At 46.9% G+C, this 72089-nt stretch overlaps 1 long non-coding RNA gene across 1 annotated transcript; it reads right to left on the bottom strand.

The window, feature by feature from the left end:
* Positions 1-28197: 28197 nt before the first annotated feature.
* LOC134966443 (uncharacterized) lies at positions 28198-65226 on the bottom strand. The gene is made up of 3 exons (XR_010188651.1): positions 65168-65226; positions 60470-60567; positions 28198-29042 (listed from the first exon to the last, which is right to left on the bottom strand). It is a non-coding gene; the product is annotated as an uncharacterized LOC134966443 (long non-coding RNA).
* Positions 65227-72089: the final 6863 nt, after the last annotated feature.

Raw genomic sequence — 72089 nt, 5'->3', positions numbered from 1 at the left:
AGAGGAAACCCGTGCAAGTATGGGTAGAATATACAAACTCCGCACAGTTAGGGCCATGATGGGAATTGAACCCATGACCTCAGTGCTGTGTGGCAGTAATCCTAACCATTACACTATCCGTACTGCCCATACACATGTTCAGACAAGGGAGGGGGTCGTTAACGATGCGCAAGAGTGTGCATCGTTAATGACATTGATTGTACACACTAGACGAGATTGTAAAAGATCTCGCTCAGATTGGCCCTTTTGAGTGATATCTTTTACTTTCTCGTCTTAAGAGTCCTCCTAGTGTAGTGTATTCCAAACTCCAGTCTCAGAGTTTCCTAGTGTTAGAGCCCTCCTAGTGTAGTGTATTCCAAGTTCCAGTCTGAGTTTCCTAGTGTTAGAGCCCTCCTAGTGTAGTGTATTCCAAGCTCCAGTCTCAGCGTTGTCTAGTGTTAGTCCTCCTAGTGTAGTGTATTCCAAGCTCCAGTCTCAGAGTTGTCTAGTGTTAGAGTCTCATAGTGTAGTGTATTCCAAGCTCCAGTCTCAGAGTTGTCTAGTGTTAGAGTCTCATAGTGTAGTGTATTCCAAGTTCCAGTCTCAGAGTTTCCTAGTGTTAGAGTCCTCATAGTGTAGTGTATTCCAAGCTCCAGTCTCAGCGTTGTCTAGTGTTAGAGTCTCATAGTGTAGTGTATTCCAAGCTCCAGTCTCAGAGTTGTCTAGTGCTAGAGTCCTCATAGTGTAGTGTATTCCAAGTTCCAGTCTCAGAGTTTCCTAGTGTTTGGGGTTAATTTACTAAAGCTTTTAAAAATGAAAAGAAGTAATGTTTCCCATAGCAACCAATGAGATTCTGTCTATCATTTTCTAGGATGCAATAATAAATTGATAGACAGAATCTGATCGGTTGCTGTGGGCAACATCACCTTTTTTATGTTTAGAAGCTTTAGTAAATTTACCTCTTAGAGTCCTCCTAGTGTAGTATATTCCAAGCTCCAGTCTCAGAGTTTCCTAGTGGTACAGTCCTCCAAGTGTTGTGTATTCCAACTCCAGTCTCAGAGTTTCCTAGTGTTATGCTATAAAGCATTCCAAGCTCAAGTCTCAGATTTCCCTAGTGTTAGAATCTTCCTGTTGTAGGGTATTCCAAGCTCGAGTCCCACACTTCCCTAGGGTTATGCTGTAGAGTATTCCAAGCTAAAGTCTCAGAGTTTCCTAGTGTTATGTTGTAGAGAAGTCCAAGCTCCAGTCTTAGAGTTTCCTAGTGTTATGCTGTAGAGCATTCCAAGCTCTAGTCTCATAGTTTCCTAATGGTACAGTCCTCTAAGTGTTGCGTATTCCAAATCCAGTCTCAGAGTTCCCTAGTGTTATGCTGTAGAGTATTCCAAGCTAAAGTCTCAGAGTTTCCTAGTGTTAGAATCTTCCTGTTGTAGAGTATTCTAAGCTCCAATCTCAGAGTTTCTTAGTGTTAGAGTCTTCCTGCTGTAGAGCATTCCAAGCTCAAGTCTCATAGTTTCCTAGTGTTAGAGTCCTCCTGCTGTAGAGACACATTCAAACTCCAGTCTCGGAGATTCCTAGAGTGAGAGATCTCCTGCTGCAGAATATTCCAAGCTCTAATTTGCTATTCTCCTCCTAGTTGATTTCCCCAAATTTCAATCTCAGAGTTTATTAGGGTTGGTGTGCTCCATCCCCATAGCACCTGATTTGACACTCAAATGTCTTCTTCACTTATGCAATTCTCCGTTCAGTGTTTAAGCCTGTTCCTGCTCCAGGCACAGAAAGTGCTGCCAGCAGACTTGCAAAACTTCCTGTTCCTGGAGCAGGGCTGGGCTGGGTGGCAGAAGAGCAGTGGCGTAACTCCTGCAGACAATGGAAGCACTGGCCTCTAGACTCCAGCTGTCACCGGGGGACCAAGGCGGAAAGACCAAGTGGGTTGCTGAACTAGGACATATATCTCTCCATTCATTTTATAGTGATTTTCTACAGTCACTACTGACTGCTGTCCTCGGTCTTAAGAACCCTTTGTAGCCCCCTTCAGCTGAAGAGTCTTGGAATGTGTGATAGCAGTTCAAAGTGTGTATATAGTGAGCTACTGTTGTCTTATTTAATGAAAGAAAGGAGAGCAGAAGTTGTTTTAACTTTAAGTAAGTTCACTAATTGTTAAAAATAAACTTTCAGGGGGTTATTTATCAAAGCTTGGAGAGAGATAAAGTACCAACCAATCAGCTCCTAACTGTAATTTTTCAAGCACATCCTGTAAAATGCAAGGCAGAGGCTGATTGGCTGGTACTTTATCTCTCACAGTTTTATCTTCTTCTGAGCTTTGATTAAAAAAAACACTGTCAGGTTTCTATTAATTACCATTTGCAGCTAGCACCCGAAAAATAAAGATTCCTAATCATCGCAAATAGCTGCACTTAGAAATCTTTATTCTTCCAGATGTACCATTAGCGAGTCACCGGGACAGGGGCTCCAATAGAAGAGAATCCCAGTGACCATTGAGAAGTAATGTGATTGCATTGCGATCACATTACATCCTCCTTGCCCCTCAGCTGTGCTACTGCGCATGTGCAAGCTGTAGCCACAAGGGCACCACCTTCTTTTTCGCCTCTGCTCGCCTTCTACTTTGCCCCTTTGATTCCTCCATTGGCAGGGCCTGTCCCTGTGAACCGCAAGGTCCCGGACAAAATCAGCATCTGACAGTCTGTCAGCTTCTTCAGAACTCTGCAGTGCCAACTCTTACAGTACCACTGTAAGGATACTGAGGATTAGTCTTAGTATCTGTAGTGACTACAGGTATCTGTTTTCTACTGGCTGGTGACTGTAATTTCTTTGTGTTTTGTCACTGTACCTGCTCTGCATTAAAACATCTTTACAAATACTGAGGAGATAAATGGGTAGAAAATGTTTATAGAGACAGAAAGAAGCACCCTATAAGCACAATAGTCTATTTTGCAAGAAAACAGTGCAAAGCTAATTGCAAAATTGCAAAGTAATAGGAGGTTCACCAGCAGGCCATTAAATGTATAACATGAAATCACAGCCCACTTACCTGCCATGACACCCCGGTCCTCCCCTGCCCACCCCTAACTACATGTTGGTATCATCCACTTCATGTGTCTGTATGTTTATCCCTCCCACTAACCCACTAACTGTCTCCTCGATTTGCATGTGTGAACAGGGCCGGAATAGCAGCGGATACAGGGATCCCCACACATACGATCATATGACGAAACATGTTGGAGCCTTTGGACTTCTTTACTTCCAGATCTTAGACACGCTTAAAAATACTATTGACAATCACGCTACCGGCTCCCTTACACTGCCACTCTTTACTTTACTTTAGAGCATTGTCCTGGGAGCTAGGACCTGACAGCAGCTTTTGAAGAAAGTCATCCAGGGCACAGATAGTGGCACTGTCTATGGAAAATCACGGAGTGGACATGCTCACTTACTAACTGACCACCGACATCGACAGAGGCATGCATAAACCCACTGTGGGTGATCGTGCTGCCAGCTACCTGCTCTTCTGCCTATACAGGCAGAAGAGCTGAAGAATACCTCCAATTACCAGCGGATGATCAAGACTACAGTATTGGGACTGTAGTAAGGATTGCCATCGGTGGGTTAACCTTCAATGGTCAACATCAATGATACCATTGGTGGTTAACCTCAGTGGTATGAAACCATTGATAGGGTAGCTATCGATGTTTTCACGCACCGTTGGTCATTCCTGCTATATTACTCACCAGGCAGTGGGAAAATCAGAGGTGGGGACGGGGCTTTATCAGTCTCATCAGGGGGCAGAGTTAGGCTCCATATCGGAGGCCTAGGAGAAACTCAAAAAAATATCATCATGGGGAGCTCTGGCATTGATGATGGAGAACCACTGAATAGTTGTTAACCGTCGATGGCCTGTGGCCATCCCTACTGTGAGGACAAGGTAGAAACAAAATCTACATATACTTCCATATGCAGGTGGGAGGTCTTCTTACATACTGTATTCACTAAAGGAGCTTTAAACATTCTCTTGCTTTTTGTGTATTTGTGCATACTTTGTATCAGGGGCGGATTGGGATGGAGAACCAGCCCAGGAAACTTATGGAAGCAGCCCTAATGGAGGTGGTGTCTGTTGAGGCGTGGGGTCTGTTGGGGGCAGGATCTCTCCTTACAGTGCCTGATTCAGAGTTGGATGCAGTTGAATCCCCCCTTACGTCTTTTCTGCAGTTACGTCTGTGCATCTGAATATTCAAGGACTGAGACACCCACTTTCAGTGTCTACGGGCAGGGTGCGAGTAATAGTGGGAAGCAGGGGGCAGTATGAGAGTAGTGAAAGTGCAGAGCAGGAGGTGGGAGCAGGAGCAGAATGGGAGTAGTAGTAGTATGGGGGCAGACTGGGAGTTGTGGTGGAGATCAGAGGGCAGGCTGGGAGTAGTATTAGTGGGAAGCTGGTGTCAGGCTTGGAGTAGTAGTGGTGGAGATCAAGGGGCAGGCTGGGAGTAGTAGTGGTGGAGAGCAGGGGGCAGGCTGGTAGTAGTAGTGGTGGAGAGCAAGGGTCAGACTGGGACTAATAGAAGGAGGAGCAGGGGGCAGGATAGGAGAAGAGGTAGGAAAACGTTGGCAGGGTAGGAGTAGTGGTGAGACAAAGTGGGCAGGATGGGAGTAGTAGTGGTGGAGAGCAGGGGGCAGAATGGGAGTAGTAATGGTGGAGAGCAGGGGGCAGACTGGGAGTAGTAGTGGTGGAGTGCAGGGGCAGGCTGGGAGTAAAATAAGGGGGTGGAAGGGGGGCAGGATGGGAGTAGTGGTGAGAGGAAGTGGGCAGGATGGCAGTAGTAGTGGTGGAGTGCAGGGGGCAGGCTGGGAGTAATAGAAGGGGGTATCAGGGGGCAGGATGGGAGTAGTGGTGGGAAGAAGTGGGCAGGATGGGAGTAGTGGTGGAGTTCAGGGGGCAGGCTGGGAGTAATAGAAGGGGGTAGCAGGGGGGCAGGATGGGAGTAGTTGTGGGAAGAAGTGGGCAGGATGGGAGTAGTAGTGGTGGAGTTCAGGGGGCAGGCTGGGAGTAGTAGTGCTGGAGTGCTGGGGCAGGCTGGGAGTAATAGAAGGGGGTAGTAGGGGGGCAGGATGGGAGTAGTAGTGGTGGAGTGCTGGGGGCAGGCTGGGAGTAATAGAAGGGGGTAGTAGGGGGGCAGGATGGGAGTATTTGTGGGAAGAAGTGGGCAGGATGAGAGTGGAAGGGACTCACTCAACGAGAATAGTTAGATAAGCTGACATCCCGGGTCCCAGCCGCAGTTGATCCCTCCATGCTGACAGCAGGCTCACACAGGAAGGACAGCCTGAGTGACGGGTCCCGCTTTTCCAGCAGCTCACACCCATCTCTCCCTGCCTGGTCCGATAGTGGACACAGGCTACACCTCCGCAGTGAGAGCACAGGTTGTGCACACAACTGAGCCCATTTACAGAGGCTGTCAGAAGCTGTCTCCCAGCGCTGCCCGAATGGACTGAGCTCTGATTGCGGCAGCCAGCCGGGCAAAGGGGAGAGTGAAGACCACGGAGGGAACGTTGGGACCGGCTAAACAGGGACTGGTCCAGCATCCTGGCGTCCCAATCCATCCCTGTGCTACGGTGAGCGGGTGCTTATCACATGCTAAATCCCCCCACCACCCCCATGCTTCCATTTTGAATTTATTGCTGACCTTGAGCCAGTCACAGCTCGCAGGCCAAGAACCAATGTGTGGCTGCCCCTGATTGCCACCCGGTGCACAAACCATGATTGGCTCATGGTTGGCACCAAATTGAAGCTGCTGCCAAGGACTCTGAGCTGAAGGGAGCTATGCTGTTAGGTGAGGGGAGCTTGCTGCGAGGTGAGGAAAGCAGTGCTTTGTTAGGTGAGTGATGCTGTGGTGAGTGGGGTGCTGTGATGTGAGAGGGGTGCAGTGCTTTAATGGGTGAGGGATGCTGTGCTGTGGGAGGTGCTGTGCCATAAGGTGAGGTGAGGGATGCTGTGCTGTGATGGGTGCTTTCCTGTGAGTGGAGCTGTGCTGTTCTGTGATTCGAGAGAGGTGCTTGTGCTGTGAGGTGAAGGAAGCTGTGCTGTGATGTGTATGTGGTGCTGTCAATGGTGCTGTGCTGTGAGGGGTGCTGTGATGTAATGGAGAGGGGTGTTGCGCTCTGAGAGGGCCTGTGCTGTGAATCATGATGTAATGGGTGAGAGGTGCTGTGAAGGGTGCTGTGCTATGAAGGGTGCTGTGATGGGTGAGGGGTGCTGTTCTGTAAGGGAAGAGGAGTGCTGTGCTATGATGAAAGAGCAATGGGAGAGGAAATAAGACCTCCTGAAGAAAAGAAGACTGGAAGAGTCAAGCACAGAAGAAGCCCTGGCTGAAGAAAGAGTAGGTGTTGCTGGCAAGGACAGAAGTAAGAAGCTAAGCATCAGTGATGTGCGGTGAGGTGAGGTCGAGCCTTTCCTGTCATACTAACATTTGTGCTAGAGTTTTGACTGTATAAAGTGTATGAAAAATACAACAAATATGTATGAAATATCTTCTTTCTGTTATTCTAATCATTTTTATAGCCAAAACTCTTGAGTAAAAAGTCCTCATCTGCCTATCTTTTCCGCACATCTCTGATCAAAACTCACCAATTTTTCAGGAGTTTACATTGCTGCACCTGTGTATAATGTCCAGATGTATTCTTTGGCTCATATATTGTGTATAAATCACTTCCGCACTTCCCTGCTAAATATTGGAGTGTGCTACAGTGGTGGAAAGGAAATTAGCTAAACAATGCCCCCCTACTGCAGCTACTCCCAGCGCAATGGTAGGCAGCTTTGGCCAGCTTCACTTATTTAACCATCCCTAGAACACCAGGGTTGTTGGGGCACTAAGCCCATGAGCCAACCAGCCCTCAGGTCTGTGATGCATTTTAGAGAGCCCATGCCCCTAGTTTAAGTGACCCTGGGCATTAGGCCAAGGTCATTGTATCATTATTTTGAAGTCGGGTCTGCCTAAGTAAATCCCCCCTGATATTTACATACCCCCACTTCAAAATTTTCCACTTTGTTCACTGAGTGTAAATGTACGGTTAAATAATAAGTAAAGTGTGATGTTAGTGTAAATGAAAACAAGAGGTATAATAAAAGGGAAAAATAAAAAGTCAGATAATTCAGGAGTTTGGAGGAAAATATGAGAATGTTATAAATAGATGAATAAATCAATAAAACACCATCAAATCCAACTCATAAATGAAAATATATGTTACTGGAATTGTTAAAAAGCAAAAATGTTACAAAACCAACGCAAAACAAAAGGAGAATGATATGTAAATAAAAAATACACTAGGGTTTCTATTATAAAAAGGCAGATAAATCTATTTCAATATTCAGTCTTTTTGGTTTATGTGTTTTCAAATGTTACTGTAGATCCAGAAAGTTTCTCTTCTGCCCAGTTTGATCTGTTTCTCACTGCCTCTGGGATCTTTGGTGACTCTCTCAAAGCCCATGCATTTAAGTTATGAAATGTTACACTGGTGTACTTCTGAAAACTCCTTAGATACACTCTGTGTGAGCAAACAACGTTCAAGAGATGTTTGTGTTTACGTGTCTTAAGGGGCCTGGAAGCAGTAGCGAATTTCCCATTAGGCACGTGAGGCACGTGCCTTGGGGTGGCACTTGTTTGGGGGCGGCACTTGATGCTTGTGTTGGTACTGTCAGCTCAAAAAGTACCAGTAACTGCAAAATATTTCCACTGTACTGTACCATAATGTATGTCATCTTGAATGGAGTGTAAATGGGTTGGAGATGCAGACCTGGCCCTAGGCATAGGCAAACTAGCGGCTGTATCTGTATGCGAAATGCTACATTACAGTGTATAGCTGGAAATCACTGTAACATAGCATTTCATATGCAGATACAGCCAAAGTCGCACACAGAATATAGGCATGCTGCATATCATTTTATTCAGCAGAAGCTGCTTGTGCATCCTAGCCACATAGTAATGCAAATAAGATGCATTTTTGTACTGTGGGCATAACTACAGTGGCTATAACTGAGCTGGAGCTCAGTAGTGAGCTCCTGCCTCCGGATGCCACTCTGGAGAGGAAGCTGGCTGCCCGCTGGTAACACAATCTCAGCGGGGGCACGGTATCTCCCTGCGGTGCTGGGCACACATTGGGTCAGGTGAGCCAGAGGAGGAGGAACTGCATTCCATCTCCAAATGGAACTGACGGAATGCAGTTCCACCCCATTCTGGCTCACTTTAACCCCTGTTGTGGCCTAACATACTGTATACAAAGGGCGCTACTGTGTGGTGTAATGTGAATAAAGAGCAATATGGTGTTGTGTAATGTGAATAAAGAGCAATTCAGTGTGATGTAATGTGAATAAGGGGCACTATTGTGTGGAATAATGTATATAAAGTAAAATGGTACTACTGTGTGAATAAGGGACACTATCGCATGATAAAATGTGAATAAAGTTGGACTACTGCTTGGCATAATTTAAATTGGAGGTACCATTGTGTGGCCATGCCCCTTCCCAGCAAGAACATGCCCCTTTTTGAGCTGTGCGCCAAATATGCGCACTGTTCCTATTTAAAATATAGGGGGTAGGAGCACCAAAATGAGGACTGCTATGGGTGATGGGTGATGGTACTGGGAAAGGGGCGCAGGGTCAGAGGCGGAATTAGTGGTGGTGCTAGGGGGCACCAGGCAAAATATTGCCTAGGGCATCATATTGGTTAGGGCCAGCTCTGTGGACATGCACATACTGCCCCTGTAAGTAGTCCTATTTAGTATATATATATATATATATATATAAAATAAAATCATAGTTAGTATTTAAATAATTATTCTATTAAATGGTCTATTATCAAATGAGGTCTTATAACCAATCAATAAAAATAATAAAATTATGCAGGTGGGGCCGTTACTGTTGTGCCTAGGGGCGCCCTCAACCCTAAATCTGCCCTTGCCTGGAAGTCTTCCTTAGGGTTGGACTGGCCCACAGGGGTACAGAGGAAACCACCGGTGGGCTGTACTGCATGGGTGCCCACTTCCTTCTCTAGGTAACATGTTTCATACTGTGCATTCGAATTATACACTTGTTACCTTATACTGCACTGGACTATGGTGTATTTTCTACAGTGCATTGTTGTTACTAATCTGCTACATTATCATACATGCACTAGCAGTATTTACTATATCTGTTTATCATGGGGCTCAGACCATGCACTCTCTGGAGATTGGCCACACCCTTAAACATGGGCCCCTATAACTGCATTCCCCTGGTGGGCCCTTTATGCCCCAGTCCGACTCTAATCTTCTCTACATACTGCTGTTTTCAACGAAAAAACGGGCCTATATTTTCTATGAACTTTTGACTACCCCCATTCACTGTTTTTCTTATTTAATTTTCCCCACTCTATTATCCATAAAAATCTTTTGCCTAGATATTTTAGATGTTTTGAGCTCTCACAATTTTTTTTCAATGCTTATTTAACAAACTCACTGTGCTCTAGAAATTTGTCTAATAATTTCAATTAATAATTGTGACTATATATTTTGTGAACTTTTAACAACCTGCATTCCTGTTTAACTGCCTGAGGAAGTAGCTAGATGCAGTGTCGGACTGGTGCATGAAGGGCCCACCGGGGAATGCAGTGGTAGGGGCCCATGTTTAGGGGTGTGGTCAGTCTCCAGAGGGGGTGTGGCCAGAAGCTACATTGGTTTGCCTAACCATTAGTGAGTGCATGGGCTGGGCCCCTTGACAAATATATAAATACTGCTAGTGCGTGCATGATAATGTACCAGATAAATATTGGCAATGCAATGAGAATACATTACAGTCCTGTGCAGTATACGGTAACATATGTATAATGTATAATTCAAATACACAGTCTGGAACCTGATCACTAGAGGTGGAGGAGGGCCCCCTGGCAGTGGGGCCCACCGGTGGTTTCCCCTGTACCCCTGTGGGCCAGTCCGACCCTGGCTAGATGCCTCAAAATGTGTCACAATTTAACTAGGATTTTTATACTTTATTTTAAGCAATATTTTTAGGTACTGTATATCAATTCGTATGCTCTGTTTTGTCACATTATACTATTTAGATTTATTTGTTTTTACATTTATTGGTAAGGTTTACATCATTTATTGTCTGTACTGTAATGCATTTTATTATGCCATTTGTTTATTCAATAATAAATACAAAGTTACCATTTATTTACATTTATACTTTGTCATTCTCTTTAGGTCATTCTTACTTTACAATATAGTTCTCCATGTAAGTAAAAGGTTGATCATTATTTTGGTTTGAACTGATACAATTATAAGATCAGTCCCAAAATACTGTACAGCTCTCCTTTTAGGAGACTAATACCCCTTTCACACCAGCAGCTTTGAACACGGGTTATTGGCACATGAGCGCGCATAACCCGTGTTCCTGTGCGGTGTGAAAGGTACCAGGGGCAATATACCAGGTTGAGAGACCTGGTATTTCAACCCTGCTAGCGAGCAGGGTTGAACGCGTGTTCAACCCGGCTCACTGTGCAGTGTGAACGGGAGCCGAGTCAGTGCGACCCGTTTCCCGTCCATAGTGTGTGGATGGGTGGCGCTTGGAGATCATGCGGTCTCCCAGCACCGCCCATGCCGTGTCACCGTCGATGTCACCAACCCGGCATATTGCCAGGAGGTTCAGTCTGCGGTGTGAAAGGGGGTATTGAGGCGGGTCGCACACTGGGAGCTCCCGTGTCAGGCTCCCGGGTGCGACCCGTCTCAGACGGTATGAAAGGGATATAAGGGACAGTCTAGTCACAGCACTGTGCCACAGACACAATTTATCAGGTTATAACCAAAATTATTGCTATACCCTCCTCCAGTACTGGAGATATTCCTGTATTTTCCTGCTTTCCTATGGTATTGAATGGAAATCCCTCTTCTCATATTAGGCTGCAGGAGTAAGCGTATCCTATTGGACACAGCCCAGACATCCCTCATTCCCTAAAGATATATACTTGCCAAACAATGAACTCATAGGGATAATTTATCTCCTTAATGAATCAATATAATGTATTGTAAAATGCATATTTGTGTTATATCATACCATGTTTAGTGGAATATATGACATATCACTGCTATTTCCCAGATTATCCCACCGGCATACCTCTTTTTTATGATGTCACAGAAAAGGGGATTTGGGCAATGCCTTCTAGTCTTCCTTGGTAGTAGTATGCAGAAGTGCGCTGTTATATATTATATTCTATGTTCCATTTCTTTTAGATTTAAATAAATTGTATTTATAGAATTGTATTTAATTTGTTATACCCATCTTTAATTAATGAGCATTGTGACTTTTTGACATATTAAATCACATGTAGTAATGTTCTGTTTTTGTGTACTTGAAAAACACTATATCTATGCAGGGAAATGTTTAGTTTTAATGTATAGCTGATTAAATTAGACCTTATTTCCATTTGAGAACAGTTAGGGATTAACTGGTGGATTCCTAATACTCAATATGTAAGAGGTAGTTCCGCAACAGGTAGTAGTGTCAGACCAAAACCACCAATGGAAAATGGTCTGTTACCGACTTCACTAGCTATTGACACAAATGTGTAATAATTTACAGGTCGGTGGTGCTCCCAGAGTGAGTAGAGATACATAGACAAAACAAGGAGAAAAGAAAGACTCTGTGTTGGGGCACTCATATAAATATTACTAGACAATAAAACTTAACTTTTAATCAATTTTACTAAAATAGAGTGACTCAAAAGCAAAAATGAGCATTGGTATATCAAAGATAAAAAGGAGAAAAGCCTTGGGGAAAAATATTTTTGTACAATAATGTGTTCACTGGGTAAACCTGTATACATAATATGATAAATCAGGTTAGTTTTAATCCCAAGGGGGTGGTCTTTTTAATGAATCCTTGCTGTTTGCAAAATGATTATGAACAGTGTGAATGATGTAAATAAGGAAATGGTAAAATGTTGCCTATGTAGGATGTCAAACACCCTCAGCTCTATATTAGGGCCGTGGTGTCACCAAAAGGCAGTTGATTCAGCAGTTTTTTAGCCTCTTGCGGGCTGATAAGAGCTTTGGGGTACTAGTCTCTTTGTACTCCAAATATATCTTGTGAGATGGGGAAAAAATTGAAGAGAAAAGATAGAAAAGAAGAAAATTTATTATAGTTGCAAGGAAAGCATGATAATAGCAGGTAGAAATATTACTTCTGCTGTTTGGCTTGCTTGTTTACTGCACCCGGTGTTCATTGCTGGTCTCCCAGACAATTACTGGCCAGGCCTTCCATAGATTGGCTTCCAAGATCAGATGAGATTGGGCATATCCTGTGGAGTATGGCAGTAATCTGCTGAATTAGAGAGTATATCTACTTCATAGGGAAAACGTGCTTCTGCTGTCCAAATTAATGGATGAGAGAGCACGTAATAGGAGGAGAGTAATGTCGGGATAAGGTACCAGAGTATCAAGTTGATATATATGATCAATGTAGGCACCAGTGAACAAGCCTACCTAGATGAAACGGCCCATTTGGAATGTGGGGATAGTGGGACTGCGCAGCCCACACCCACGGAAGGGGTATATCGGTCGAGTAAGCGCCCATTTGGGCTTTAATTTTCATATACATTGTTCTTATACTGACTTCTTTCATCAATTGCTGATTGCAGTGGTTATAACAGTTTCTTTTCTTGACACATATTTATGTGGGTCTAGTAAAGCTTCCAATTACTTACCTCCTTAAACTATTACTGCTTTGCAGTGTTTACAATAATTTCTATCCTCTAGCCAGTAATTGTCTGGGAGACCAGCAATGAACACCGGGTGCAGTAAACAAGCAAGCCAAACAGCAGAAGTAATATTTCTACCTGCTATTATCATGCTTTCCTGGCAACTATAATACATTTTCTTCTTTTCTATCTTTTCTCTTCAATTTTTTCCCCATCTCACAAGAAATGTTTGGAGTACAAAGGTACTATTATTAAGTACCCCAAAGCTCTTATCAGCCCGCAAGAGGCTAAAATACTGCTGAATCAACTGCCCTTTGGTGACACCACGGCCCTAATATAGAGGTGAGGGTGTTTGACATCCTACATAGGCAACATTTTACCATTTCCTAATTTACATCATTCACACTGTTCATAATCATTTTGCAAACAGCAAGGATTCATTAAAAAGGCCACCCCCTTGGGATTAAAACTAACCTGATTTATCATATTATGTATACAGGTTTACCCAGTGAACACATTATTATACAAAAATATTTTTCACCAAGGCTTTTCTCCTTTTTTTCTCTGACGTCCTAGTGGATGCTGGGGACTCCGTCAGGACCATGGGGATTAGCGGCTCCGCAGGAGACAGGGCACAAAAATAAAGCTTTAGGATCAGGTGGTGTGCACTGGCTCCTCCCCCTATGACCCTCCTCCAAGCCTCAGTTAGGTTTTTGTGCCCGTCCGAGCAGGGTGCAATCTAGGTGGCTCTCCTAAAGAGCTGCTTAGAAAAAGTTTTTAGGTTTTTTATTTTACAGTGAGTCCTGCTGGCAACAGGCTCACTGCAACGAGGGACTTAGGGGAGAAGAAGTGAACTCACCTGCGTGCAGGATGGATTGGCTTCTTAGGCTACTGGACACCATTAGCTCCAGAGGGATCGAACACAGGCCCAGCCATGGAGTCCGGTCCCGGAGCCGCGCCGCCGACCCCCTTGCAGATGCCGAAAAGTGAAGAGGTCCTGAAACCGGCGGCAGAAGACTTTTCAGTCTTCATGAGGTAGCGCACAGCACTGCAGCTGTGCGCCATTGTTGTCACACACTTCACACCAGCGGTCACTGAGGGTGCAGGGCGCTGTGGGGGGCGCCCTGGGCAGCAATGAAATACCTATACTGGCTAAAAGATACATCACATATAGCCCCTGGGGCTATATGGATGTATTTAACCCCTGCCAGGTCTCAGAAAAACGGGAGAAGAAGCCCGCCGAAAAGGGGGCGGGGCCTATTCTCCTCAGCACACAGCGCCATTTTCCCTCACAGAAATGCTGATGGGAAGGCTCCCAGGCTCTCCCCTGCACTGCACTACAGAAACAGGGTTAAAACAGAGAGGGGGGGCACTTATTTGGCGATATGATTATATATATTAAGATGCTATAAGGGAAAAACACTTATATAAAGGTTGTCCCTGTATAATTATAGCGTTTTGGTGTGTGCTGGCAAACTCTCCCTCTGTCTCTCCAAAGGGCTAGTGGGGTCCTGTCCTCTATCAGAGCATTCCCTGTGTGTGTGCTGTGTGTCGGTACGTGTGTGTCGACATGTATGAGGACGATATTGGTGAGGAGGCGGAGCAATTGCCTGTAATGGTGATGTCACTCTCTAGGGAGTCGACACCGGAATGGATGGCTTATTTAAGGAATTACGTGATAATGTCAACACGCTGCAAGGTCGGTTGACGACATGAGACTGCCGGCAAACCAATTAGTACCTGTCCAGGCGTCTCAAACACCGTCAGGGGCGTTAAAACGTCTTTTTACCTCAGTCGGTCAACACAGACACAGACACGGACACTGACTCCAGTGTCGACGGTGAAGAAACAAACGTATTTTTCTTTTAGGGCCACACGTTACTTGTTAAGGGCAATGAAGGAGGTGTTACATATTTCTGATACTACAAGTACCACAAAAAAGGGTATTTTGTGGAGTGTGAAAAAACTACCTGTAGTTTTTCCTGAATCAGATAAATTAAATGAAGTGTGTGATAGAGATGAGCGCCTGAAATTTTTCGGGTTTTGTGTTTTGGTTTTGGGTTCGGTTCCGCGGCCGTGTTTTGGGTTCGAACGCGTTTTGGCAAAACCTCACCGAATTTTTTTTGTCGGATTCGGGTGTGTTTTGGATTCGGGTGTTTTTTTCAAAAAACACTAAAAAACAGCTTAAATCATAGAATTTGGGGGTCATTTTGATCCCAAAGTATTATTAACCTCAAAAACCATAATTTACACTAATTTTCAGTCTATTCTGAATACCTCACACCTCACAATATTATTTTTAGTCCTAAAATTTGCACCGAGGTCGCTGTGTGAGTAAGATAAGCGACCCTAGTGGCCGACACAAACACCGGGCCCATCTAGGAGTGGCACTGCAGTGTCACGCAGGATGTCCCTTCCAAAAAACCCTCCCCAAACAGCACATGACGCAAAGAAAAAAAGAGGCGCAATGAGGTAGCTGTGTGAGTAAGATTAGCGACCCTAGTGGCCGACACAAACACCGGGCCCATCTAGGAGTGGCACTGCAGTGTCACGCAGGATGGCCCTTCCAAAAAACCCTCCCCAAACAGCACATGACGCAAAGAAAAAAAGAGGCGCAATGAGGTAGCTGTGTGAGTAAGATTAGCGACCCTAGTGGCCGACACAAACACCGGGCCCATCTAGGAGTGGCACTGCAGTGTCACGCAGGATGTCCCTTCCAAAAAACCCTCCCCAAACAGCACATGACGCAAAGAAAAAAAGAGGCGCAATGAGGTAGCTGTGTGAGTAAGATTAGCGACCCTAGTGGCCGACACAAACACCGGGCCCATCTAGGAGTGGCACTGCAGTGTCACGCAGGATGTCCCTTCCAAAAAACCCTCCCCAAACAGCACATGACGCAAAGAAAAAGAAAAGAAAAAAGAGGTGCAAGATGGAATTGTCCTTGGGCCCTCCCACCCACCCTTATGTTGTATAAACAAAACAGGACATGCACACTTTAACCAACCCATCATTTCAGTGACAGGGTCTGCCACACGACTGTGACTGATATGACGGGTTGGTTTGGACCCCCCCCAAAAAAGAAGCAATTAATCTCTCCTTGCACAAACTGGCTCTACAGAGGCAAGATGTCCACCTCATCATCACCCTCCGATATATCACCGTGTACATCCCCCTCCTCACAGATTATCAATTCGTCCCCACTGGAATCCACCATCTCAGCTCCCTGTGTACTTTGTGGAGGCAATTGCTGCTGGTCAATGTCTCCGCGGAGGAATTGATTATAATTCATTTTAATGAACATCATCTTCTCCACATTTTCTGGATGTAACCTCGTACGCCGATTGCTGACAAGGTGAGCGGCGGCACTAAACACTCTTTCGGAGTACACACTTGTGGGAGGGCAACTTAGGTAGAATAAAGCCAGTTTGTGCAAGGGCCTCCAAATTGCCTCTTTTTCCTGCCAGTATAAGTACGGACTGTGTGACGTGCCTACTTGGATGCGGTCACTCATATAATCCTCCACCATTCTATCAATGTTGAGAGAATCATATGCAGTGACAGTAGACGACATGTCCGTAATCGTTGTCAGGTCCTTCAGTCCGGACCAGATGTCAGCATCAGCAGTCGCTCCAGACTGCCCTGCATCACCGCCAGCGGGTGGGCTCGGAATTCTGAGCCTTTTCCTCGCACCCCCAGTTGCGGGAGAATGTGAAGGAGGAGATGTTGACAGGTCGCGTTCCGCTTGACTTGACAATTTTGTCACCAGCAGGTCTTTCAACCCCAGCAGACTTGTGTCTGCCGGAAAGAGAGATCCAAGGTAGGCTTTAAATCTAGGATCGAGCACGGTGGCCAAAATGTAGTGCTCTGATTTCAACAGATTGACCACCCGTGAATCCTTGTTAAGCGAATTAAGGGCTCCATCCACAAGTCCCACATGCCTAGCGGAATCGCTCCGTGTTAGCTCCTCCTTCAATGTCTCCAGCTTCTTCTGCAAAAGCCTGATGAGGGGAATGACCTGACTCAGGCTGGCAGTGTCTGAACTGACTTCACGTGTGGCAAGTTCAAAGGGCATCAGAACCTTGCACAACGTTGAAATCATTCTCCACTGCGCCTGAGACAGGTGCATTCCACCTACTATATCGTGCTCAATTGTATAGGCTTGAATGGCCTTTTGCTGCTCCTCCAACCTCTGAAGCATATAGAGGGTTGAATTCCACCTCGTTACCACTTCTTGCTTCAGATGATGGCAGGGCAGGTTCAGTAGTTTTTGGTGGTGCTCCAGTCTTCTGTACGTGGTGCCTGTACGCCGAAAGTGTCCCGCAATTCTTCTGGCCACCGACAGCATCTCTTGCACGCCCCTGTCGTTTTTTAAAAAATTCTGCACCACCAAATTCAAGGTATATGCAAAACATGGGACGTGCTGGAATTTGCCCATATTTAATGCACACACAATATTGCTGGCGTTGTCCGATGCCACAAATCCACAGGAGAGTCCAATTGGGGTAAGCCATTCCGCGATGATCTTCCTCAGTTGCCGTAAGAGGTTTTCAGCTGTGTGCGTATTCTGGAAAGCGGTGATACAAAGCGTAGCCTGCCTAGGAAAGAGTTGGCGTTTGCGAGATGCTGCTACTGGTGCCGCCGCTGCTGTTCTTGCGGCGGGAGTCCATACATCTACCCAGTGGGCTGTCACAGTCATATAGTCCTGACCCTGCCCTGCTCCACTTGTCCACATGTCCGTGGTTAAGTGGACATTGGGTACAACTGCATTTTTTAGGACACTGGTGAGTCTTTTTCTGACGTCCGTGTACATTCTCGGTATCGCCTGCCTAGAGAAGTGGAACCTAGATGGTATTTGGTAACGGGGGCACACTGCCTCAATAAATTGTCTAGTTCCCTGTGAACTAACGGCGGATACCGGACGCACGTCTAACACCAACATAGTTGTCAAGGCCTCAGTTATCCGCTTTGCAGCAGGATGACTGCTGTGATATTTCATCTTCCTCGCAAAGGACTGTTGAACAGTCAATTGCTTACTGGAAGTAGTACAAGTGGGCTTACGACTTCCCCTCTGGGATGACCATCGACTCCCAGCAGCAACAACAGCAGCGCCAGCAGCAGTAGGCGTTACACGCAAGGATGCATCGGAGGAATCCCAGGCAGGAGAGGAATCGTCAGAATTGCCAGTGACATGGCCTGCAGGACTATTGGCATTCCTGGGGAAGGAGGAAATTGACACTGAGGGAGTTGGTGGGGTGGTTTGCGTGAGCTTGGTTACAAGAGGAAGGGATTTACTGGTCAGTGGACTGCTTCCGCTGTCACCCAAAGTTTTTGAACTTGTCACTGACTTATTATGAATGCGCTGCAGGTGACGTATAAGGGAGGATGTTCCGAGGTGGTTAACGTCCTTACCCCTACTTATTACAGCTTGACAAAGGGAACACACGGCTTGACACCTGTTGTCCGCATTTCTGGTGAAATACCTCCACACCGAAGAGCTGATTTTTTTGGTATTTTCACCTGGCATGTCAACGGCCATATTCCTCCCACGGACAACAGGTGTCTCCCCGGGTGCCTGACTTAAACAAACCACCTCACCATCAGAATCCTCCTGGTCAATTTCCTCCCCAGCGCCAGCAACACCCATATCCTCCTCATCCTGGTGTACTTCAACACTGACATCTTCAATCTGACTATCAGGAACTGGACTGCGGGTGCTCCTTCCAGCACTTGCAGGGGGCGTGCAAATGGTGGAAGGCGCATGCTCTTCACGTCCAGTGTTGGGAAGGTCAGGCATCGCAACCGACACAATTGGACTCTCCTTGTGGATTTGGGATTTCGAAGAATGCACAGTTCTTTGCTGTGCTGCTTTTGCCAGCTTGAGTCTTTTCATTTTTCTAGCGAGAGGCTGAGTGCTTCCATCCTCATGTGAAGCTGAACCACTAGCCATGAACATAGGCCAGGGCCTCAGCCGTTCCTTGCCACTCCGTGTCGTAAATGGCATATTGGCAAGTTTACGCTTCTCCTCCGACAATTTTATTTTAGGTTTTGGAGTCCTTTTTTTTCTGATATTTGGTGTTTTGGATTTGACATGCTCTGTACTATGACATTGGGCATCGGCCTTGGCAGACGACGTTGCTGGCATTTCATCGTCTCGGCCATGACTAGTGGCAGCAGCTTCAGCACGAGGTGGAAGTGGATCTTGATCTTTCCCTAATTTTGGAACCTCAACATTTTTGTTCTCCATATTTTAATAGGCACAACTAAAAGGCACCTCAGGTAAACAATGGAGATGGATACTAGTATACAATTATGGACTGCCTGCCGAGTGCAGACACAGAGGTAGCCACAGCCGTGAACTACCGTACTGTACTGTGTCTGCTGCTAATATAGACTGGTTGATAAAGAGATGTCTATGTAACTATGTATGTATAAAGAAGAAAGTAAACGGTTAGGTGGTATACAATTATGGACGGACTGCCTGCCGAGTGCAGACACAGAGGTAGCCACAGCCGTGAACTACCGTACTGTACTGTGTCTGCTGCTAATATAGACTGGTTGATAAAGAGATGTCGTAGTAGTATGTATGTATAAAGAAGAAAGAAAAAACACGGTTAGGTGGTATATACAATTATGGACGGGCTGCCGAGTGCCGACACAGAGGTAGCCACAGCCGTGAACTACCGCACTGTACTGTGTCTGCTGCTAATATATAGACTGGTTGATAAAGAGATAGTATACTCGTAACTAGTATGTATGTATAAAGAAAGAAAAAAAAACCACGGTTAGGTGGTATATACAATTATGGACGGGCTGCCGAGTGCCGACACAGAGGTAGCCACAGCCGTGAACTACCGCACTGTACTGTGTCTGCTGCTAATATAGACTGGTTGATAAAGAGATAGTATACTCGTAACTAGTATGTATGTATAAAGAAAGAAAAAAAAACCACGGTTAGGTGGTATATACAATTATGGACGGGCTGCCGAGTGCCGACACAGAGGTAGCCACAGCCGTGAACTACCGCACTGTACTGTGTCTGCTGCTAATATAGACTGGTTGATAAAGAGATAGTATACTCGTAACTAGTATGACTATAAAGAAAGAAAAAAAAACCACGGTTAGGTGGTATATACAATTATGGACGGGCTGCCGAGTGCCGACACAGAGGTAGCCACAGCCGTGAACTACCGCACTGTACTGTGTCTGCTGCTAATATATAGACTGGTTGATAAAGAGATAGTATACTCGTAACTAGTATGTATGTATAAAGAAAGAAAAAAAAACCACGGTTAGGTGGTATATACAATTATGGACGGGCTGCCGAGTGCCGACACAGAGGTAGCCACAGCCGTGAACTACCGCACTGTACTGTGTCTGCTGCTAATATAGACTGGTTGATAAAGAGATAGTATACTCGTAACTAGTATGTATGTATAAAGAAAGAAAAAAAAACCACGGTTAGGTGGTATATACAATTATGGACGGGCTGCCGAGTGCCGACACAGAGGTAGCCACAGCCGTGAACTACCGCACTGTACTGTGTCTGCTGCTAATATATAGACTGGTTGATAAAGAGATAGTATACTCGTAACTAGTATGTATGTATAAAGAAAGAAAAAAAAACCACGGTTAGGTGGTATATACAATTATGGACGGGCTGCCGAGTGCCGACACAGAGGTAGCCACAGCCGTGAACTACCGCACTGTACTGTGTCTGCTGCTAATATAGACTGGTTGATAAAGAGATAGTATACTCGTAACTAGTATGTATGTATAAAGAAAGAAAAAAAAACCACGGTTAGGTGGTATATACAATTATGGACGGGCTGCCGAGTGCCGACACAGAGGTAGCCACAGCCGTGAACTACCGCACTGTACTGTGTCTGCTGCTAATATATAGACTGGTTGATAAAGAGATAGTATACTCGTAACTAGTATGTATGTATAAAGAAAGAAAAAAAAACCACGGTTAGGTGGTATATACAATTATGGACGGGCTGCCGAGTGCCGACACAGAGGTAGCCACAGCCGTGAACTACCGCACTGTACTGTGTCTGCTGCTAATATATAGACTGGTTGATAAAGAGATAGTATACTCGTAACTAGTATGTATGTATAAAGAAAGAAAAAAAAAACACGGTTAGGTGGTATATACAATTATGGACGGGCTGCCGAGTGCCGACACAGAGGTAGCCACAGCCGTGAACTACCGCACTGTACTGTGTCTGCTGCTAATATAGACTGGTTGATAAAGAGATAGTATACTCGTAACTAGTATGTATGTATAAAGAAAGAAAAAAAAACCACGGTTAGGTGGTATATACAATTATGGACGGGCTGCCGAGTGCCGACACAGAGGTAGCCACAGCCGTGAACTACCGCACTGTACTGTGTCTGCTGCTAATATATAGACTGGTTGATAAAGAGATAGTATACTCGTAACTAGTATGTATGTATAAAGAAAGAAAAAAAAAACACTGTTAGGTGGTATAAACAATTATGGACGGGCTGCCGAGTGCCGACACAGAGGTAGCCACAGCCGTGAACTACCGCACTGTACTGTGTCTGCTGCTAATATATAGACTGGTTGATAAAGAGATAGTATACTCGTAACTAGTATGTATGTATAAAGAAAGAAAAAAAAACCACGGTTAGGTGGTATATACAATTATGGACGGGCTGCCGAGTGCCGACACAGAGGTAGCCACAGCCGTGAACTACCGCACTGTACTGTGTCTGCTGCTAATATAGACTGGTTGATAAAGAGATAGTATACTCGTAACTAGTATGTATGTATAAAGAAAGAAAAAAAAACCACGGTTAGGTGGTATATACAATTATGGACGGGCTGCCGAGTGCCGACACAGAGGTAGCCACAGCCGTGAACTACCGCACTGTACTGTGTCTGCTGCTAATATAGACTGGTTGATAAAGAGATAGTATACTCGTAACTAGTATGACTATAAAGAAAGAAAAAAAAACCACGGTTAGGTGGTATATACAATTATGGACGGGCTGCCGAGTGCCGACACAGAGGTAGCCACAGCCGTGAACTACCGCACTGTACTGTGTCTGCTGCTAATATAGACTGGTTGATAAAGAGATAGTATACTACTAATATTATATATACTGGTGGTCAGGTCACTGGTCACTAGTCACACTGGCAGTGGCACTCCTGCAGCAAAAGTGTGCACTGTTTAATTTTAATATAATATTATGTACTCCTGGCTCCTGCTATAACCTATAACTGGCACTGCAGTGCTCCCCAGTCTCCCCCACAATTATAAGCTGTGTGAGCTGAGCACAGTCAGATATATATATACATTGATGCAGCACACTGGGCTGAGCAGTGCACACAGATATGGTATGTGACTGAGTCACTGTGTGTATCGTTTTTTTCAGGCAGAGAACGGATATATTAAATAAAACAAACAACTGCACTGTCTGGAGGTCACTGTGGTCGTCAGTCACTAAACTCTGCACTCTCTTCTACAGTATCACAGCCTCAGGTCAATCTCTCTCTCTCTCTCTCAACCCTAATCTAAATGGAGAGGACGCCAGCCACGTCCTCTCCCTATCAATCTCAATGCACGTGTGAAAATGGCGGCGACGCGCGGCTCCTTATATAGAATCCGAGTCTCGCGAGAATCCGACAGCGTCATGATGACGTTCGGGCGCGCTCGGGTTAACCGAGCAAGGCGGGAGGATCCGAGTCTGCTCGGACCCGTGAAAAAAACATGAAGTTCGTGCGGGTTCGGATTCAGAGAAACCGAACCCGCTCATCTCTAGTGTGTGATGATGCGTGGGTTTCCCCCGATAGAAAATTATTGGCGGTATACCCTTTCCCGCCAGAAGTTAGGGCGCATTGGGAAACACCCCTTAGGGTGGATAAGGCGCTCACACGCTTATCAAAACAAGTGGCGGTACCGTCTCCAGATAGGGCCGCCCTCAAGGAGCCAGCTGATAGGAGGCTGGAAAATATCCTAAAAAGTATATACACACATACTGGTGTTATACTGCGACCAGCGATCGTCTCAGCCTGGATGTGCAGCGCTGGGGTGGCTTGGTCGGATTCCCTGACTGAAAATATTGATACCCTTGACAGGGACAGTATTTTACTGACTATAGAGCATTTAAAGGATGCATTTCTATATATGCGAGATGCACAGAGGGATATTTGCACTCTGGCATCAAGAGTAAGTGCGATGTCCATATCTGCCAGAAGTTGTTTATGGACACGACAGTGGTCAGGTGATGCAGATTCCAAACGGCACATGGAAGTATTGCCGTATAAAGGAGAAAAAGACAACGTCTTTTCAGCCTCAGTCCTTTCGTCCCCATAAGGGCAAGCGGTCAAAAGGCCAGTCATATCTGCCATGGGATAGAGGAAAGGGAAGAAGACTGCAGCAGGCAGCCCATTCCCAGGAACAGAAGCCCTCCACCGCTTCTGCCAAGTCCTCAGCATGACGCTGGGGCCGTACAAGCGGACTCAGGTGCGGTGGGGGGTCGTCTCAAGAGTTTCAGCACGCAGTGGGCTCACTCGCAAGTGGACCCCTGGATCCTACAAGTAGTATCCCAGGGGTACAGATTGGAAGTTCGAGACGTCTCCCCCTCGCAGGTTCCTGAAGTCTGCTTTACCAACGTCTCCCTCCGACAGGGAGGCAGTAGTGGAAACAATTCACAAGCTGTATTCCCAGCAGGTGATAATCAAAGTACCCCTCCTACAACAAGGAAAGGGGTATTATTCCACACTATATTGTGGTACTGAAGCCAGACGGCTCGGTGAGACCTATTCTAAATCTGAAATATTTGAACACTTACATAAAAAGGTTCAAATCAAGATGGAGTCACTCAGAGCAGTGATAGCGAACCAGGAAAAAGGGGACTATATGGTGTCCCGGGACAGATGCTTACCTCCATGTCCCAAATTGCCCTTCTCACCAAGGGTACCTCAGGTTCGTGGTACAGAACTGTCACTATCAGTTTCAGACGCTGCCGGTTGGATTGTCCACGGCACCCCGGGTCCTTACCAAGGTAATGGCCGAAATGATGATTCTTCTTCAAAGAAAATGGACGATCTCCTGATAAGGGCAAGGTCCAGAGAACAGTTGGAGGTCGGAGTAGCACTATCTCAAGTAGTTCTACGACAGCACGGGTGGATTCTAAATATTCCAAAACCGCAGCTGTTTCCGACGACACGTCTGCTGTTCCTAGGGATGATTCTGGACACAGTCCAGAAAAAGGTGTTTCTCCCGGAGAAGAAAGCCAGGGAGTTATCCGAGCTAGTCAGGAACCTCCTAAAACCAGGAAAAGTGTCAGTGCATCATTGCACAAGGGTCCTGGGAAAAATGGTGGCTTCTTACGAAGCGATTCCATTCGGCAGATTTCACGCAAGAACTTTTCAGTGGGATCTGCTGGACAAATGGTCCGGATCGCATCTGCAGATGCATCAGCGGATAACCTTATCGCCACGGACAAGGGTGTCTCTTCTGTGGTGGTTGCAGAGTGCTCATCTGTTAGAGGGCCGCAGATTCGGCATACAGGACTGGGTCCTGGTGACCACGGATGCCAGTCTGAGAGGCTGGGGAGCGGTCACACAGGGAAGAAACTTCCAGGGAGTATGGTCAAGCCTGGAGATGTCTCTTCACATAAATATACTGGAGCTAAGAGCGATTTACAATGCTCTAAGCCTGGCAAAACCCCTGCTTCAGGGTCAGCCGGTGTTGATCCAGTCGGACAACATCACGGCAGTCGCCGACGTAAACAGACAGGGCGGCACAAGAAGCAGGAGAGCAATGGCAGAAGCTGCAAGGATTCTTCGCTGGGCGGAAGATCATGTGATAGCACTGTCAGCAGTGTTCATTCCGGGAGTGGACAACTGGGAAGCAGACTTCCTCAGCAGACACGATCTACACCCGGGAGAGTGGGGACTTCATCCAGAAGTCTTCCACATGATTGTGAACCGTTGGGAAAAACCAAAGGTGGATATGATGGCGTCTCGCCTCAACAAAAAACTGGACAGGTATTGCGCCAGGTCAAGAGACCCTCAGGCAATAGCTGTGGACACTCTGGTAACACCATGGGTGTTCCAGTCAGTGTATGTGTTTCCTCCTCTGCCTCTCATACCAAAAGTACTGAGAATTATACGGCAAAGGGGAGTAAGAACGATACTCGTGGCTCCGGATTGGCCAAAAAGAACTTGGTACCCGGAACTTCAGGAGATGCTCACGGAAGATCCGTGGCCTCTACCTCTAAGACGGGACCTGCTTCAGCAGGGACCGTGTCTATTCCAAGACTTACCGCGGCTGCGTTTGACGGCATGGCGGTTGAACGCCGAATTCTAAGGGAAAAAGGCATTCCGGAAGAGGTCATTCCTACACTGGTAAAAGCCAGGAAGGAGGTGACTGCACAACATTATCACCGCATTTGGAGAAAATATGTTGCGTGGTGTGAGGCCAGGAAGGCCCCCACGGAGGAATTTCAATTGGGTCGATTCCTACATTTCCTGAAAACAGGATTGTCTATGGGCCTCAAATTGGGGTCCATTAAGGTTCAAATTTCGGCCCTGTCGATTTTCTTCCAGAAAGAATTGGCTTCAGTTCCTGAAGTCCAGACTTTTGTAAAAGGAGTACTACATATACAGCCCCGGTTGTGCCCCCAGTGGCTCCGTGGGACCTTAATGTAGTTTTGGATTTTCTCAAATCCCATTGGTTTGAGCCACTCAAATCGGTGGATTTGAAATATCTTACATGGAAAGTAACCATGCTACTGGCCCTGGCTTCAGCCAGGAGAGTGTCAGAATTGGCGGCTTTATCGTATAAAAGCCCATATCTGATTTTCCATTCGGACAGGGCAGAACTGCGGACGCGTCTTCAGTTTCTGCCTAAGGTGGTGTCAGCGTTTCACCTGAACCAGCCTATTGTGGTGCCTGCGGCTACTAGCCATTTGGAGGATTCCAAGTTGCTGGACGTTGTCAGGGCATTGAAAATATATATTTCAAGGACGGCTGGAGTCAGAAAATCTGACTCACTGTTTATACTGTATGCACCCAACAAGCTGGGTGCTCCTGCTTCTAAGCAGACCATTGCTCGTTGGATTTGTAGCACAATTCAACTTGCACATTCTGTGGCAGGCCTGCCACAGCCTAAATCTGTCAAGGCCCATTCCACAAGGAAGGTGGGCTCATCCTGGGCGGCTGCCCGAGGGGTCTCGGCATTACAACTCTGCCGAGCAGCTACGTGGTCGGGGGAGAACACGTTTGTAAAATTCTACAAATTTGATACCCTGGCTAAAGAGGACCTGGAGTTCTCTCATTCGGTGCTGCAGAGTCATCCGCACTCTCCCGCCCGTTTGGGAGCTTTGGTATAATCCCCATGGTCCTGACGGAGTCCCCAGCATCCACTAGGACGTCAGAGAAAATAAGATTTTACTTACCAATAAATCTATTTCTCGTAGTCCGTAGTGGATGCTGGGCGCCCATCCCAAGTGCGGATTGTCTGCAATACTTGTACATAGTTATTGTTACAAAAAAAATCGGGTTGTTATTGTTGTGAGCCGTCTGTTCAGAGGCTCCTACGTTTGTCATACTGTTAACTGGGTTCAGATCACAAGTTGTACGGTGTGATTGGTGTGGCTGGTATGAGTCTTACCCGGGATTCAAAATCCTTCCTTATTGTGTACGCTCGTCCGGGCACAGTATCCTAACTGAGGCTTGGAGGAGGGTCATAGGGGGAGGAGCCAGTGCACACCACCTGATCCTAAAGCTTTATTTTTGTGCCCTGTCTCCTGCGGAGCCGCTAATCCCCATGGTCCTGACGGAGTCCCCAGCATCCACTACGGACTACGAGAAATAGATTTATCGGTAAGTAAAATCTTATTATCTTTGATATACCAATGCTCAATTTTGCTTTTGAGTCACTCTATTTTAGTAAAATTGATTAAAAGTTAGGTTTTATTGTCTAGTAATATTTTATATGAGTGCCCCAACACAGAGTCTTTCTTTTCTCCTTGTTTTGCCTATGGATTTCTAATACTGTCAATTCTTTAACTTTATCTTAGTGATGGCAGGACTTTGGGTTACATTTTCTAAGTGGTCAGTTTGCAGAGGTTTAGAAAAAAAAAAATGAACCTGCTGTCAATTGATAGCTGATTTTCAGTAAAAACCATGGCCCTCATTCCGAGTTGATCGGTCGCAAGGCGAATTTTGCAGAGTTACACACGCTAAGCCGCCGCCTACTGGGAGTGTATCTTAGCATCTTAAAATTGCGACCGATGTATTCGCAATATTGCGATCACAAACTACTTAGCAGTTTTAGAGTAGCTCCACACTTACTCTGCCTGTGCGATCAGTTCAGTGCTTGTCGTTCCTGGTTTGACGTCACAAACACACCCAGCGTTCGCCCAACCACTCCCCCGTTTCTCCGGCCACTCCTGCATTTTTCCCGGAAACGGTAGCGTTTTCAGCCACACGCCCATAAAACGCCGTGTTTCCGCCCAGTAACACCCATTTCCTGTTAATCACATTACGATCGCCGGAGCGATGAAAAAGCCGTGAGTAAAAATACTATCTTCATAGCAAAGATACTTGGCGCAGTCGCAGTGCGATTATTGCGCATGCGCACTAAGCGGAATTTCACTGCGATGCGATGAAAAATACCGAGCGAACGACTCGGAATGAGGGCCCTTGTGCACTAACACTACATAGGATAATACAGTAGGAAAATCTGACTTACTTTTGCTGGTACCCCATAAGAAGAATGAGAAAAATTAAGCAATGTTTGACCAAAATAACAGATTCACATCATGCGAGGTTCTAACAGAAAACCAGATAGTTAAATCTGATCTTAGGCGTAACATTCAATGAACAACATACATTTAAATAAACAGGACAGTGTTTAGTGTTCAAGTTAGCTTATTAAATAAAGTAATTACAGTTATACCCCTTTCACACAGAAACTGAAATTACTGGGTGAAGCAGTTCTACCCGGTAATTTTATAAAAAAACACGGGTCCTTTTTCTTTGTGAAAGGGTCAACCCGGAACTTCGACACTGGAATTTCAACCCAGGTTGACTCTTTCACACAGACAAAATATCCGTGTTAATCTGCAAATTACCAGGTCGAAATTCTCGACCCGGTAATTTGCTTGTCTGTGTGAAAGGGGGGTCAGACAGGGACTGGCAAAACTACACGGGATTTAAATGCCGTGTAATTGCTGGAACTTTCAGACTTTTCTGTCTGAAAGTGGTATTAAAGGTCTGTCAGTCTGGGCTGGATGGCAGATAATAAACTAAAAAGGTGTTTGAGGCTTTATTGGCTGAATAAAAGAAGCTAAATAAACAGTATTAATATGATTGATATATTAGCAGTAGTGATGAATTATGGGGGTATGGCCATTTATTAAAAATAAATTCCTAATAAACTCATCTCTAGTTAGATTCAGTTATTTAAACTGTCAACATCTCAATAATAAACTGTAAGAAAATAAATATGGTTGATGCCAGATTTTTAATAAAAAAACAGTATGGAATACAGAGCAGGTATACAATCAACCATCGGTCCTCGCTGGATTTTACTATATCTTTCAAGCTTTATGGTCATTACCGTTAGTTACATAACTTATTATCGTTACATTAGAGTATAGAAAGTTAAAATCATTAACAATTATGTGAGAAAACTAGAAATAGATTTAGTAAGAATCAGTGATGATTAGCTATGTATATAGATTGAGTGAGTACTATGAAGTTAATGGTAAAACATGGCAGATGACAGTTTTAAGAAAATGTGCAGCGTAACATCTGTCAGTATATGTTTTTATAGATTTTATTTTTTATACTTTTTAACTAATTCATTCAGATTATCCTCCTCCTCTTCTGGGGCTTTCACAACTCCGACCACCTTGATCCTTTTGGGATCCCAAACACAATCCTCTTCTAATCCACTGCCCACCATACCACAGTGCTCAGGCACCCAGGCAGTGTCATACCCAGAATCATGCCATGTCTTCTGCAGAGTATGACCTTGGCAATCTATTTTTTTCACCTTGCCTACATTCACTCTCAACTTTAAAATAACTTGGTTATGTTTACTACCAAGCGGGTACCTCCCTGCCTTTTCTATATCTCTGCTTACATAGATCCCTGCTCCTAACATGTTGACTTTTTCCTCAGATCTTTTAAAACCCTTCTGAATAATCTGTTTGGCTGCATCCAATGTAGTGCCATGGTACATAATGTAGATTTTGTTATCCTTTGGCTGATTGTTACTAAGAAGAACAATTTCAAAAAATCCAGGCAGGGTTTCCTCTCTCCAAATATCTTCAGAGGCCATTCTCCTATAAAATAAACATGACAAGACAGAGATTATTATGCACCAAATAACTATATGGCACCATGATAGGGGAAGGGGGGTGGTAAGTAGTACTACGTACATTTGCATGCTTTCTGAAAAGGGGCATGGCCTTGCTACAAGAGGCGTGGCCTCACCAGATATGCCATCCTTGTGAGCCACAAGCCTAGAAGTAGTGTCCCTTACTTGTTACGCTACTCAGTAGTAGTGTCCCTTGCACAGTATGCCACACAATAGTAGTGTCCCTTGCATGGTACACCACACTGTAGTAGTATAGTACCCCTTGCATTTTATGTCCACACAGTAGTAGTGCCCTTTACACATTAGGCAACACAGTAGTAGTGACCATTACATATTATGCATAGACAGATGTAGTGCCCCTTACACATTATGCTACCCTCCATTAAACAAAATAGCAGCATTGACAGGGGGTGCAGGGGCCTGAGTGCCTCCTTCTCCCCTCACTGGATCTGCCTATGTACTGTATGTGTATACTGGCTGCAGTACCCAGCTCTGTTTGGCGATAGACAGACAGACAGACAGACAGATAGATAGATAGATAGATAGATAGATAGATAGATAGATACAGTCAGTGACTCAAAATATAAATAATAATAATAATAATAATAATAATAAAAAATGAAAGCCCTGGTGCTAGATTCTATTATTCTTAATAAGAATTAGTTACTCAAAATTAGATGCAATAAACAAATGTGTTTATTGGGGGCAGTATGGGATTCCGGCGCATGGGATGGCGAATGTCAGTATACCAACATCGGAATCCCATGCGCCAGAATGCCAGCAGGGGGGCGAGTGCAACGAAGCCCCTTGCAGGCTCGGTGTTTGCTCACCACAGGTTCTATTTTCCCTCTATGGTTGTCGTGGACACTCACAGAGGTAGAATCACCTACTTCGCCGGTGGCAGTATAGTACCCCTGTCGAAATTCCAGCGTCGGTACTGAGACAGCCGGGATCCCAACAGGCGGTATTTTAACCCCATACCGTTTATTGTGCAAACAACAACTTTTCAAATCAGTGTGATACTCATTCAAGCTCAATCACATATGATGAAGGTCAAGTGTGTTCAACGGGATGTAGTTGGGATGCCAGCGGAATCCTGACACTTGTTAGAATGCTGAGGCTGGCATCCCACCGGCCAGGTCCTGAACGTAAGAGGAGGTTAGGGATAAGCTGCTGGCAGTGATGTTCTGCTGTTCGTGAGGCAGTGATGTGCTGTTGTCAGCAAGGTGGTGAAGTGCTGCTGTCAGTGAGAAGGTGATGTGCTGCTTGTTAGTTACCTCGGTCCGCGGCGCTGCTCGGTCTGCTTCTGATCGACGCTCACGGCCGCCGCACCTCCCTTCCTGCCCGCCCGGCGCCTAGCAACGCCAGGACGCCGTGCGTGCTGAGCCGCTGGGTCCCTGGCAACGCTGGGACGCCGTGTGCGCTTAGCCACCGGACCCTTAGCAACGGGGACGCCACAGACGAACCGCGTTCCCCGTTGCTTCCTATCAATCAATACACCTGTCAGCTCTGGTCGTGCAGCTTGGCAGCTGCACGACATTACTAATTAAGCTTCGCTGCAGCTATTGGAAGGCTCCCTGTTATATTCTCCCTCATTTCCTGGCACAGACGCCGGTGATAGCTTCCTGTATGCTGTTCCTGCCTTGTAACGTCTGTTCCTGGTCAGGTGTATCTGGTAGATCCTGCTCCCTGTGCTCCTGAGTCCTGGAGTTCTGAAGCCGGTCCTGGGAATCCTTCCTGTTCAAGTGAACCTGTTGCAGTCATCTGGGGGTTCTCGTTTGTTGGGGTTCTCTCCCGGTTTTGTGAGTAGCGGCTTCTGCCGCGTGTTGCGGCCTAGGCCGCTTAGTCCTTTTGGTACTATTTTTGTATTGGTGGTTTTTGCGGAGGTTTCCGCTTTTCACTGTCCTCCCCGGAACTCGGCGGTGCCGTGTGGGGGAGTGGACAGTGATATCTTTTGTTGTTCTTTTCCTTTGGCAGCGTGCCGCACATATATTTAGTTTTAGGGTAGTTAGTAGCCCCTAGCTTCTGTTTGCTTTAGTTAGAGGTCCCCTTGTTATTATCCTGTCTCGGTTCATGCTTTGTCTCACTCTAAGACCTGGGGGCATTGGAGTTGGGCAGACCTAATCCGCCCTTCAAACGCGGCTGCCGTGGGCCCAAGAATCCATAGTCACTCAGGCGTGAACTGACCACACGGGTAAAACAACGGAGGTAGGGTGCTAGGGGCTATTCCCATTCCATCCCTATTTCAGCGTCACGTCCTGGTGCTCTGGACTCACTTCGCAACATCTTTCTAGTTCTGAGCATCAGGAACGTAACATTATCACCGGCCACACACACACAAAAAAAAAAAAAATATAAAGAGTTATTTGTATTTGGTGGGCCTTGAAATTCGGCCTCATGAATCCGGCAGTTTTAGGACCGAATCCCAGCCAGCTTTTAGCCAACCAGATTCAGGAACTAACTCAGATGGTTCAGGATCTTACTCTTCGGGTGAGATCGCAGGAAGATCTTTTGCGAGCCTCCCCGATTATGATTCCAGAACCAAAGATGCATCTACCTGACCGTTTTTCGGGTAACCGAAAGGATTTTTTTTAATTTCAAGGAAGCTTGTAAGCTTTATTTTCATTTAAGGCCCCGATCCTCTGGTACTGAGTCTCAACGGGTCGGGATTGTGATGTCATTACTACAAGGCGATCCGCAAACCTGGGCTTTTGGGCTAAAAGCCGATGATGTTGCCTTGCTATCTGTAGATGCCTTTTTTAAGTCCTTAGGCCTTTTGTATGATGACCCTGATAGAGAAGCGTCGGCTGAGAGCCACCTGCGTGCACTTAAGCAAGGGAAAAATCCAGCAGAGGGGTATTGTACCGAGTTTCGCCGTTGGTCGAACGACTGTGGCTGGAATGACCCGGCCCTGCGCAGTCAGTTTCGCCTCGGTTTGTCTGAAGTTATTAAAGACAGTCTCCTTCAGTACCTTGCTCCAGAGACTCTAGACAAACTCATGGAGCTTGCTATTAAAATTGATCGTCGTCTCCGGGAGCGGAGGGCTGAAAGAGGAGCTAGTTTCAGGCCTAGTCCATGTGTGTATACTTTCCCTGAGGACGTCGAGGAGCCTATGCAAATGGGTCTCTCCCGGCTGTCCCCAGAGGAAAGAACCAGAAGGCTAAATTCTGGTCTTTGTTTGTATTGTGGTGGCAAGGGACATATCGCACGTAATTGCCCGAATAAGCAGGGAAACGCTCTGACCAAGTGAATTGTGAGAGGGGTTCACTTGGGTCTGCAGTTAATCTCCTCTAATGATTCCTTATTAGTTCCTGTAAAAATTTCCTTTGGTAGCCTCAGTTCGTTGGTGTCGGCCTTCGTCGATAGTGGAGCTGCGGGAAATTTCATGGATCTTGGTTGGGCTCAGGCTTTGGGCGTTCCACAGATACCTTTGGATAAACGTATCACCATGCACGGCTTGGATGGTGGTCCGCTTTCTAATGGGGTAATCACTCACCGCACACCTCCAGTACAACTGACAGTGGGGGCCCTACATTCAGAGAAAATCGAATTTTACCTTACCCATTGTCCGGCTGTCCCCGTAGTTCTGGGTCACCCCTGGCTTGCCTTTCATAATCCCACCATAGATTGACGGTCTGGGGAGATTTCCCGATGGGGTCCCTTTTGTGTTAAGGAATGTATTTCCCGTCCAGTCTGGGTTGCGGCAGTCACCCCAGAACTTATTCCTTTGGAATATCAGGACTTTGCCGACGTTTTCTCCAAGGGTAATGCGGATATTCTGCCTCCTCATCGGTCCTATGACTGCGCTATTGACTTAGTTCCCGGTGCCTCTTTGCCTAAGGGGAGACTATATGCCCTGTCTGGGCCGGAAACTACGGAAATGAATGATTATGTACAGGAGAGCCTAAAAAAAGGCTTCATTAGGCCCTCAAAATCTCCATTGAGTGCAGGGTTCTTTTTTGTTGAGAAAAAAGATGGGTCGCTCAGACCATGTATTGATTTTCGGGCTCTGAATAAAATCTCTGTTAAAAACACCTACCCCTTGCCACTGATTTCAGTACTTTTTGATCAGCTCCGGACTGCCGTTATCTTTTCCAAGATCGATCTTAGAGGGGCTTACAATCTCATCCGAATTAAATCTGGGGATGAGTGGAAGACGGCTTTCAGCACACAGTCGGGACATTATGAATACCTGGTGATGCCGTTTGGGCTGTCAAATGCTCCTGCTGTATTTCAAGATCTCATTAACGACGTCCTTCGCGACTTTCTAGGAAAGTTCGTGGTCGTTTATTTAGATGACATTTTGATTTACTCCGAGTCTTTAGAACAACATATTACCCATGTGCGACTGGTCCTTCAGAAGTTACGGGAAAATCATTTATACGCCAAGCTGGAGAAATGTGATTTCCATATCACAGAAGTGTCCTTCCTGGGGTATATTATTTCTCCTAAGGGGTTTTTCATGGAACCAAAAAAACTCCAGGCCATCCTAAATTGGGCACAACCCACGAACTTAAAAGCAATTCAGCGCTTTTTAGGGTTTGCAAATTACTATAGGCGTTTTATTCATACCTTCTCTGATTTGGTTGCTCCTATAGTAGCATTGACTAAAAAAGGAGCGGACCCTTCCAATTGGTCGCCTGAAGCCAAGTCTGCCTTTCTGGCCTTAAATCAGGCCTTTGTCTCAGCTCCAGTACTCAGACACCCTAACCCGGAGCTCCCCTTTATTGTCGAGGTAGATGCCTCAGAGGTTGGAGTGGGGGCTATCCTTTCTCAGTAAGACCCGGAGTCTCAGGAATTACACCCATGTGCCTTCATGTCCAGGAAATTCTCCTCCGCAGAATCCAACTATGATGTTGGTAATCGAGAATTGTTGGCAGTTAAATGGGCTTTCGAGGAGTGGAGGCATTGGCTGGAAGGAGCTAGGCATACCATTACGGTGTTTACTGACCACAAGAACCTGCAGTATATTGAGTCAGCTAAATGGCTTAATGCTCGACGGGCACGTTGGGCGCTGTTTTTTACTTGTTTCAGGTTTATTATCACCTTCAGGCCCGGTTCCAAGAATACAAAAGCCGATGCCCTGTCACGTTGTTTTCCTCCGGTGGATGTTCAGGGGCAACAAGAGTTCTTGGTGGAGAAGGTTTTAGATTCCAAAGTTTCTCGGGGCCGGCTTTATGTTTTGGTTCACTGGAAAGGCTATGGCCCGGAAGAAAGGTCTTGGGTCCTGGATAAGAATCTACATGCCCCTAAACTTAAGAGATTATTCTTTCAGGAATTTCCTCAGAAACCCGGCTTTAGGGGTTCTTTAACCCATCCTCAAGGGGGGGGTACTGTTAGGTGCCGCGGTCCGCGGCGCCGCTCGGTCTGCTTCCGAGCAACGCTCACGGCCGCCGCACGTCCCTTCCTGCCCGCCCGGCGCCTAGCAACGCCAGGACGCCGTGCGCGCTGAGCCGCCGGGTCCCTGGCAATGCTGGGACGCCGTGCGCGCTTAGCCGCCAGACCCTTAGCAACGGGGACGCCACAGACGAACCGCGTTCCCCGTTGCTTCCTATCAATCAATACACCTGTCAGCTCTGGTCGTGCAGCGGGGCAGCTGCACGACATTACTAATTAAGCTTCGCTGCAGCTATTGGAAGGCTCCCTGTTATATTCTCCCTCATTTCCTGGCACAGACGCCGGTGATAGCTTCCTGTATGCTGTTCCTGCCTTGTAACGTCTGTTCCTGGTCAGCTGTATCTGGTCGATCCTGCTCCCTGTGCTCCTGAGTCCTGGAGTTCTGAAGCCGGTCCTGGGAATCCTTCCTGTTCAAATGAACCTGTTGCAGTCATCTGGGGGTTCTCGTTTGTTGGGGTTCTCTCCCGGTTTCGTGAGTAGCGGCTTCTGCCGCGTGTTGCGGCCTAGGCCGCTTAGTCCTTTTGGTACTATTTTTGTATTGGTGGTTTTTGCGGAGGTTTCCGCTTTTCACTGTCCTCCCCGGAACTCGGCGGTGCCGTTTGGGGGAGTGGACAGTGATATATTTTGTTGTTCTTTTCCTTTGGCGGCGTGCCGCACATATATTTAGTTTTAGGGTAGTTAGTAGCCCCTAGCTTCTGTTTGCTTTAGTTAGAGGTCCCCTTGTTGTTATCCTGTCTCGGTTCACGCTTTGTCTCACTCTAAGACCTGGGGGCATCGGAGTTGGGCAGACCTAATCCGCCCTTCAAACGCGGCTGTTAGGCGCCGAGGGTCCGCCCGTCAGTGCGGCCCGGCGCCTAGCAACTAGGGACGCCGCAGGCAGACAGCCGCCGGCTCCCTAGCAACGCTAGACGCCGGGCGCACGGAGCCGCTCTGACCATAGCAACGGGGACGCCACTGTCGGACCGCGTTCCCCGTTGCTAGGTCTAATGAATCAGGTCAAATTGCATCCTGGCCGTGCAGCATGCAGCTGCACGGCATAATTAACATTACCCTGTCTGGATCCGGATTGGAGGGGTTCTAAATAAAAGCACTCTCAGGACTTCTCACAGACGCCGGTGTTAGCTTCCTGTTGCTGTGTCTGTTACAGAGAGTTTCCAGTCCTGCTCCATCCGGTTGTTCCTGTCCTCAGTGATCCAGTACTCGGAATTTGTCATCTTTCCTGGAGTCCTACCGAGCACCTTTAACATCCAGTGGTGTTCGTGAGTCGCGGCGTAGCCGTGTGTTGCGGCTTGACCGCTTACTATTTATTATTTAGTTTTATTGTGTTCCGGAGCTTTTGCGGAGGATTCCGCTCCCACTAGTCCACTCTGGTATCCAGCGGTGCTGGATAGGAGTAACGGATCAGTGGATCTTTGGTTGTCCTTTTCCCTGGCGGTTTGTCCGCACATACTTTTGGTTAAGTTAGATAGCTTGTAACCCCTGGTCTGGTTGCTCAGTCAGAGGGCCCCTTGTTATCACCCTGTCTCGGATTTCCCTTTGTCTCCCATTAAGACCTAAGGGGGCATCGGGGTTGGGCAGACATAATCCGCCCTTCGAACGCGGCTGCCATGGGCTCAAGCAACCATAGTCTCGCAGGGGATTTCTGATAACACGGGCGAGACAACGGAGTTAGGGCGCCAGGGGTTACTAGGCTTTCCTGCTCCCGTAACCAGCATATCTTTCCAGTACTCAGACCTCTGCCATAAGATCTCATCTGGTCTGGAGTACGGGAATCATAACATTAACACCGGCCTGACTAAAATTTAAAATTAACAGGAGTTAATTTTTTCCCTTATTCAGTTGGGAGATTTTGTCAGCTTCATGAATCCCACCGGTGTTGGGCCAAATCCTGGCCAGCTTTTAGTTAGCCAGATCCAAGAGCTTACTCAGATGGTTCAGGATCTGTCCCTTCGGGTGAGGTCACAGGAAGATCTGTTACGGACTTCCCCGAGGGTCATTCCTGAACCAAAAATGCATCTGCCTGACCGTTTTTCTGGGGATAGAAAGCAGTTTTTTAATTTTAAAGAGTCTTGTAAACTGTATTTTCGTTTAAGACCAGTATCCTCAGGTACGGAATCTCAGCGGGTAGGAATTATTATTTCTCTGCTACAGGGGGATCCTCAGACCTGGGCTTTTGGTTTAAAGACAGACGATCCAGCTTTATTGTCTGTAGACGCCTTTCTGGGGTCCTTAGGGCTTTTGTATGACGACCCTGATAGAGAGGCATCCGCCGAGAGTCAGTTGCGTGCTCTCAGACAGGGTAGGAATCCCGCAGAGATTTATTGTACAGAGTTTCGCCGTTGGTCGAACGACTGTGGATGGAATGACCCAGCCTTGCGCAGTCAGTTTCGCCTCGGCTTATCAGAGTCTATAAAAGACAGTCTCCTTCAGTATCCCGCTCCTGAGACTCTCGATAAACTCATGGAGCTCTCTATTAAGATTGATCGTCGTCTCAGAGAGCGGAGGGCTGAAAAAGGAGCATCTGTCGGGTCTACTCCTTGTGTTTTTTCCATTCCTGTGGACATAGAGGAGCCCATGCAGATAGGCCTCTCCAAACTGTCTCCAGAAGAAAGAACCAGAAGGCAAAATTCTGGTCTTTGTTTATACTGTGGGGGTAAGGGACATTTTGCCCGTAGTTGTCCGAACAAGTCGGGAAACGCCTCGACCAAGTGAGTTGTGAGGGGGTTCACTTTGGTCTACAGCTTATCTCCTCAAATAATTCACTGTTGGTTCCAGCTAAAGTTTCCTTTGGCAGCCTCTGTTCTTCGGTCTCGGCTTTTGTGGACAGTGGAGCTGCAGGGAACTTTATGGATTTAACATGGGCCAAGGCCTTAGGTATTCCTCAGTTAGCCTTGGGTAGGTGTATCACCATGCATGGTTTAGATGGGAGTCCCTTGTCCAATGGGGTTATTTCTCTCTGTACACCTTCTGTTCTACTTTCGGTAGGAGCTCTGCATTCTGAAAAGATTGAGTTTTTCCTTACCCATTGCCCAGCAGTTCCTGTGGTTCTGGGTCACCCTTGGCTGGCCTTTCATAATCCCATCATTGATTGGCAGTTGGGGGAGATCTTACAATGGGGTACCATCTGTAATAAGGAATGTATTACGCTTCCCATCAGAATTGCTGCTGTCATTCCCGCACCCATTCCTGTGGTATACCAGGATTTTGTTGATGTATTTTCCAAGGGCAATGCGGATATTCTGCCTCCCCATAGGCCTTATGATTGTTCTATTGAGTTAATTCCTGGTGCCACTTTGCCTAAGGGAAGGTTATATGCATTGTCCGGACCTGAAACTGTGGCCATGAATGAGTATGTTAAAGAAAGCCTAGGGAAAGGATTTATCAGGCCATCTAAATCCCCTTTAAGTGCAGGCTTCTTCTTCGTGGAGAAGAAGGATGGATCACTCAGACCTTGCATCGACTTTAGAGCCTTGAATAAAATCTCTGTAAAGAATACTTACCCTTTGCCGCTGATTTCTGTCCTCTTTGATCAGCTACGTTCGGCGGTGATTTTTTCTAAGATTGACCTGAGAGGAGCATATAACCTCATCAGAATCAAGTCAGGGGATGAGTGGAAAACGGCATTCAGTACTCAGTCAGGCCACTATGAGTATCTGGTTATGCCTTTCGGCCTGTCCAACGCTCCGGCAGTTTTCCAGGATCTCATTAACGATGTGCTCCGTGAATTTCTTGGAAAATTCGTTGTAGTCTACTTAGACGATATTTTGATATATTCTGACTCTATAGAACAACATGTTACCCAGGTGCGTCAGGTTCTAAAAAGATTACGTGAAAATCACCTATATGCCAAGCTGGAGAAGTGTGAATTTCATGTCACGGAGGTATCCTTTTTTGGGTACATTATTTCCCCTCGGGGATTCTGTATGGAACCAAAGAAGCTCCAAGCCATCCTTAGTTGGGCGCAACCCACCAATTTAAAAGCAATTCAGCGCTTTTTAGGGTTTGCAAATTACTATAGAAGATTTATTCACTCTTTCTCTGACCTAGTTGCTCCCATTGTGGCACTGACTAAGAAGGGAGCAGATCCTACCAACTGGTCACGTGATGCGGAGTTATCTTTTCAGGCCTTGAAACAAGCCTTTGTCTCAGCCCCTGTCCTCAGACATCCCAACCCAGAATTGCCTTTCATTGTTGAGGTCGATGCCTCGGAGGTTGGAGTAGGGGCTATCCTGTCTCAGAAGGATCCGGATTCCCTAGAATTACATCCTTGTGCCTTCATGTCCAGGAAATTCTCATCTGCTGAATCCAACTACGATGTTGGTAACCGGGAATTACTGGCTATTAAATGGGCTTTTGAGGAGTGGAGGCATTGGCTTGAAGGAGCCACTCATACCATTTCAGTTTTGACTGATCACAAAAATCTTCAATACATTGAATCAGCCAAACGGCTTAATGCCCGGCAAGCTCGTTGGGCTTTATTTTTTACTCGTTTCAAGTTCATTATCACCTTCAGGCCAGGTTCCAAGAATACCAAGGCAGATGCCCTATCACGCAGTTTTCTTCCAGTTCAAGACAACAGTCCTGTTACTCCCATACTTCCGTCTTCAGTCATTCGGGCAGGCCTCACACAAGATTTATTTACCCAGTTGAAGCAGCTTCAACATCAAGCTCCTGGTAATACTCCTGCTGGTCGTCTTTATGTCCCCGAGTTTTTGAGAGCAACGGTTTTGACAGAGTTTCACGATAGCAAAGTTGCCGGGCATCCGGGGATCGCTAAGACTTTTGAATTAGTTTCCCGCTCGGTATGGTGGCCTGGTCTTTCCAAAGACATTAAGGAGTTTGTTTTTTCTTGTCAGGTCTGTGCACAGCATAAGGTTCCCCGTTCCTTGCCTATCGGTCAACTTATGCCCTTGAATGTTCCTCTTAGGCCATGGTCTCATATTTCCATGGATTTTGTGGTGGACCTCCCTCTGTCAGCCGGATGCCGAGTCATATGGGTGGTAGTGGACCGTTTTAGCAAAATGGCCCATTTTATTGCTCTTCCCCGATTGCCATCTGCCCAGGGATTGGCAGTCTTGTTCCTCCGCCATGTTTTCAGACTCCATGGGTTACCCACTGATATTGTTTCTGATCGGGGTCCACAATTCATTGCACAATTTTGGAAGTCTTTTTGTGCCTCATTGAAGATGAAATTATCTTTAACGTCTGGCTACCATCCCCAATCCAACGGGCAGACTGAACGAGTCAATCAATCATTAAAACAATATTTGCGTTTGTACTCGGCCAAACTCCAAAATGACTGGTCTGAGTTTCTTCCGTTAGCAGAGTTTGCTTACAACAATGCCTGTCATTCCTCCACCAATGTATCTCCATTTTTTACAGTTTTTGGTTTTCACCCTAGAGCTAATTCCTTTTTTCAACATTCCTCTGTCTCCTCACTGACCTTGACCTCTCATCTCAAACTCATTTGGAGAAAAGTGCACCTGGCTCTCAGAAAAGCGGCATTTCGGGAGAAAAATTTTTCTGACAGGCTCCGGCGGCCGTGCACTTTCAAAGTTGGAGATAGGGTATGGTTGTCGACTCGCAACATTAAACTTCGACAAACCTCAGCCAGATTGGGTCCTAAATTTATTGGACCATTTCAAATTATCAAAAAAGTCAATCCAGTGGCTTTCCGGTTACGGTTACCAAAAACTTTACGGATCGGAAATACCTTCCATTGCTCCTTGTTAAAACCTTATGTTTCGTCCAGTAAATTTCCTCGCAAGATCTCTCAGGGGAAATCACCAATAGACGTACAGGGTCAGCAGGAGTTCTTAGTGGAGAAGGTTCTCGATTCCAAGTTGTCCCGGGGTCGGCTTTATTTTTTGGTGCATTGGAGAGGTTATGGTCCAGAGGAAAGGTCTTGGGTCCTGGATGAGGATCTCCATGCCCCGAGGCTCAAAAGGGCGTTTTTTCGAGAATTTCCTCAGAAGCCTGGCCTTAGGGGTTCCTTGACCCCTCCTCAAGGGGGGGGTACTGTTAGGCGCCGAGGGTCCGCCCGTCAGTGCGGCCCGGCGCCTAGCAACTAGGGACGCCGCAGGCAGACAGCCGCCGGCTCCCTAGCAACGCTAGACGCCGGGCGCACGGAGCCGCTCTGACCATAGCAACGGGGACGCCACTGTCGGACCGCGTTCCCCGTTGCTAGGTCTAATGAATCAGGTCAAATTGCATCCTGGCCGTGCAGCATGCAGCTGCACGGCATAATTAACATTACCCTGTCTGGATCCGGATTGGAGGGGTTCTAAATAAAAGCACTCTCAGGACTTCTCACAGACGCCGGTGTTAGCTTCCTGTTGCTGTGTCTGTTACAGAGAGTTTCCAGTCCTGCTCCATCCGGTTGTTCCTGTCCTCAGTGATCCAGTACTCGGAATTTGTCATCTTTCCTGGAGTCCTACCGAGCACCTTTAACATCCAGTGGTGTTCGTGAGTCGCGGCGTAGCCGTGTGTTGCGGCTTGACCGCTTACTATTTATTATTTAGTTTTATTGTGTTCCGGAGCTTTTGCGGAGGATTCCGCTCCCACTAGTCCACTCTGGTATCCAGCAGTGCTGGATAGGAGTAACGGATCAGTGGATCTTTGGTTGTCCTTTTCCCTGGCGGTTTGTCCGCACATACTTTTGGTTAAGTTAGATAGCTTGTAACCCCTGGTCTGGTTGCTCAGTCAGAGGGCCCCTTGTTATCACCCTGTCTCGGATTTCCCTTTGTCTCCCATTAAGACCTGAGGGGGCATCGGGGTTGGGCAGACATAATCCGCCCTTCGAACGCGGCTGCCATGGGCTCAAGCAACCATAGTCTCACAGGGGATTTCTGATAACACGGGCGAGACAACGGAGTTAGGGCGCAAGGGGTTACTAGGCTTTCCTGCTCCCGTAACCAGCATATCTTTCCAGTACTCAGACCTCTGCCATAAGATCTCATCTGGTCTGGAGTACGGGAATCATAACAGCGGCTGCCGTGGGCCCAAGAAACCATAGTCACTCAGGTGTGAACTGACCACACGGGTAAAACAACGGAGGCAGGGTGCTAGGGGCTATTCCCATTCCATCCCTATTTCAGCGTCACGTCCTGGTGCTCTGGACTCACTTCGCAACATCTTTCTAGTTCTTAGCATCAGGAACGTAACACTGCTGTCAGTATGGCTGTGATGTGCTGCTGTCAGTGAATATGCAATGTGCTGCTATCAGCGAGGCAGTGATGTGCTGCTGTCATTAGGGCGGTGATGTGCTGCTGTCAATGAGGCAGGGCTGTCAGCAAGGCGGTGATGTGCTGCTGTCAGCGAGGAGGTGATGTGCTGCTGTCAGCGAGGCTGGGATGTGCTGCTGTCAGCGAGGTGGGGATGTGCTGTTGTATTGTCAGCATGGCAGGGATGTGCTGCTGTCAGTGAGTGCTGCTGTTAGCAAAGTAGTGATGTGCTGCTATCAGTAGTGATGTAATGCTGTTAGTGAGGCAGTGATGCGCTGCTGTCAGTTAGGCAGGTATGTGTTAAGGCCCGTACACACTGGTCGATATATCGGCCATTCTCTTGAATGGCCGATATATCGTGGGTCCGTCGGCCAGTGTGTACGGCCGATACGTCTGTGAACTCCGTCATTCACAGACGTATCGCGACGGCCGCGCAGCACAGCCGACGGCCAATATATCTGCCGATATATTGGCGCGTCGCTGTGTGTGTACGGGGCGGTCGGCCGACCGCCCGTACACATGCTACGGCAGCCGGCGGTGATTGACAGCTGAACTGGGCGGGCGTGTGTACACGCCCGCCCAGTTCATGACGTCAGTCCACGAAGGATCGGGCAGTGTGTATGCACAGCACACTGCCCGATCCGTCCACAGATATATCTGCAGATCAATTGATCTGCAGATATATCTACTAGTGTGTACCCACCTTTACTGTCAGTATGGCAGGGATGTGCTGCTGTCAGCGAGATATGTGATGCAAGGATACGCTGCTGTCAGTGAGGAAGGGATGTGCTGGTGTCAGCTTGGCAAGGATGTGTGGCAGTGATTTGCTGTTGTCAGTGAGGCTGTGATGTGCTATTGTCAGTAGAGTAGTGATGTGCTGCTGTCAGTAGTGATGTGCTGCTGTCAGTGACGCAGTGGCTGCTGTCAGTAAGGCAGGGATGCGCTGATGTCAGTGAGGCAGGGATGTGCTGCTGTCAGTGTGGCAGTGATGTTCTGCTGTCGGTAGGGCAGTGATGTGCTGATGTCAGTGATGCGAGGATGTGTTACTGTCAGTGAGGCAGTGATGTTCTGCTGTCAGTGAGGTGGTGATGTGCTGCTGTCAGTGAGGCAGAGATGTGCTGCTGTCAGTGAGGTAGGGGTGTGCTGCTGTAAGCAAAGCTGTGATGTTCTGCTGTCAGTGAGGCAGTGATGTGCTGCTGTCAGTGAGGTAGGGAGGTGCTGCTGTCAGCGAGACTGTGATGTGCTGCTGTCAGTGAGGAAGGAATGTGCTGCTGTCAGTGAGGTAGGGGTGTGCTGCTGTCAGTGAGGTAGGGGTGTGCTGCTGTAAGCAAAGCTGTGATGTTCTGCTGTCAGTGAGGCAGTGATGCGCTGCTGTCAATGTGGTAGGGATGTGCTGCTGTCAGCGAGGCTGGAATGTGCTGCTGTCAGTGAGGAAGTGATGTGCTGCTGTCAGTGAGGTAGGGGTGTGGTGCTGTCAGTGAGGCTGTGATGTTAAAGAAACTCAAGACACATACACCAAATGTTTTAACCCTTTATTACACTTTCACCTGCACTCACACTCACATTACATACAGTACTTACCTTCTTCAAGGTGATGATTGATTTCGTTGTCCAGTAGTAATTCATAGGGTTCTCAAAATAACAAATCACTTGCTCAATCCAGGTGGCCACAGAAGCACTGTTTATACCGTATGTATATAAAGTGCTTCCCAGAGAATGACAGCTGCCCACATGGTTCTCTGCACTTCAGCCACTCTAAGGCTGAAAGTGGTCTGACCCTTAACAAATCAACAGGCTGGTCACTGATTAGATAATGCTGGGTACACACTGGCCGATATATCGGCCATTCTATTGAACCACTGATATGTCTGTGAACGCTGTCATTCACAGACATATTGCGTTGGCCCTGCAGCACACACGATATCTACAGATATATTGGTGCATAATTGTGTGTGTATGGGCTGTCAGCAGACCACCTGTACACATGCTGCTGCAGGCGGCAGTGATTGGCAGCACAACTGGGTGGGTGCATGAAAATGCTCACCCACTTTGAGATACCAGTCCAAATGGATTAGGCAGTGCGTATGCACAACATACTGCCCGGTCTGTCTATAGTTATATCTGCAGCATAAGAGTCAGACCACTCTTAGCCAAACAGTGGGCTGTTTCTATAGCAGCAGCTGCTGAGTGGCTTAGCCCAGTGTACCTCGCAAAAAGAGATTTAACGATGGTAAGTTCTTACCATAAATCTCGTTTTCTGCTGCAGGGTACACTGGACTCCACAGGGAATGACATTGGGGATGTCCTAAAGCAGTTCCTTATGGGAGGGGCACAAGAACCTGGCATCCAAAGGAAGCATCCTAGGGAGGTGGAAGTATCGAAGGCATAGAACCTTACGAACGTGTTCACTGAGGACTATGTAGCCGCCTTGAATAATGGTTCAAGGGTCGCACCACGGCAGGATGCCCAAGAAGGTCCATCCGACCGAGTAGAATGGGCCTTTATGGTAGCAGGAGCTGGAAGGCCAGCCTGTACATAAGCATGTGCAATCACCATTCTAATCCATCTGGCCAGGGTCTGCTTGTGAGCAGGCCAGCCACGTTTGTGAAAACCAAACAGAACAAAGAGAGAATCCGACTTCCTGATGGAGGCAGTTCTCTTCACATAGATACGGAGAGCCCATACCACATCCAAAGACCGCTCTTTGGTAGACAATTCAGGAGAGGCAAAGGCCGGAATCACAATCTCCTGATTAAGGTGGAAAGAAGACACAATCTTAGGTAAATACCTGGGATGTGTTCTAAGAACCGCCTGATCACGGTGAAAAATCAGATATGGTGACCTAAAAGACAAGGCACCCAAATCCGACACCCGTCTAGCAGAGGCAATAGCCAGCAGAAACAATACTTTAAGAGAAAGCCACTTAAGGTCAGCAGATTCAAGAGGCTCAAACCCTTGCAACGCCTCCAAAACCATGACAAGTCCCAAGGGGCCAAAGGCGGGACGTAGGAAGTTTAAATCTGCGATATACTCTGAGTGAACGTATGTACATCAGGTAAAGTTGCAAATTTTCTCTGGAACCAAACCAACAAGGCAGATATATGAACCTTGATGGAGGCCAGATGAAGGCTCAAGCCCAGGCCCTGTTGTAGAAAGGCCAAAAGTTTGGCCGTACTAAACTTGTAAGCGTCATGATTGTTTGATGCGCACCAAGCAAAGTAAGAATTCCAGACCCTATAGTAAATCCGAGCAGAAGCCGGTTTCCGGGCTTTCAACATGGTTTGAATGACCGCCTCAGAAAATCCTTTGGCCCTCAAGATGGAAGCTTCAAGAGCCACGCCATCAAAGCCAACCGGGCTAAATCCTGATATACACAGGGGCCCTGAACGAGGAGATCAGGGCGCTGTGGAAGTAGAAGGGGACGCTCTAACAAGAGACCCTGAAGGTCTGAGAACCAATGCCGTCTGGGCCACGCGGGAGCGATCAGAAGTAGGAGTCCTCCTTTTTGCTTGAACTTCCTTATTACTCTGGGCAGGAGAGACACTGGAGGAAACACGTATGGCAGCTGAAAGTTCCATGGAATTGCCAGTGTGTCCACGAACACTGCTTGAGGATCCCTTGTCCTTGCTCCGAAGACCGGAACCTTGTGATTGTGTCGAGATGCCATCAGGTCCACATCTGGAAGGCCCCACCTGTCCATGAGGAGTTGAAACACTTCTGGATGGAGGCTCCACTCTCCGGCGTGTACGTCCTGACGAATGAGAAAGTCCGCTTCCCAGTTAGGACCCCCGGAATGAATACTGCCGATATGGCTAGCAGATGGCGTTCCGCCCACTGAGGAATCCGTGATACTTCCCTCATTGCCATGCAGTTTCGAGTGCCACCTTGATGATTGATGTATGCCACCGTGGTGGCGTTGTCCGACTGTACTTGAACAGGTCTGTTCTGTATTAAATGCTTGGCCAAGGTCAATGAGTTGAACACCGCCCGCAATTCCAGAATGTTTTTCGGGAGGAGAGACTCCTCCTTGGTCCACCGACCCTGAAGGGAGTGTCGCCCCAACCTCTCAGACTGGCATCCGTCGTCATAAGGACCCAGTTGGAGATCCAGAAGGGATGACCCCTGCTCAATCGTTGGTCCTGAAGCCACCAGCTCAGTGACAAGCGGACCTCCGGAGACAATGAGATCATTTGGGACCTGATATGGTAAGGCAGGCCGTCCCACTTGGCAAGAATCAGCTTCTGCAGAGGGCGGGAATGGAATTGAGCCTACTCCACCATGTCGAAAGCCGACACATTGAGACCTAGCACTTGCATCGCCGAATGTATCAACACTTGCGGACGAGATGGGAAGCATCAAATCCTGTCCTGAAACTTCAGGACTTTCTCCTGAGACAAGAACAACCGCTGGTTGTGAGTGTCCAACAACGCCCCCAGGTGCACCATGCTCTGAGCAGGGACCAGGGAAGATTTCTTCCAGTTGATGAGCCACCCGTGGGCTTGCAGAAACTGGAGCATCAGATCCTGATGGTGTAGGAGAACTTCTGGAGAATTTGCCAGGATAAACAAGTCGTCCAGGTACGGTAGGATCCTGACCCCTTGACTGCGGAGTACAGCCGTCATTACCACCATGACCTTGGTTAAGACTCGCAGAGCCGTGGTCAAACCAAAAGGTAATGCCCGAAATTGGTAATGAAGGTTGCCAACCGCAAACCTCAGGTATTGCTGATGCGACATTGCAATGGGAATATGCAGGTAAGCATCCTGTACGTCCAGGGAGACCATATAATCCCCAGGTTCCAATGCCAGAACAATAGAGTGAAGAGATTCTATGCGAAACTTGGAGACCCTCACAAATTTGTTCAAGGACTTGAGGTTGAGAATGGTCCAGAAGGACCCATTCGGTTTCGGGACTAGGAACAGCAGTGAATAGTACCCCTTGCCTCTCTGAGCCAGAGGCACCTGTACTACCACTCCTGTGTCCAGGAGGGACTGTACCACCGAATTAACAGTTTTTGCCTCTACCTGATCCGAAGGGACGTCTGTCAGGCAAAATCGATGAGGGGGACAAATTTTGAAGGATACGGTGAAACCTCGAGTGACGACTTCCCGTACCCAGGCATCGGAAGTGGTCTTCAACCATTGCTGGATATAACCCTAGAAGTCGGCCCCCCACCCTGGGATCCCCCAGAGGGAGGCCCGCCCCGTCATGCGGCAGGCTTGTCAGTCTTGGAAGCAGGCTGACGGGCAGCCCAGGCCCGTTTGGGTTTGGGTTTATTGGGTTTGGAAGTGCGAGCCTGTTTCAGGTACGCCTGACCCTTTGCTTTCCCTGAAGGATGAAAGGAACGAAAGGAAGTACTCTTAGCCTTCGGTACACAAGGATCAGTACTAGGTAGACAAGCTGTTTTAGCAGAAGCTAAGTCAGCCACTATCTCGTTGAGGTCTTCTCCGAAAAGGATGTCTCCCTTAAAAGGGAGTACCTCCAGGGTTTTCTTAGAGTCCAGATCCATGGACCAGGACCACAACCATAGAATCCGGCGAGCCAGTATGAACTTAGTAGAAGCCTTGGCCGCCAGAATACCGGCATCAGAAGCTGCCTCTTTAATGTAATGAGAAGCTGTGACAATATACGATAAGCATTGTCTAGCATGATCAATAGCGTTGGAAGACATCTCAGCTTCCAACTCCTGAGCCCACGCTTCAATAACCTCTGCAGCCCATGTCGCTGCAATGGTAGGCCGATGTGCAGCACCTGCTAGGGTGTAAATCGCCTTTACACAACCCTCCACACGCTTATCCGTTGGTTCTTTCAGAGATGTGACGGTAGTTACAGGCAGAGCAGAGGACACTACCAGCTGCGCCACCTGTGAATCCACTGGCGGGGGTGTTTCCCAATTTTTACTAGCGAGCTAGCATCTTCTTGTGAGGCGTGAATTTCTTTCCTGGATTTTCCCAGGGCTCCTGACGTATGTCAACTAAATGGTCAGAATGAGATAAAACTTGCAAAACCACTTTCTGACGCTTAAATCTGTCCGGTTTCTTAGGGGCAGCATCAGGCTCCGAGTCATCAGTAATTTGACGAATGAGCCTGATAGCCTCCAACAAGTCAGGAACATCCACCTGTGAAACAGATTCCCCATCAGAAGCGTAAGGATCAGAATCTGTGGGGTCAGTATAAACACCATCCTCATCAGACGAGGTGTCTGGGACGTTGGTGGATTGTGAGGAAGTAATGGCCGACTTAGAGGACCCCTTGGTCTTAGGCGGGTGAGGGTTAGACTTCTGAGTTCAATTGCTGTAACTGAGCAGACAGTTGATCTGCCCATGGCGGGTTAACCGCGGGGACCATAAGCAGTTGTACCAGCACAGGAGGTCCCATAAGGGGAGTTAGTCTAGTTACCAGCGTATTCAATAGCATGGAGAAGGTAGCCCAAGGTGGGTCATTTTGAACCCCTGTTGCTACGATCACACTGAGGGGTAAGGAACCTCCAGAACCTGAACCCTCAGCTGCTATATTTTCCTCAAATGTGTCTGCAGCGTCACCACCACACAATGTGGGATCAGCCCCAGCACTATTGCCCTTCGTAGCTGACATATCCGTAAGCTCAATGCAGGGCAACCCAGTACAATATCAGCAGCACAATACCTGATAAGAACCCCCTGTGCAGTGTAACAGCACAAACGGGGAATTCAAGAGGCATGCGGTGACTAAAAAATCACAGAGAAAAATACACACAGAGTATATCTAGTGAAATACCTATATTAAATGATAAACCTGACGCACCTAGCCCACTCAGGTTATAGAATACACGGATAGCAATCTGAGTGAGATACATGAAATGGATGTCACACAGCAGCTAAATGCACACACACACAGTCACATTGTACAATGCAGAAATTATGACATGCAATAAAACTGCACTGGACTAGCAATCAGAGTAGTACTAAGTATAGCTATACACTCAAAAGATATAACAATGCACAGTAAAGACTGGATGTATATCACAGGGTACTTGTACTATATAACCCTGACTAAATGCACTCTTTCTTAACTAACACTGTCAGCAGACATGTAGAAAACTTAAGTGTCCTGTAAAATGCACAGCGCTGACAGGCAGGCGGCTTTACAGAGGAGGATTTGCCCAAACAGTTCCCAGGATCAGCTCAGCTTGACCTAATGGTGCCCAAACGCTGACAGGGAGTGAGGGAGAGGGAGATATGCAGCTCCAGGGCGGGAACATTTACTCTAAATGGTGCCCTGGGGCTGGGGCTACAGGTCAAAGCCTTATCTCCCTGCTGAACTTCGCCACCGGGTACTGTGGGCAATATAATAAAGTTTTTTTTATCAAAACCGACCTGTGCCCTTGCCCTGGTGGTCTAGTGGGGTCCCTGTACTAACACAGTGTCCACGCCAGTGCACGCGGCCCGCCTCCCACCGGCCGCACGGGATCGCGATTTCCAGCAGGTCCCGTCTGGGGGACCCACTTATCTTCTCCATGAGTGCGGCCACGCGATCCTGGAGAGCAGCGGTGGTGTGTGTGACTAACTTGAGAGAAACCGGAGACTCCGCTGTAGGTACCCGGCAACCAGGGCGCGGGAGTGTACAGCGCCGCTGGGGGAGGTGATGGAGCTGCAGCAGGAGATGTCTGACTGACATCTAACACTTACAGTGCCCATAGGCGTGCGCAGGGGGGATGCCTGGTGCGCATAGGCACCCCCTAATGTCCGGCAATCTGATCTCACATGCCTTATGCAGCGATCGCCGAGCAGGCTGACTACTGTCCCCTCTGCGGTGTACCCTGTCAGGACTGCATTACTGACTGGACGCCTGGGTTAATCAAGGGTGCCACTGCCACCGGCTTTCAAACTCCCAGCTCCACCTCAATGTACAAAAACAGCGTGATGTGATGACATCATGCTGCTCGCACGCCCACCCGTCACACGTCCACCTCTCTCCTTCTATTCTATGCCAACGCCAGCCACTGATGAGGAGCAGCATGCAGCCAGCCTTCCTCTTAGGAAGACAAATTCAATACTGGCAGGCGGTCGGCAGCAGCATTGACATGTATGATGTAACGCGTTTTTTTTAGCAGCAGCAGTAACTAGTCTGCGACTGTCAGTGTCAGTGAGTGACTGCAGCTTGCAGGGGAAAGAGAGGGGCAGCCAGACCAGGCTGAGGAGGAGCAGTGTAATTGCAGTGAGTGCTATCAGGGGTGTTTGTTTGGTACACATCACAACATCTGACAATGTATCTGCATTATTAGGATTGGTACAAGGGTGGATATTTTATATTGCGTTGACCGTCAATGGTGCTAGACATGCCCAACAGGCGGTGCTAGACACACCCCTCCAACAGTGCACCCCCTAATAAAATGTGCTGCGCACCCCTATGACAGTGCCTCTGCTGCAGCCCTTGAAGTCTTCATTTTTCACTTTAAAAGCTCTTCTCAGGCCCCCTGTTGTATGCCTGCACTGCATGGCCCCAATTACAAAACAGCTCCTGTGCACGGAGGCGGGATTATAGAGGAGGCGGCGCTATGCATTCTGGGAACAGTCAAAGCTTTTAGCCTGTTGGTGCCTCGGATCAAGATCCTACTCTACACCCCAATGTCATTCCCTGTGGAGCCCAGTGTTATTCTTGATAAGTATCCCGAGCATATTTAAAATCAACCAGACATGATAAATTTAACCCTAAGTTTCACTATCAGTGAATGTCATCAATATGTCAGATCTCAGGTAAATATGTAAATATTACTGGCATACATATTTTAACCACGTGATGTTTCTTTAAAAAAATATCTGATACAGTAGGTGGAAATCCTGAATACATGCACTGCTGCATCTTGTTTACATTAAATTAATAAAAAATAAGTTTACCCTTATAGTATTTTTATATTTATACAGGGTTATGGGTATCGTTAATAAAGATTACATTATATTGTTGTTTGTGCAACTTAATTTAATAAATAGTTAATTATAAGACATATTTAAAGGCATAATTAAAATCAGGTATAATCAGGTATTATGAATGCACATGGTATTTTTCCACCCACTGCTTATCAGCTATGCAGAGCATCAGTGACTGCTTCCCCCCAAGTTTTCACCCCACGGGACCTTGCGGCTCATGGGTGGGATGATGAGACAGTCCCAGAAAAATAGGACTGTCCCGCCGAAAGTGGGACAGTTGGGAGGAATGCTATAAGGGTAAACTTCTTATAATTATTTTATTACTAACAAGATGTATTTTTCAATGTTTCCTCCTTTATCAGCTGCCAGTGGCTGGCACAATAAAGGTTTTTGTGTGCCGACGCAGCTTTGTGACACAGTAACCGATGGACGCCGGAAAAGTGAGTATAGAAGAAATGGGTGCAGTGTGTGTGGTGGGGCCCCCTCTGGACCCAGGGGCCCGTGCGCACCGCACACACTGCACCCATTGTAGATACGCCACTGACGGTGAGGAGTGAGTTCTGCGGAAAGCAAGACAGGGAATCGGAAAGAAGGGGCAACATGTAACCTGTGTCCACTGGTCAGCGTGAGAAGTAAAACACCTGCTTGGGGCATTGCAGACTGTCAGTCACCACTGGGAGAGTTTGTGAGAGAGCTAAGTACCAGAGAACAGAGAGGGGGAAAGAGAGAGAGGTACTTATACAGTCAGTAACAACCAGGGCATGTAATAGCCAGCTTCAATTACCCTTATCAGCCAGCTAAACACAGGGTTCCAGTCAGAGAGAGACTTTATACAGCCACCCAGCTAAGGGGGTCATTCTGAGTTGTTCGCTCGTTGCCAATTTTTGCAACGGAGCCATTAAGGCGAAAATTATACATGCGCATGGTATGCAGTGCGCATGCGCTAAGTATTTTAGCACAAAACTTAGTAGATTTACTCACGTCCGAACGAAGAATTTCCATCGTTGAAGTGATTGGAGTGTGATTGACAGGAAGTGGGTGTTTCTGGGCGGAAACTGTCCGTTTTCTGTGAGTGTGCGGAAAAACGCAGGCATGCCAGGATAAAACGCGGGAGTGTCTGGAGAAACGGGGGAGTGGCTGGCCGAACGCAAGGCGTGTTTGTGATGTCAAACCAGGAACGAAACGGGCTGAACTGATCGCAGTGTAGGAGTAAGTCTCGAGCTACTCAGAAACTGCTAAGAAATTTCTATTCGCAATTCTGCTAATCTTTCGTTCGAAATTCTGCTAAGCGAAGATACACTCCCAGAGGGCAGCGGCCTAGAGTGTGCAATGCTGCTAAAATCTGCTAGCAAGCGAACAACTCGGAATGACCCCCTAAGTCTTTTCAGTTTCACCATCAGTCAGGGAAACATTTCCTGTCAGTAAAGGGCCCTTACACACACAGGACTGCATTGAACTGAGGGCAGTGAGTCAGAACTGTACCAGAAAGCCACGGAGAGGAGTTACTTAAGCCTACTAGATAGTGTTGAACCGCCTCAGTGGTACCAGCTAGCCACAGGTAACTTGTCAGTCAGACAGCCATCTCCTGGATGCTACAAACATACATTACATTATTTCTTCTTGCTAACAATGCTTCCTCTGCTCTACTATGCTAAGTAACACAATTGCATTGTTGTTTGTGACCAATAACCATACTTGCCTACTTTTGAAAACTAAAATCAGGGAGATTACAGTAGCATGAGCCGTGCAAAGCCATGGGGGCGTGTCAAACTCTACCCAAAGGGCGTGTCTAGTTCCACAAATGGGCGTGCCTATGCTTAAATGCTTGTTGTTGCAAGATATTTCTATATAACATTAGTATATAGACATTAGTAACAATATTATTTTGGGAAGTTTTGCAAGTATTGATACTAACATTACTGCCTGAAATACAGGGTTTCTTATTTGCAATATGTTTTTGTTGTGATATTTCTTTTCTTCTCACTCAGCACAATATACATGGTAAATGTAATGCCTACTGTATGCAATAAATTCCAAATGCAAGTTGACCGTGTGTGAATTCATCCCTAAACATAGAAGTAAATGATTATTTTGGTGTTGTAGATGTTATTTTTATTGGGAACACTGGATTGTCTGCATCTTGTAGGCACAACCTATATTTATTGGATGTGCTATTTTCTATTCCATTACAGCATTAACCAAATCATTACAGATACCAGCTGCTCTAATTAAACAAATGTGTTTAACTACAGAAAGATTACTAACAACAATTCTTACACCAGCAGCAGCAGCAGCAGCAGAGGCACACTATGGGTCAGTGCACACCAGCACAGATAAGAGGAGAGTGTGATCGGGTACTGCTATCTCTCTCTCTCTCAGGGGATACACAAGGGGGGTAATGAGAGCCGTCAGCAGTGATTCCTGAGCATCTATAGCAACTCAATGTTCTTGCAAAGAAACTCCTTAGTGTCACCCCTGACAGAATCTGAAGAATCCGGGAGAATTGACCTATAAAGCAGGGGATCAGGAGATTTATGGCTGAAACGGGAGGCTCCCGCAGGATGCGGGAGGGTAGGCAACTATGCCAATAACTGTGATTAAATAGCGTCTTATCCTGCTTGCTCTTAAGAGTTGCTTGCATGCTGCACCAATGAGAGACTGAACTGTGCTATTATTATAATTCACTGCTTGAATCGCTTCCTTTTCCCTCTGCTAATACCAAAGGAACTTCTGCATGCTTATCTAATAAACTGTGAGACTGCATAACCCTGCTTGCTACCCCTACCGTGCAGTTGTACTGTTAATGCTGGACAGGATCTATTAGAGGGCAGTATAGATAGTGTAATGGTTAGCATTACTGCCTCACAGCAGAGGTCATCCTAACTGTGTGGAGTTTGTATATTCTCCCCGTACTTGCATGGGTTTCCTCCAGGTACTCCGGTTTCCTCCCACAATCCAAAAATATACTGGTAGGTTAATTGGATCCCAAGAAAATTAACCCTAGCGTGAATGTGACTGCGTATATATGATATAGGGAATATAGATTGTAAGCTTCACTGAGGCAGGGACTGATGCATGCTTACCGACATTCTGGCTGCTCTCTGCGGGAGAGAGCAGCCAGGTCGTCTCAGAGGGCGGGCAGGGGAGGCTGTGACATAGAGGAGGGGGTGGGCCGGAGGCGGTACGGGGGCAGAGCAAGGGCGGGGTCACGGTGACGCCTCCTATAAGCCACGCCCCCCGCTCTGTAATGCCGCGATCACCGGCATTACACTGCAGGGGGCGTGGCTATGATGACGCGATTCTGAACCGCGTCATCAACTGCCCGGACCGCCCACATTTCACACTAAGTGGGCGGACGGGCAGGGGGGACCCCGCGAATTGGGAGACTTGCCTGCTCTTCCAGGGGGCCGGGAGGGTCACCCGATTTTCGGGAGCCTCCCGGCCATTCTGGGAGAGTAGGCAAGTATGGACTGATGTGAATGGCCAAAATATTCTCTGTAAAGCGCTGCGGAATATGTGTACACTATATTAATAACTGGTAATAAATAAATAAATAAATAAGAGGGAGTAAGACTTTTCCCCTTTGAGCAGCAAACACTAATTTAAGGGTCCACATAGATATATATTTAAAGGTTGTAACAGGGCAAGTCTGCCCGCATGCCGGATCCAGCCCCCCCTTCTCCCACACCTGTCGAGTAGTCCTCTGCCCAGGCAGACGTAGGGATGGCCATTAGTGCTACTGCCATTGATGGTTACCAACGATGGTGATTTGTGAGTCAAACCATCGATGTCAGCGAAGTATTCTGTGCATAGCCATCGATGGATTTACCATCAGTGTTTATGCGCATGCGCAGGGTGCTTGCTCTTCTAGGTAAGAGTCGGGAGTCGTGAGTTGTGAGTGACAGCTTAGCCTCTTAAAGAGGAGGGACATCCCATTCCTGGCTCTTACACATAGTGTAAGATCCAAAGGCTGCGCATCTTGCATACAGCTACCATCGATGGTGCATAACCATCTGGTTATACACCATTGATGGTAAAAATATTCAACATTGGCTAGAGACCATCGATGTCCATACCTAGGCAGACGGCTACCTGGCATGTTTGGGGTCGCAGCGACTGCTTGTGATATCACGCAGCCGCCGCAGCCCATCCTGCAAATGGTCCGGACACGCCTCCATTGTCCGGTCTGCACCCCCCCAATGCTCTGTCACTGACTCTGACATAATGCCATAATGGCATATGTTTCTTTAGATGCATCTCATGTATACAAGATAAGACATCAGGAACATCTTATACATCCCATAATAAATATACATACACACTGTAGTATAACCAGCAGGACACAAAATGTAAGCTTTATAAGCATACTTGCCGACTTTCTGGCTGCTCTCTCCGGGATAGAGCAGCCAGGTCGGCTCAGCAGGGGGGCGGGCAGTGATGGGCGTGCAGAGGGGGGCGGGCCAGAGGCGTGATGGAGGCGGAACGGGGCGTGGCTGTGGGATCGCATCATGTAAGCCCCGCCCCCACTGTGTAATGCCGCTATTACTGGCATTATACAGCAGGGGGCGTGGCTATGATGAAGCGATTCAACAAGAATCGCGTCATCGCCTGCCCGGACCGCCCACTTTACTCGCTAAGTGGGCGGCCGGGCAGTGGGGAACCCCCGAAATCGGGAGACTTGCCTGATCTTCCGAGGGGCCAAGAGGGTCACCCGATTTTAGGGAGCCTCCCGGCCATTCCGGGAGAGTAGGCAAGTCTGTTTATAAGTATACATTCTACCACCTCGTGTTGTAAGACACCTGTCTTTCCTTGCTGGCAGCTGCGCTCTGGTCCAGTGCACTGATTGAGCACTCATATCCACACACACGGCACACTTTATAAGAGAAGCTGATACCACTGGACATATGCAGCAACTCTGTACTGGTCCTTACACTGCATGTTGCTGCTGCGAGTGCCTATGAAGCTACCCACCATTTACAAAATGCCTTTTATAGTGTGATCCTTTAGAAAATATGTTTTCCCAACTGTGTTTATAATAAGCTTCAAAAATGTGGATGAGGATTAATATATGTGAAAGACTAATAAGTGTATTGTTTATTTTGCATAATAAAATACTATTACATTGTTCAACATTTCTATATAGATATTGCAGTGTGTATGTATATTTATTATGGGATGTATAAGATGTTCCTGATGTCTTATCTTGTATACATGAGATGCATCTAAAGAAACATATGCCATTATGGCATTATGTCAGAGTCAGTGACAGAGCGTTGGGGGGGTGCAGACCGGACAATGGAGGCGTGTCCGGACCATTGTATTAAGGAGCAGCAATAGGTTACAGCAACAACGATTATAGCGATTACAGTCTAAGATGGCGCCGCAGATGGCTGCCTCGGAGCTACGCAGCTCAGCCAAAATACCTGTTTCCCCTTGTTTTCCCTTGCCCTTGTCTACCCCACCGGTGACCAAATACAGCAGGGAAGACCTCCTAAGTTGGAGCGCTCCCGAGGTGCTTACCACACGTTCGGGCCCGTCGGCGGGCGGATCAGCGGCCCTTGCAGCCCTCGCTGCCCTTGCTGCCCTGTGTGGCAAGGATGCAGACGTTGTGGACACCGAAGTGGATGACCGAGCGGCCGCACCCCCTCGCAGCCCAGGTGGCAACTGGCGAATGGATCACCGGCCCCGGAAAGAGAATGACGGAGGCCCTCATGTCGGCCCTAGTAGAAGGACCTGGACTCAGAGGAGAGGCTGTCACGCAGGCGCCCTAGTGAGGTGGCGGCGGCGAGGGCACCGGTCTGCACTTCCCGCGATCCTGCTTTCGAATGTGCGCTCACTGGCAAACAAGTTCGACGAACTGTCCCTCCTTCTGGGCAGCACAGGGTCAGGCATTACAGGGTCATCCATCCTCTGCTTTACGGAGACGTGGCTGGACGACCATATTGCGGACAACCCGATGTCTCTGCCGGGCTTCAGTCTCTTCAGGGCCAATCGCTCCAAGGTTCTCTCAGGAAAAACGAAGGGTGGTGGCATCTGCTTCTACATCAACGACGGATGGTGCACCAATGCCACGATCATAGGCAAATCATGCAGCCCTCACCTGGAGATGCTGAGTATCAACTGCAACCCCTTCTATTCCCCCCTGGAATTTGCCTCAATTGTCCTTGTGGGAGTGTACACCCCCCCTTCTCGCCTGCGCGAACGAAGCCCTGCACCACCTGGCCATATGTATATCCGACATAGAACAAAAACACCCAGACTCTCTGCTTATAGTACTGGGTGACTTCAATAGAACTAACCTGAGCAAGGAGCTACCTAAGTACAAACAACAAGTCACGTGTCCCACTAGAGAAGGGTGCACCCTTGATCACTGCTATACTACCCTCAAGTCTGCCTTCCGGTTTATCCCGCGTGCTGCACTCGGCCTATCTGACCACTGCCTCGTCCACCTACTCCCTACCTATACACAGAAGCTGAGAGCAGTTAAGCCTGTCGTTAAGACTGTTAAGAAATGGACCAATGAGGCCAAGATGAAGCTCCAGGCCTGCTTTGACTGCACGGAATGGGGGGTCTTTGAAGCCTCGGCAACTGACCTGAATGACTTGACAGACACTGTCACATCCTACATCAGCTACTGTGAGGACATGTGTGTACCTACCAAGACTTACCGCATTTACAACAACAACAAGCCCTGGTTCAATGCCCAGCTCAGGCAACTTCGTTGAGCCAAAGAGGAGGCCTATAGCAGCGGTGACAGAGCACTATACAACCGTACTAGGAACTCTCTGACTAAAGGAATCAGGCTAGCAAAAAAGCGGTTCTCGGACAAGCTAACAAACGATCTCTCCACCAATGACCCCGTATCTGTATGGAAAGGAATGCAATCCATAACCAACTATAGGAAAACATCAAAGTCCACCGCCATGCACCAAGACCTTGCAGATGAACTGAACCACTTTTATTGCAGGTTCACAAAAGAAGTCCCCTGCAACCCAAACAATCACCTCTATGATGCCCCAAACACCGACTGCCAACCCCAGGCACTGCAAGTCACCCAAGAAGAGGTGGAGGCATTGTTCAAAAGGAAAAGAAAGAGATCACAAAACGGAGACCGTTTGTGATAACCCGGCGCTGTAATAGTGTAAATAGTTATATATTTGAGATGTTTCAGCAGCTAAGCATAAACAACTTGCCAGGTTGCAACGTTAAAATCTAGAGAGAAAAAAAGGAGGGGAGTATGCTTTGCGCTTGAAACAATATATCAAAAATTAGATGTGCAGTCGGACAAAGAAGATAGACTCAGTACAACTTCAAAATGATAATAATAATAAAAAAACACTTTTATGGTATCAATTAAAGCAGAGTATGCCACATATAGAATGAATTAAAATAATGACAGTTTTACAATTTGTTAGATAAACTGAACTGAAAATAAAAATAAACATAAGAATAAAAATAAAACAGTTAAATGATTATATTCAAATGGTGATAATAAAAAAAAAATCACAACACTGGCGTCCCAGTGTATTATTTTGGGTTTGTAATTCCCGCAGGGATAATTGACAGTCTCACAGTCTCAGATATTAATATAGTTCTTTAAAGGAAAGGTGCAATCTGTAATTAATGCTCCCGTGCTGGTTCCTGCGTTAGTGTAGAAACAGGGTCCTCATTAGATGAAATACACGAGGAGTAATAATGTGTGCTTTATTTCCTGTTATAATTACAGCTGGTAGTTGCCGTCTTTCCCGGTAAGGTTTTGTTAATTATAAATATAGCAGCAATGTTCAATTTAGATGGATTTAGCCGCCGTGAACAAACTACTGGGAACAGGTGTTAGGCCCCACAGCGGGGGTCACACAGAACTCACCCGACCAGTGTTTGTACAGCCGTGCGGCAATGATGAATCCAGCGTGCGGCAAAAAGCTGTGACCGAAGCTGTCACGGTTGTGCTGAGCTGCGGACTGGGTCCTTTCGGCGGGTATCACCAAGTGAGAAGTGTATCGAGAGTGGGCGTCAACGCGTTTCGTCTCCTAGCAACGGAGACTTCCTCAAGACGGATCATTTATTATCATTTTGAAGTTGTACTGAGTCTATCTTCTTTGTCCGACTGCACATCTAATTTTTGATATATTGTTTCAAGCGCAAAGCATACTCCCCTCCTATTGTTCAAAAGGGCCAAAACCAGGAAAGCTCCGGGTCCTGACGGAGTGTCACCATCTGCCCTAAGAGCATGTGCGGGTCAGCTCGCCCCTATATTCACCAAGATCTTCAATAAATCGCTGGAGCTACAGAAAGTCCCTTCCTGCCTCAAAAGGTCTACTATAGTCCCGGTCCCCAAGAAACCCACTATCACGAACCTGAACGACTACAGGCCGATAGCACTGACGTCTGTGGTCATGAAAACGTTCGAGCGTCTGGTTTTGAATCACCTGAAAACTGTGACTGGCCCCCAACTGGACCCCCTGCAGTTTGCCTATCGCTCGAATCGGTGTGTCGAGGATGCAGTCAACCTGGGCCTGCACTACATTCTACAGCACCTAGACATTCCCGGTACCTACGCGAGGATCCTGTTTGTCGATTTCAGCTCGGCCTTCAATACAATCCGTCCCCAGCATCCTCCACCCCAAATTACTTCGCCTAGGGGTCCCAGAAGCTACCTGTTCCTGGATAATAGACTTCCTGACAGATAGGACACAGGTGGTGAAAGCGGGGGAATTCACCTCTCAAGCGCGGTCCATTAGTACAGGGGCCCCTCAGGGCTGTGTCCTCTCACCCCTGCTCTTCTCCCTGTACACAAATGACTGTACCTCAGAGGCGCAATCAGTAAGGATCATCAAATTCGCCGATGACACCACCGTCATCGGCCTCATCAAGGATGGGGACGAATTGGCCTATAGACGGGAAGTAGACCGGCTGGCCCAGTGGTGCATCCACAACAACCTCGAGCTCAACCCCCTCAAAACTGTCGAGATGATAGTGGACTTCAGGAAGAAGTCATCTAGTGCACCTCCGCTAACGATTGCTGACAGTGTGGTATCGCTAGTGGACTCCTTCAAGTTTCTAGGGACCACAATCTCCTGGGACCTTAAATGGGGGTCCAACGCTGACGCCACTGTTGGGAAAGCGCAGCAGAGGTTGTTCTTCCTCAGGCAACTAAGGAAGTTCAACATCCCACAGAAGCTTCTGCTCCTCTTCTACTCCGCGATTGTGGAGTCAGTACTGTGCTCCTCGATACTCGTATGGTACAGCTCCGCCATCGCGAGGGGCAGATGCAGGCTCCAAAAGGTGGTCAGAACCGCAGAGAAGATCATCGGGGCCGAGCTTCCCTCAGTCCAGGACCTGTACTTGTCCAGAGCTAAAAAGCGGGCAATGAAGATAGTAAAAGACCAGCTACACCCCGGCCACAGCATGTTTAACTTGCTTCCTTCAGGCAGGCGTTACAGGGCTGTCCCCGTCAGATCCACCAGAAGCCTCAAAAGTTTCTTTCCCCAAGCGGTCCGCCTGCTGAACTCCTGAACATTGACTGACTAGACGTACATGTAACTAACTTGTGTTCCTACGGTATACCTATCTGTGTAACTTTACTTGCCACCCCCCCCCCCCCCCCCCCCCCACACACACACACACCTGCTTACCTGCTACCTACTTGGCTGTTGTATAGCAAACCGAAGACAAATTCCTAGTATACGCAAGTATACCTGGCCAATAAAGCTGATTCTGATTCTGATGGATTCGTTTCTGACACTGGACAAATGTGATATGCTGCTAGATCTGTGCAGTGACTATATTTGCATGTTTAAATATAAAACAAACTTTACTTATTGCCACTGATACTGGAGATTAAAAACAGAGCTCAAATATCATACCTAGGGTTTTGCAGTAATGATGATGGATAACAGTGTATTTGTATTAGAGCTTCAGCAGTCTGTTACCAGTTCAGCAGTATTGCTTCTTAATGGGAAAGCTATAAAAACATAACGAACAAAGCAAAAATAGTCAAATGCTTAATTCCTATGATATGCTCTTGAATCTGTCATCTATATGTTTGGGTGGGGTGTGCTAAAACTGAAATCTAAATTGCAGTGTACAAATAAAGCAGCCAGTATTTACCCTGCACAGAAACAAAATAACCCACCCAAATCTAACTCTCTCTGCACATGTTATGGGGGTAATTCCAAGTTGATCGCAGCAGGAATTTTTTTAGCAGTTGGGCAAAACTATGTGCACTGCAGGGGGGGCAGATATAACATGTGCAGAGAAAGAGAGATTTGGGTGTGGTGAGTTCAATCTGCAATCAAAATTGCAGTGTAAAAATAAAGCAGCCAGTATTTACCCTGCACAGAAACAAAATAACCCACCCAAATCTAACTCTCTCTGCAAATGTTATATCTGCCTCCCCTGCAGTGCACATGGTTTTGCCCAACTGCTAAAACATTTCCTGCTGCGATCAACTTGGAATTACCCCCAATATCAGGTGGTCTTCTGGTTGCCGAATGTCGGGATCCCGGCGCATAGTATACCGGCGCCGGAATCCCGACACCTGGCATACCGACACATATTCTCCCTTGTGGGGGTCCACGACCCCCCTGGAGGGAGAATAAATAGCGTGGCACGCTTAGCGTGCCACCGTGCCCGCAGCGTGGCAAGCGCAGCGAGCCCGCAAGGGGCTCATTTGCGCTCACCACGCTGTCGGTATGCCGGTGGTCGGGCTCCCGGCGCCGGTATGCTGGTCACCGGGAGCCCGGCCGCCGGCATACCATACTACACCCGTTATATCTGCTCCCCTGCAATGCACATGGGCCCTCATTCCGAGTTGTTCGCTCGCAAGCTGCTTTTAGCAGCATTGCACACGCTAAGCTGCCACCTACTGGGAGTGAATCTTAGCTTATCAAAATTGCCAACGGAAGATTCGCAATATTGCGAAAAGACTTCTCTGTGCAGTTTCTGAGTAGCTCGAGACTTACTCTTCCAGTGCGATCAGTTCAGTGCTTGTCGTTCCTGGTTTGACGTCACAAACACACCCAGCGTTCGCCCAGACACTCCTCCGTTTCTCCGGCCACTCCTGCGTTTTTCACAGAAATGGTAGCGTTTTTTCACACACTCCCATAAAACGTCCAGTTTCCGCCCAGGAACACCCACTTCCTGTCAATCACATTACGATCACCAGAACGAAGAAAAAAACTCGTAATGCCGTGAGTAAAATACCTAACTGCATAGCAAATTTACTTGGCGCAGTCGCACTGCGGACATTGCGCATGCTCATTAGCGACTAATCACTTCGTTGCGAGAAAAAAATAACGAGCGAACAACTCGGAATGACCACCATGGTTTTGTTCAACTGCTAACAAATTTGCTGCTGCGATCAACTCTGAATTACCAAGTTGATCGCTCGCTAGCTACTTTTAGCAGCCATGCAATCGCATAGTCGCCGTCCACGGGGGAGTGTATTTTCGCTATGCAGGAGTGCGAACGCCTGTGCAGCCGAGCGGGTACATACACATTTTGTGCAGAACAAGACCAGTCCTGTTGTTACTTATTCTGTGTGATGATTGCTGCGACGAAGGTCCCGGAATTGACGTCAGATACCCGCCCTGCAAACGCCCGGCCACGCCTGCGTTTTTCCAAATACTCACAGAAAATGGTCAGTTGACACCCATAAACTCCCACTTCCTGTCAATCTCCTTGCGTTCGCCAATGGAAACATCGCTAGAACCTGTGCAAAACCACAAAGCTCTTTGTACCCGTACGACGCACGTGCGCATTGCAGTGCATGTGCAGGTTTGCCATTTTTTAAACTGATCGCTATGCAGCGAACATCGGCAGCTAGCGATCAACTCGGAATGACCCCCAATATGCGGTGTAGTACAAAAATACCTGCCTGCAAATACTATTTTGCCTTGAGACATGGACTAGACGGGAGTGTGCATCGCATCGCAAGGGACAATACATGCGTTGCAATTTGAACTAGACGCGATGCTATTTGAACTAAAAAGAAAATTTTTATTTGTGGATTTTAGTTCTGCTTTTAATACCATGATACCAGTATCTCTGGTCTCTAAGCTTTTTTCTCTAGGTTAAAAGGGTTTACGTGCAATTGGATTTTACATTTTTTGACTGATCGCCCCCAAGTAGTTAAGCTAGGTAGTTTTGTTTCTAGCGAGGTGCAGTTAAAAACTGGTGTGCCTCAGGGGTGTTTCCTGAGCCCATTATTATATTCCATATTTACACATGATTGTTTTTCAGCTGTCGAATCTGTTAAGGTAGTGAAATTTGCCGATGATACAGCGGTATTTGGTTTGATTAGCGAAAATGATGAGGATGCTTATAGACAGGAGGTTTTTAGATTGTTAAAAGGGAGTAAGGAAAATTGTTTGCTTTTAAATACATCTAAAAACGAAGGAGTTGGTAGTTGATTTTAGGCGAGGTAGTCGAAGACCGCTACTCCCTGTTTTTGTGAATAGCATGCATATTGAGGAGTTAGATTCTTTCAAGTTTTTGGGCATCTATATTTCCAGAGACCTAATCTGGTCTTTAAACTGTACCTTCTTAGTTAAGAAGGCGCAGCAGCGCCTTTTTTTCTTAAGACGACTTAACGCTGTTTGAGTACAGATATGGGGGGTCATTCCGAGTTGTTCGCTCGCAAGCTGCTTTTAGCAGCTTTGCACACGCTAAGCCGCCGCCTTCTGGGAGTGAATCTTAGCTTCTTAAAATTGCGAACGAAAGATTCGCAATATTGCGAAAAGACATCTCGGCATCTGCGATCAGTTCAGTGCTTGTTGTTCCTGGTTTGACGTCACAAACACACCCAGCGTTCGCCCAGACACTCCTCCGTTTCTCCAGCCACTCCCGCGTTTTTCCCAGAAACGGTAGCGTTTTTTCACACACTCCCATAAAACGGCCTGTTTCCGCCCAGAAACACCCACTTCCTGTCAATCACATTACGATCACCAGAACGAGGAAAAAACCGTGAGTAAAATTCCTAACTGCATAGCATATTTACTTGGCGCAGTCGCAGTGCGGACATTGCGCATGCGCACTAAGCGGAAAATCGCTGCGATGCGAAGAAATTTACCGAGCGAACAACTCGGAATGACCCCCATAGTGACTACGTTTTATCGCAGTATACTAGAGAGTGTTCTGACTTACGGGGTTACAGTATGGTATGGGAACTATACTGTGGCTGAGAAGATTTCCTTGGAACGTGTGGTCAGAACTGTAGGCAGGGTCATTGGTGTATCACTTCCATGTTTACATAATCTTTATGAAAAGTGAGTGTTAAAAAGAGCTAGAAACATATTGGCAGATTCTAGTCATCCAAATTACTCAGTTTTTTAGAGATTACCATCACAAAAACGCTCTAGAAGTGTACGTACGCATACAAAATGTATGCTTAATAGTTTTTTCCAACAGCTATACGTGCACTAAACGGTTTAACGAAATGAGATAAATTATAAGTAAGACTTGTTGTATTGTTTGTTTTATTGTGCAGGATGTTTATTGGAAAATGTCATTGACATTTCATTTGTCTTGTCTTGTTAATGACAATAAAGTATTCTTATTCTTATTCTTAAATAGCATGCGGGAATCGCACTGTGTGTGGGCACCATTATTAAACAAATAAGACATTTTAGATTATTTTAAAATATAGAATATTGTATTGTTGGGTGTACAGAGGCTGTTTCTTTCTGTAAGAGGTCAAACTCCTCATCAACAACAAGGCATTCAAATGACAATAGTTAAACCTAAAGATAAAATATAAAATCGGATTTTCAATCATATAAAAGTTGGGGCGCTCCCTTAAAACCATTTTTTCCACATTTGGGTCCAGTTTGGACCTTTATAGGGATTTGCAGCCTACCTACTAATATTTATAAGCTATATGATCGTCATATTCAAACACTACATTCGCGCAATATAAGATCCGTATTTTATATATATATATATATATATATATATATATATGCAAAACACAAGTCAAGCAAGCGCTGTTAGGGGCATATTTACTAAGGTGCAGGTTTATAGAAGTGGAGCTGTTGCCCATAGCAACTAATAGGATTTTTTTATTTTCTTACTACACTATGAGCACCTTCTTGTCTTGTTGTTCTATATTTAATGTATAGATATATTTGCCGGCAAGGGTCTCAAAAGAGAAGCAGCTATGAAGTATTATTTTAACATTGTTTATTCACTGTTTTTTTTTTATGATAGCGCCCCGGGTGTTTGTTGTATATGTGAGCGAGTGTGTGTGTGTGTGTGTGTGTGTACATATATATATATATATATATATCATGCATTTCAAAACACATTTAATAAAAAGTAAAGTGTATATGTACAGTATATAGGATTTGTGCCAGCATCTATAAAATGGAAAGTACCTAGCATTTACACATAAAACATAAAATTTGATAGCAGATAACAATCACTTGGACCATCTAGCCTGCCCTAATACATAATCAAGAATTATATTAGAATCCTTCATTAAATATTCTTGTTAGTTGCCATGAGTACATATACATTCTGGATCAGACACTAATATATTGTGTGTTGCTCATTAATGCACTTACCAAAAGTCTCTAAATCAGGCTGGGAGAGGAAAGGAAGTATCACAGCTTTATATAAGTCTACAACTAAGATTCGGTTTCATTTTTAATATATGTCCTATAAATAGTCTGTAGGTGTAACAGTTAAGAGGAAACCGTAAGTATGAAAGTAATGTGAAACCTTCATTGGGTAAGATGCAAAAAGTAAAATAATTTAACATAAAAAGAATCCAGAATCTTGTGTCGTAAAGATTTCACTAGCATTTAAGAAGAATAAGCAAAGATTTTGATAGACCCTGCTAAAAACAGAAGAAAAGGATCCATGTATATATATATGTGTGTGTGTGTGTGTGTGTGTGTGTGTGTGTGTGTGTGTGTGTGTGTGTGTGTGTGTGTGTGTGTGTGTATATACTAAGGTGCGGGTTTATAGAAGTGGAGCTGTTGCCCATAGCAACTAATCATATGCTAGACAAATGATAAGTTAAACATGATTGATTGCTATAGGCAACATCGCTACTTCTATAAACCTGCACCTTAGTAAATATACCCCATAGTGTAATGAACCCATACTTTTATCTCAGGACTGCCCGCCTATAAGGCTGTGACTGCTAAACATTTCATGTGCTGCCAGCAGAAGGGATGGGCTGTGTATGGGGTATTATATGCAGTACACTACATCTGGCTCTGATACCAGCCAGTGCCTCTCCAGCCATTGACCTCACCGCATGTCACTGGCTGGAGCTCCCATTTAAAGTATGTGTCAAAGCTTGTGGACAATCCCTATAGTGGGCTTTGGATTTGAAAGTCTTCCTGAAGTGATGAAAAAACAGTCCCACAAGAGGATCTTATCCTAACTTGCCATATCCCTGAGTGGAGCTATATTGAGATAAGCATACATATCTACCGTATATTGCGAAAGCCCTCACTCACTCACTGACTGACTCATCACTAATTCTCTTACTTCCTGATATATTAGGAAGCTGAAATTTAACATAGGGATTCCTCAGGTGGGAAATAGGAAAACTACGTAATTATAATTTTAATAAACCTCCCCATAGGGGATGAAAAGTGGATTGACATAATGACATTATTACCAATGCGTGGCTTGTGTTGCGTAAACGATAACAACCAAACGGACAATCGGATCAAAATTTGGATTGCACCTCCAGTGTGTAGAATTTAATAAACTACAAAAATGGTCCTGTCACTTTTTACCGTATCTGCTACTGGTGCTCCTCGGGTAACGCCAAGAACCATGGATTAATATTTACTTACATTAAGGCATCTCAAACGTACAGCTCTATAGATTTACCAAATTTTTAACACTCATTTATATTTACAAGCGTGAAAATCAGACAATACCATGCGAAGAACAGGTAGAACTGCTGGATTATACTAAATGTATGCACATGACTTATTTGATGACATTTAATTGGTATTTTCTTACTACACTATGAGCACCTTCGTGTCTTATTTTATATTTAATGTATAGATCCATTTGCCGCCAAGGGTCTCAAAAGAGAAGCAGCTATGAAGTATTATTTTAACATTGTTTATTCACTGTTTTTTTATGATAGCGCCCCGGATGTTTGTTTTATAGTTAGCCCTGAAGAAAGCTTTATATGAAGACTTCAAGGGCCGCAGCACTTCTTATGTCCCTGGGACATGCTGTGCTGCGGCTCCATCATCTCCCTCCAGCGGTGCTGTATACTCCTGCGGCCTGATTCCCTTGTACTTACAGCGGGGACGCACCGGTTTATTGGCACACCACCGCTGCTGCTCTCCAGCGTCGGGTGGCCGCAGATCGACGGGGAGGAGGTAAGAGAGTCCCCCAGGTGGGACCCGCCGGGTAAATCACAATCCCACGCCGTCTTTGGGAGACAGAACGCGCAGCTGGCGTGCACACTGTTTCGCACAAGGACCCCACTATATCCACCAGGGCAAGAAACTCAGGTCGGTTTTACTAAAAACCATTTGTTACAGGCTCCATAGTACCCGGAGGTGAAGTCCAGCAGAAGGGATAAGGCGCTGACCTGTAGCCCCTCCCCCAGCTCCGAGCGCCATCTCATGCAGTTGTTCCCACCCTGGAGTTGCTTTCACTGTCTCCCTCACTCCCTGAAGAGATCTGGCGCCATTTTTTTAGCTGGACTGCTCTTAACGGGACTGCTGGGTTCTGTCTCCTCTGTAAAACCGCCTGTCACAGCGCCGTGCTATTACAGACACTTAAGTATTCATTTTAGACAGCGTTAGTTAAGAACAAGTGTGCTTACTTATATCAGACTAGGTTGAACAATTATTCTGTGATATACATCCAGTGTTACTGTGCATTGTTATATCTCTCTGCATATACATATCTCTTGCTATATGTAAATTTGCTGGTCCAGTGCAGTATTAGTGTTGTGTAATTTATATCTGCATTGTACTTGTGACCGAGTGTACCTATAGCTGCTGCGTGATTTTCCCTTTAGTGTATCACATCCTTGCTATCACTATATTCTGTGCCCTGACAGGATAAGTGCGTCAGGGTCCATATATATATATATATATATATATGTATATATATATATATATATATATAAATATATATATATATATATAGTGCTGCTCAGTATATACATCTCAGTGTATTCTACTGTGTTTTTCAGTCACCCCATACCATTTTCAATTCTCTGTTTGTGTCCTGCTTTGTTAGCACATAAATCAGTTTTTTTTTTCAGTTTTCTTATTGTCTGGCTATATTGTACTGTTGGGTGTAGTATGGTTTGCCGGCGGTCGGGGTCCCGGCAACCAGCATACCGGCACCGGAATCCCGACCGCCGGCATACCGACAGTTGGGCGAATGCAAATGAGCCCCTTGCGGTCTCACTGCGCTCGCCATGCTGCGGGCACGGTGGCGCACTATTCTATCTATTCTCCCTCCAGGGGGGTCGTGGACCCCCAAGAGGGAGAAAAGATGTCGGTATGCCGGCGGTCGGGATTCCGGCACCGGTATGGTGGTCGCCAGGAGCCCGGCCGCCGGCAACCTGAAGACCACCCATACTGTTGTGTCCCACGGCTACATTCCTCAAAATGTCTGCCACACAGGGTGGGAATTCTGCGGACGCTCAGGCACTGCAGGTCCCACGGATTTACAAGGGAAGGAAAATGCACATGGTGATGTGGGTGCTGGGTCCAATATCTTTCCCAGTCAGCCTGCAGCTCCTGTGGTCACTCAAGATCCACCCTGGGCTGCTTTCTCAAGTATGCTCACTACCCTGGTGACACATCTTACGCTCCCTGTGGGACTCCCTGTGCCATTACAACCACAAATTGTCCCTGTAGCAAATCTGCCTTGGGCGGACACTCTGTCTACCCAGATACAGATTCTAAATAAATCTTTGGTTAAACAGAAGCCTGCACTCTGCCCTCTGGGGCTAAGGGGCCCTCCAAGCGTGTTATTTCCTCCTCCCAATCCATTCATGTTTCGGATACTTCTTCTGATGAGGATAGGGTTTATACTGATCCGACTGATTCTGACTCAGCGTCCCCTGACGAGAAGCATGTAACTCAGGTTGATTTCCCTGACTTAGTGGAAGCTATCAAAATGGTTCTCCAGATTGATGATGAGGCAGATCCCACTACTGTGTCAAAAAAAGACTGATAAATTCAAGCGTCAGAAGGTGGCTAAAGTAGTTTTCCCTCACTCTGACCATTTAATTGACATACGTCAGGAGTCCTGGGTCTCCCCAGGACAGACATTTGCCCTATCCAAGAAGATGTTTGCTCATTACCCTATCCCTGCGGAGTTGAGTAACAAGTGGGAAACTCCACCGCCGGTAGACTCTCATGTCGCCCGGATTGTGGTATCTTCTTCTCTGCCTGACACCTCTTTGAAGGAACCGACAGATAAGCATGTGGAGGGATGCCTGAAGTTTATTTATTCCCTAACTGGGACAATACACAGGCCTAGTATTGCGGCTTCCTGGGCTGCAAAAGGTATTGAAGCATGGATCCAGGTATTGGAGGAGGCGCTATCTCAGGATATTTCCGACATTGCCAAACAGTGTCTGTCTCATATTACCACCGCCTCCCATTATATAGAGAAGGCGTCCTCTGAGGCAGGTATTATGGCGTCCAAAGTGTCCACTACGTCTATTTTGGCTCATCGTATTCTCTGGTTGCGGTCGTGGAAGTTGGACCTAGAGTCCAAGAAAACTTTGGAGGTGCTCCCTTTTAAGGGAGACATCCTATTTGAAGAAGATTTAATAAGATCTCTGCTAAGACTGCGTGCCTTCCTAATACTAATCCTTCTGCTCCGAAAGCTAAAAGTACTACTTTTTGTTCCTTTCGGGCTTCAGGTAAATCAAAGGGTCAGGTGTACTCGAGGCAGCCTTGTACTACCAAGACCAGTAAGCCCAAATCTAAACAATCCTGGGCTGCCCGTCAGTCTGCTTCCAAACAGAACAAGCCTGCAGCATGACGGGGCGGGCCTCCTCCTGGGGGATCCCAGGGTGGGAGGTCGACTCCTGCAGTTCACTCAGGTCTGGTTAAGGACAACTTCAGATGCGTGGGTGCAGGAAATTGTCTCTCACGGGTACGCAGTCTCATTCAAGAGACGTCCCCCTCGCTATTTCTGCACAACGGTCATCCCATCAGACTCGTTGAAGGCGCAAGCTCTACACTTGGTTGTACAATCCCTCCTGGAGACAGGAGTGGTGGTGCCGGTGCCAATCTCTCAAAAAAGCAGGGGCTACTACACGACCCTGTTTCTTGTTCCGAAACCCAATGGGTCTTTCCGTCCTATTCTCAACCTCAAGTCATTGAACAGGTTTGTGAGAGTTTCCAAGTTCCGTATGGAAACACAGCGCTTCATTGTATTGGCCATGGAACCTGGGGACTACATGGTATCCCTGGATATACAGAATGCTTACCTGCATATGCCTATTGCCATTTCGCATCAGCAATATCTGCGGTTTGCTATTGGCAACCTCCATTATCAATTCAGGGCTCTGCTGTTTGGACTGACCACGGCGCCTCGGATTTTCACCAAGGTCATAGCTGTGATGACAACTCATCTCCGTCAACAGGGTATCAGGATCCTGCCATATCTGGACGACCTGCTGATTCTGGCAAGCTACCAATATGTCCTCCTGAGTCATCTCCAACTGACAGTGCAATTTATCACAGCCCACGGGTGGCTGATCAATTGGAAAAAGTCCTCCCTGGTCCCTGCGCAGCGCATGGTGCACCTGGGGGCCCTATTAGATTTGCACAGCCACAGGCTTTTTCTGTCTCTATAGATTGTAAGCTTGCGAGCAGGGCCTTCCTACCTCTGTCTGTCTGTTTTTACCCAGTTTTGTTCTATTACTGTTGTTCTAATTGTAAAGCGCAACGGAATATGCTGCGCTATATAAGAAACTGTTAATAAATAAAATAAAATAAATAAAGGTCCTGAGGCTTCAGGACAGAATCAGATGCTTCCTCTCTCGCCCAAAAGTGTCCATTCACTCGGCGATGCAAGTACTAGGCCTGATGGTGTCGGCCTTCAACATGGTGGAGTATGCTCAATTCCGTTCTCGTCCTCTCCAACGATTAATTCTATCAAAGTGGGATGGTCTGTCTCATCGAACAAGGTCTCAAGTGATATCCCTGACTCCGGAGGTCCGCTTGTCTCTATCCTGGTGGCTCCAGGATCAGCATTTGAGCAGGGTCCGTCCATTCTGGATTTCCAAGTGGGTCCTTTTGACTACAGACGCCAGTCTGAGGGGCTGGGGCACGGTGTTCGGGCAACACTCGCTCCAGGGTCGCTAGGCCAGGGAGGAGTCTCCCCTCCCCATCAACATTCTGGAACTGCGGGCAGTGTTCAATGCATTGACACTGGGCCTACCTCTGATACGAAACAGGCCTGTTCAAGTACAATCAGACAACGCCACCACGGTGGCTTACATAAATCTTTAAGGTGGCACTCGAAGCCGACAAGCAATGATGGAAGTGTCCAGAATTCTTTGTTGGGCGGAACGCCATCTGCCAGTAATATCGGCAGTATTCATTCCGGGTTTCCTCAACTGGGAAGCGGATTTCATCAGTCGTCAGGACGTACATGCCGGCAAATGGAGCCTTCATCCAGAGGTCTTTCAACTAATAGTGGACAAGTGGGGCCTACCAGATGTAGACCTGATGGCGTCTCGACACAATCACAAGGTTCCTGTCTTCAGATCAAGGACAAGGGATTCACAAGCACCATTCGTGGATGCACTAGCAATCCCATGGGACTTTCAGCTGTCATACGTGTTTCCTCCGGTGTTACTCCTGCCCAGGGTACTGCTGAAGTTCAAGCAAGAAGGAGGAATCCTACTTCTGGTCACTCCGGCATGGCCCAGACGGCTTTGGTTCTCAGACCTGCAGGGTCTATCAATGCAGCGTCCTCTACTACTTCCTCAACGCCCAGACCTCCTCGTTCAGGGCCCTTGTGTCTACCCAGACCTGGCCAGACTGGCTTTGACAGCGTGGCTCTTGAAGCATCACTCCTGAGGGCCAAAGGATTCTCTGAGGTGGTCATCCGAACCATGCTGAAGACCCGTAAACCAGCTTCGGCCCGGATTTACTATAGGGTCTGGAACTCTTACTTCACCTTGTGTGCTGCTAAGAACTGCGATGTCTACAAGTTCAGAACATCATGGCTTCTGGCTTTTCTACAACAAGGCCTGGACTTAAGCCTTCATCTGGCCTCCCTCTAGGTTCATATTTCTGCCTTGTTGGTGTGGTTTCAGAGGAAGATTGCGTCTATCCCTGACGTTCATACTTTCACTCAGGGTGTTTTGCGGATACAACCTCCCTATGTCCCTCATGTGGTTCCATGTAATCTGTCTGTTGTCCTTAACGCCCTGCAAGAGTCTCCCTTTGAGCCTCTTGAGTCTGTGGGCCTGAAGTGGATTATACTTAAGTTCCAGTTTCTGATGGCTGTTGC

This window comes from Pseudophryne corroboree, chromosome 10 (genome assembly GCF_028390025.1).
Source record: "Pseudophryne corroboree isolate aPseCor3 chromosome 10, aPseCor3.hap2, whole genome shotgun sequence".
Lineage (NCBI taxonomy): Eukaryota > Metazoa > Chordata > Amphibia > Anura > Myobatrachidae > Pseudophryne > Pseudophryne corroboree.
Note: the sequence above shows the minus strand (reverse complement) of the source record. Positions and strands in the feature narration are given on the sequence as shown.